The sequence below is a fragment of the Theobroma cacao genome, chromosome 8 (genome assembly GCF_053813885.1).
Source record: "Theobroma cacao isolate CCN51 chromosome 8, ASM5381388v1, whole genome shotgun sequence".
NCBI lineage: Eukaryota > Viridiplantae > Streptophyta > Magnoliopsida > Malvales > Malvaceae > Theobroma > Theobroma cacao.
In genome coordinates, this window is record NC_142646.1 from 11356109 (window position 1) to 11428197 (window position 72089).

Below are 72089 nucleotides of genomic sequence, written 5' to 3' on the forward strand. Positions count from 1 at the left end.
AACAAAGAAGAAAGAATCGATTCTGCATGGAGAAGATATCGATTCTTATAGCAGTAAAAGTACAATTCAAAAACTTGATGACTAAGAAAGACATGGTACAATTGGACAAAAGTGAAGCCATAAAAATTAAACTTAAATTCAAATTTTGTCACCAAACCATAGTGAAGAATCGACACCTTGAGGCAAAAGAATCGATTCTACAAGATTACAAAAATATCACCTTTGAACCTAGTTGTAAAAAAACTGACACCTTAAAATAGAAGAATCGATTCTCTTGAGACAAAAAGCTGCAGACTTTGCGGAGAACCGATAACTCAACAGCAAAGAATTGATTCTATAGATGCAACAAAATTTTGCAAGCTGGGTAGAACGTACAAGAAGTAATTCAAATTTCACTCCAACCAGTAGAAAATTATAAAGGCTATAAATATCCATCTTGAGGACATTAATGCAAGAAAAGAAAAGGAATTTGAAAGAATTTGAACCATCTTTGAAGAAGAAAATAGTAGAAAAATAAGAGAAAAAGCTATGAGCAAAAAGTTCCCACCTTTGAGAAAGCAAAGAGCCTAAAGATCATGTCTTTATTTTTCAGCATATCTTTCTTGAGCTTAAATCTTCTTTGGTCACCCATATCTTTGTGAAAGCTCTCACCTTTCTGATCCTAAACTTCTTTATCAACCTTTTAGAGGTTTTGAGTTAATGATTCATTAGAATCCACTATTGTATTAGTTATATCTCCAAGCAAAAGGTAAAATGGTTTTGCCTAATCTTTTAAAAGGCTTCATTTTATGTAAAGGTAGTGCTTGAACTTGAAAAGGTAGTGTCTTGATAGAGGTTATGCCGGATCCTACAAAAGGCATGTTGTAGAGGTTACGCTTGATCCTAGAACAGGCATGTTGTAAAGGTTACGCTTGACCCTGTTGAAAAGGCAAGCTGATAGTGGATTCAAACTCCATGTGCTATCAAGGGATAGGACGTAGGCATTAGATGGTCAAACCTCTATAAAAATCCTACTAAGTGCGTTTTATTTTTCTATTATTTACTCATTCAATTTATACTTTGTTTTGTTATTTCATTCTTCCATATTTTCACTTTATCTTCAAAATTTTCAAAGAAGGGGAAATTTTTATTTAACAACTAATTCACCCCTCCTCTTGTTAGTTTTACTTTAAACTTATCTTTCTAACAAATGATATCAGAGTAGGTTCTCAAGTTTTTACAAGTTTAACCACCTTTGAAAGATCTTGAACAAAAAACTTAAAGTAACAACCATGGCATATTCGAGTTTCATTGGTGAAGGACAATTTATGATGCTGCCTCCTTTGTTCAAAGGGGAGAACTAGTCTTTCTAAGGAATGAGGTTTGAAAACTTCATATCTATTGATTTAGATCTTTGAAATATTATTATTGATAGAATTCATATTCCCATCAAAATTGTTGGTGATGAGAAACATCTTAAAACAAGTCCTTAATGAGATGATAAGGATAAAAAGTTGATACAGTTGAATCAAAAAGTTGTAACAGTTATTTTGTATGCTCTTAGTGAAGATGAATTCAATAAGGTAGCTATGTGTTCTACAATAAAAGAAATCTGGGATACTTTATATAATTGTTATGAGACACTAGTCAAGTAAAGGAATCAAATATCAGTATGTTAATACTTGACTATGAGTTTTATAAAATGAAAGATAAGGAGTCTATAAAAGAAATATTTGAGAGATTTACAAAGATCATGGGAGGACTTATAGCTTTAGGAAGAAAGTTCCCAAATGCATAGTTGGTGTAGAAAATCCTTCACTACTTATTAAGGTCATGGAGACCTAAAGTTACTACTATTGAGGAAGCTAAAGACTTCAATGTCCTCAAGCTTGATGAGCTCCTAAAATCTTTACTAACTTATGAAATGACTTTTAGGCATTAGAAAGAAAGAGATGAGGCAATTAGAGGAAAAGTAAAGAGAAAAACATTACTCTAAAGGCAGTTAAGGAAGAAATGAAAAGAACTTTGAATATGATAATGAAGATGAGGATGATAAAGAGATAATATTGTTAACTAAAAGGTTCAATAGATTTTTTAAGAACAAACAAGGATGTAAAAGATTTTTCAAGAGAGAAGAACCAAGAAGAAATTTAAGAGGAAACATTTCAAAAGATGATCATGTCATTTGCTATAAGTGTAAGAAATCTAGTCATATAAGTTATAAATGTCCAAATGTTGAGAAGAATCGTCCAAAGTGCTCTAAAAAAATAGCCATGGTTGCAACATGGAGTGATAGTGATGAGTTTAAAGAGATAGACAACCTTTGTTATATGGCAGTTGATGATCCTTTGGATAAGCATCTTTTGGATTTTGATATGCAAATGGATAACTCACTATCTTGATGCTAAATGTTTGAGTCACACAATAATCATCAAAGAATGAAACTACGGATGAGGAACGAAAATACGATAATCTTGGTTACGAAAATGACCACCATGGCAAAGTGAAGAATCAGGAGAAGTCACCTCAATAGACATAGACTCTATTTCCAACAAAGAAAAATCAACAACTAAATGTCCAAAGTTTAATGGCAAAAACTATCATCATTAGAAAGACTAGATAAAACAGTTTATCTAAATGAGTGATTATGAAGTTTGGAGAGTAATTAGAGATGACTCATGCGAGTTAATCGGAGAATTAAATGAATGGGATGCAAGTCACTTAGACATGCTAGAAATTAATGATATAGCCATGCACTTCCTCTTTTTTGCACTTGGAAGCAAAGAATATAACAAAGTCTCTTCATGCAATAATGCAAAAGAAGCATGGGAAAGACTAGAAATATATAGAGAATTAGAGTTGGTAGAAAATAATAAACCAATTAGCAATGATGAGTCAAGTAAGATTTAATCCACATAACAAAGTATGAAGCAAGCTTGTCATTCTAGAATCTAGAAAGGAAAGTAGAATATCTATTTGATGGTATGTTTAAATATACTTTTGAAGACTTTGAAGAGGTTTTTAATGAATTAGTTCACAAGTATGAAAGAATAAATTTAGAAAATGAACAAAAAATTTCAAATCTTAATGTTGAAATGAATTTTTAAAAAATGCAATACTTGAGTTAGAAAGAGAAAATAAAAAATTGAAAATGGATTTTAGAATATGTGAGATAAATCTCAACAATGCAGGAAATGAAAATGAAAAGCTAAAAAATGCTCTTGAAGGTTATAAAAAGAAAACTAATTGAATGAGTTTCAAGAATGAAGCTAATAAATTCTTATTCTAAGTTTTCTTAGAGAGTTTTTTTTTTTTTTGTTTACTAACAAAAAGAATCCAAAGAAATTTGGATACCAAAAGCAAGTGAGAATTTGTGTTGCAGGCAAATTTTTGTAATAAAAAGGAGAATCAGAATGTCTAGAATAGATATCTTTATTTTAAAGAATCGATTCTTCTGGTGTAGAGTACTTTTCTAAGGACTCAAAACTCCTTATGTAGCTTGAAATTGGTATGAGAATCAAGGTGAGAATAATGATGAAATATTGATAATATTGTTCTGATTGTCTTGAATGTTTTGTCATGACATCAAATGTATGCATTCATCATGGGAAGTCATCCAACGTTTTTCTAACCCCTAGGCATAAAGGCAAAAAATCTAGGTTTGAACTTAGTATCTTAATGACTTTCACTGAAAAGGTTAGAGATTGAGATCATAATAGTCAAATGAAATAAATGAACAAGTCAAAGTGACAGGAACCACTTAAAGAATGTTAAACCTTCAAAGAAGGAAGATGAAAAGACATATATCTTTTCATATAAGATTAAAAGAAATGTTATTGGTCTATTCATCTACCATAACTTTAGTGTAAGTCTATTGTGAAACTTTCCCAATTCTCTTCACCTCAACTTGTTAATCAAAATAATCACTAATCATGACAACAAGGCATGGAAATTCTACTAGAGACCAAAAAAGAGAATCATCATTAAGGTCGAATCACAGTTTTAGGAAGAACTTCAATAATCACGGACAGAGACAAAGGTATTTGTATCTATTTTCACACCTTCAAGTGATTCTTGGTCAACCAATTGATTTGGATTACCTAAACACATTATAATTCCCACACTTAAAGAATCTCAAAGAACAGGGTTAGTTGACAACTTTAGAAATGAATAGACGTTATTATGAGAATTTAGTCAAGGTTTTCTATTCAAATGCTAACACTACATTCATCAATAATGAAGGAAAGCAATATACTTCTAGGGTCACATTCACTACATCAATCATGGGAAAAGAAATAGGTATTTCTCCACTAGTAATCAATCATGTCTTAAACATTCCTAATTTTGGAATTGACCTAGAAAGTCTACATAATAGACTCAATGAACATGACTTAGAAAAGAGTTCTTCATCTTCCCTCCACTAACACCATTAGAACCTTTCAATTTAAATCGTTCAAGCTTTCATGATAGAATTTTACACTTAATTCTGTGTTGGTTTTTAAGACCAAGTGGAACTGAATATTCAGTTGTGAAAAGCTCTTCGTGCATCACATCAAACATAACAAGTAGATCAACTTGGGTTATTTTGTTCTTAGAGACATGATAGAAGTAATTAAAAGAAAGAATAAAAGATTAGTTCATGGAATGGTGATTAGCCAACTGATGGATGCACTTGAGGTCGACACTAGATCAGACTTGATGATCAAATGTCGAATTCAGAAGACCATTAAAGAAGCAATAAAGGAGTTTGAATATCACTTGGTTGAAGGTAAATGGTATCAAAAGAATATGACACTTGCACAAGTTCCTGAACAAAAGAAAACAGAAACAGATGATAGTAGGAATTTCATTAACACTGAAGATCCTCTTTCTAAAACACCATGAACTCCTTGATTGTAGAAATGGACAACTACTTTGACAGTTAGATAAAAAAGTTACTACTTTAAAAATATATATAAAGAGAAGATGAGTTAGCTTAAGAAGAAGTTTGATTTAAACTGTTGATCCTCAAGTCAATCCATTAGAAGACATATATTAATTTGTTCCACAAAGTTATTGTAACTTTTAAAACATTTGAATTATTAACTTTATTGGATGACTTTCACATTTTCATATGCATACATTCATCCACATATTTTCTGATATCAATTGATTGATACATTTGACTAGTTTTTATATTTTATCCTTAAATGTTAATTGATAATTATCCTTAACTTTTGTTACTAAAGTTTTATTTTTTTATGAGTATTTTTTCTTATTAATCCTATACTCTATTTTCTATTCCCTTTTTATATAACAAAAAGGGGGTGAAATATTATGAGTAATTTGTGCTTAACTTTTCATTCATGAAGGCTAGATTTTTAAAACCTGATTTAAAAAGTGCTTTTAAACTTAAATGTAAATATTTTTGAAAAAACACAAATTTTGGGGGAGCTTACTCAAGAAAAATATTTTGAAATCTTTAACATATTTTTAGGGGAGTTTGCTTCAATGAGCAAATTTAACTCTTAATTTTGTCATATCAAAAGGGGCAAATTATTAGCTTTATTTTGTTTTTGACATGACAAAATTGATTGAAGTTAATGAGTTTTGAAAATGAATGAAAAATATTTTTGAATACGAAGAAAATCCTCGAAAGAGTGTTAAAGTTAAACTTAAAAGAAAAATATACTAAAATGTTTTGATTGTTTGAACATGTTCAAAATATGAATACTTATGCTCTTAAACTTAAAGAAATATCTCATAATTTTCTCAAAAATCTTTTGTTTTCAAAATTCAAAGTGACAGTCTAAGAATCAAGTTCTGAAAAGAAATGACTTGATTCTTAAATGAAAAGAAAGCAAAATCTATTTCTTTGATTATAGGAAGAATCGATTCTAGAGAATACGAAGTCAGTTTTTAAACAAAGATCAATAGTGAAGAATCAATTCTAAGAAAAGAAGAAGTCGGTTCTTGAAAGATAAAAGCTTCAAGTTTTGTAAAGAACTGGCACTTTAGGAACAAAAAATCGGTTCTAAAGAGACAAAATGCAAAAGAAGAAAAGTAAAGAAGAGAAAATTAATTTTATATGGAGAAGATATCGGTTCTTGAAGCAACAAAAGTACAATTTAGAAACTTGGTAACTAAGAAAGAAATGACACAACAGGACAAAAGTGGAGCGGCAAAAATCAAGTTTAAATTCAAATTTTGGCACCAGACCATAGTGAAGAACCGATACTTTGAGGTAAATGAATCAATTTTTCAAGATTGCAAAAGTGTCACCTTTGAACCCGATTATAGAAGAAACACCACCTCAAAATCGAAAAATCGATTCTCTAAAGACAGCAAGTTAAAAACTTTGTGAAGAACCAACAACTCAACAGTAAAAAATTGATTTTATAGACGCAATAGAATTTTGCAAGCTAGTTGGAACATATAAGAAATTATTCAAATTTCATTCTAACGGGCAAAAAGTCAAGGAGGCTATAAATATCCATATTGAGGACGTTAAAGCAAGAAAATAGGAGGAATTTTAAAGAATTTGAACCACCTTTAAAAAAGAAAAAAATGAAAAAAAGAAAAAGAAAAAGTTGTGTGTAGAAAATTCGCACCTTTAAGTAAGCATAGTGCTTAAAATCATATAATTATTCTTCAATTGATCCTTATTGAGCTTAAACCTTTTTTTATCATCCATATCTTTGTGAAAGCTCTCACCTTTTTTATTCTAAACTTTTTTATCAACCTTTCTAAACGTTTGAGTTGATGATTCATTATAATCCATTATTATATTGGTTATACCTTCAAGCAAAAGGTAGAGGGGTTTTGCTTGATGTTTTAAAAGGTTTTATCTTGTGTAAAGGTTATGTTTAAACCTGAAAAAGACAATGTCTTGATAGAGGTTATGTCTGATCCTGCAAAAGGCATGTTATAGAGGTTATGTTTGACCTTGTTGGAAAAGCAAGCTAATAGTGGATTCAAACTCTTTGTGTTATCAAGGGAGAGGATGTAGGCACGAAAAGGCCAAATCTCTGTATAAATCCTGCTGAGTGCTTTTTTTTTTTTTGTTCTTTACTCATTCAATTTATACTTTGTTTTGCTATTTTTTTTATATATATAGTGGAAAAAATAAAGCTCACTACATCATTCTAGACCAGGAAATACTCATACTATCTGCAAGTAAAATTGCACTAATACTAGGTGGTGGAGAATCATAATATGTAATCCCAAGGGAAGATTCTCATGGTGAGTGGCCATCCAATTCGCACATTGATTTGCTTCACGATGGATGTGAGTTAAGGTACAGTCCCAAGACCGTTGAAATAGCTCCCTGATACACTTGAGTAAACCTGCATTTTGCTTCGGTTGCAAACTTTGGTTAGAAATTTTCTGGACAGCAAGCAGAGAATCTGACTCCACCTGAACCTTTCTAAATCCTTTGTCCCAACATAAAGTTAATCCCCAATATAAAGCCCATAATTCTACTTGCAAGGAACAAGAAATACCAATTTTATAATTGAACCCCAAGAGCCAATTGCCAACTTCATCTGTGATAACTCCCCCTACTGTTGCCATTTCGGGTTGACCTCTAGCACTTCCATCAACATTAAGCTTAACATACAAATGTTTAGGAAGTTCCCAAGATATTAATATTTCCTTCTTTACCGCGTCATGCTCTCTCCTCAAAAAACCCAAGCTTTTTTAGATTTGGTCCATATTTGCTGCCTAGCATCACGTGGCCAGTTAAAAGAGTCATCAAAAACAAAAAAGTTCCTCCAATACCAGATTAACCATAAAGAATACATAAAAATAATGCTCCATGGTATTCCAGCAAGGATATCTACACTTCTCACATTATCCATTATCCAACTTTTTAAGTCAAGGAAAAAAAAACTTCCATTTATTAATGTGGGGTCAATCTTAGCCAAAGATTCCTACAAGGCCCACGTATACTAACATGTTGTTTTGCTATTTCATTCTTTCATATTTTTGCTTCATTTTCAAAGATTTTAGAAAAAGTGAAAATTTTTAATTAAAAACCATTTCACCACCTCTTTTGGTAGTTTTACTTTAAATTTATCTTTTCTAATAACATGTTAGTATGTCACGTCAATGTTACATGGTATAGAATGACAAATAACATTTTGATTAAGTCAATAATTAATTATAAGGGCTTATTTGATTCAAAATAAAAATACAAAGATTTGTTTGAAACGTAATAAAATGATAAAAACTTATTGGAATTTTTCTAAATATTTTAAAGGCTTTTTTAGATATTATGCTTATTATTTTTAATATAATACAAAATAATGAAGGTTAATTAAATAAAAAATTTTATACATAAAATAAGAAAAAAGTTTTTCGCATATGAAAACCTCTCAGTTCTTTTAATTTTCAATTTATGATTTATTTGAGTAATAAACTAACTAGTATAACAACATGGTGAGAAATAAATAAATAAATAAGGTTACATATTATTTATATATAATATTTTTAATGTTGACAAAGATGTTTTAAAGGTCTTGCATAATTGATAAGTATTGATATTTTTATAGTGTTATAATAGAAAATTGTTGAAGATGAATCAAGATGAAATTTTTTTCTAGAGGATGATCCAAATAACAAAAAAAATATATTTTCAACCGTTTATCCAAATAATAAAAAATATAAAATTTTCTAATAATATATTTTATCTAAATAGGATTTTTTTTTCCAGCATGTTATTATTTGGATTCAGGTGAACTGGATGGGTATATGGGGCTCGGATAAATTTTGCCAAGAGAAGATAATTATGGAAGTTGGGCTAGATCAAGCCACGAAGCACCTTGTCCATGCTTAGCTTGAATATTGCATCCGTTGGTCAAAGGCCACCTAAATAACCAAATGGGCCGAACATGGTTGTCCATTCCATGAGGACTATGACCAAAGAAATCAAATTAAATTTCAATTAATAAAGTTCTTATTTTTCAGAAAAGTACAAATCATGTTCATTCTGCAAAATTGGTGGGGGGAAATCAAGAGAAAACAAGTAAAAGAGTTGGGTATGGTACAGAACCGACGATGTTTCGTCACTGACTTCAGCAAGTAATATTTCAAAATTTCACTTAACGGTTCGTCCATCTATTTCCATATCATTCATGCTTTTCTTCTTCTTCAATCGAATATTGGATAAACCCTAGCCAATTCAATTCACAATTTAGGTTTTTGTTTTCGAATTTCACTGATAACCTTTCTTTTTTTTTTTTTTTTGCAGAGATTGAGCTTGGGAATTTATTTATTTATTTTTGCTTATTGTAATGTGGATATGTGGTGATTTGGCTTAGGGATATTCCTCAAATGGTATTTTTATTATCATCGTCATCACCTTTTTATTTTTTGTTGAATTGCTTGATTTATAGTATTTATGTTACTATATTTATTAAATTGTTTTATTTGAAGGATCCAGAGAATGACGACCTTCCTCAATACGAGCATGTTTTTCAAAATGAATTCTCATATCGAAAGTAAGATATGTTTTTGATCATAACTGTTTTTTTTTCCTTACTGTTCGTTTAGATATGATAAACCTCATGTTTCTCATAGCTGCTTGGATGTTTTCAATTTCAATTATATGAAATACAGCAATTTTTGGAGCCTTCTTAAAAATGGGTCTTCTTTGTTTGTGTCTAAGACAGTGCTGCCTTTAATTTACATGATGATTACCTAATTGACATATGAAATTCCATTTTCTTGAAGACACAAAAAGCAAAAGGAGGAGGATATTGCCATATGTGAGTGTAAATTTGACTTCAGCGATCCTGATAGTGCATGTGGAGAGAGGTGCTTGAATGTACTAACAAGCACAGAATGTACTCCCGGTTATTGTCCGTGCGGTGTTTACTGCAAGAATCAGGTAAAGATTTTGTCTGACATGCATGTGCAACAAGATGGATTGGGGGGTGGATATGAGGCTATATGTGTGTGTGTTTCTTTATGTGCATCTTCCTAAGTGTGTGCATGTAAGGCAGGGACTAGTGATTATCCCATTGCTTTGAGAATGTCACCCTGAAGCTGTGATATACAATCTACTATTCAGCATATGTTATAATTGAATGTTGCTTTGTCTTTATGTTCTTTTTCTTGAATATTAGCTTTTATATAGTTTTGTTCTTTGATAAATTCTCAAGAGCTGAATAATTGTGCTTGACATTTCATAAGATGCTGTTTCCAGTTTATATTATTGTCTTTACTTGCAATTTCAACATTGCTTTTTAAGTCATTTCAATATTCTTTGGTTGCTTCATGAACAGTTTATAGTTATACAAAAGGGTTAGAATTTTTTTTTCTTTTTCTACTTTTCTAAAAAAGAGAAGCTATATTTTCTACAAACTTTCCCCTCAGCTTGGCACTCACATGAAGTCTTCTATCAATGAACAAAAACATGCATAGATTTAATTTCTTTTACTTACTTTCTTGTGCTTTAATTATTTTTTGAAACTTCATGAACTTGTAAATTCGGAAAATGAATTGGTTTGCCGTTTGGGTATAGAACTATTGATAAGGACAAGGTCTTTGGATTATTTGAATTTCCCTGCTTAAATGTTTGAAAGTACTGTTTCATTATTTATTTTGAAGATACTGTTTAATTATCTATAAGTAAAAGACTAACATTTTCTTTGGATAATTAAGAGACTAACATATTTTGGTTAATGTCTTCTGTTCACTTTTAAAAGAAATTTCAGAAATGCCAATATGCAAGAACTACATTATTTAAAACAGAGGGCTGTGGTTGGGGTCTGCTTGCTGCTGAAAATATAAAGGTAATTTGGCAACCCGGCATTAACTTTTGGGATCAATCTGGGGATCTGGCATCAGTTAGTTTGCTGCATCCTTTTCTGTTTCGATCTTTGCTTTCAACATGCTTAGATGAGTTCTCATGATGCAGGCAGGACAGTTTATTATCGAGTACTGTGGAGAAGTAATATCTTGGAAAGAAGCAAAGCAAAGGTCTCAAGCTTATGAAACCCAAGGTGAATTATAAATTTGTGAGAATTCTTGCTTTTTCTGCAAAAAAGAAAGAGACTTATACCCTTCTTCTTCACTTGATGCAGGTCTTAAGGATGCATTTATCATTTCTCTAAATGGCTCTGAATCCATTGATGCCACCAAAAAGGGAAGCCTTGCTAGATTCATCAACCACTCATGGTGAGCCACATATGCATTAAGTTTTCAGCTTTTAATGTTTTCATGTCTAATATCATTCTGGTTGTCTGTTATCCAAAGTTGACATTGACTGAATTATTTTGTTTTAAGTTTTCAGCCAACCAAACTGTGAGACAAGGAAGTGGACTGTTTTGGGAGAAATACGGGTTGGAGTATTTGCAAAGCTAGATATTCCTATTGGAACTGAACTTGCATATAACTATAACTTTGAATGGTACGGTGGTGCAAAAGTTCGCTGCCTCTGTCGTGCACCCAACTGTTCAGGATTTCTTGGAGCAAAGTCTCGTGGCTTTCAGGTAAATGTTTAAGCATGAGATTAGCATTTGATTTATGCTCTTTTATTCATGTAGTTTGAGAAATTTTTTGCAATACTTTTCATCAGGAGGATACCTATCTCTGGGAAGACGACGATGATCGGTAATGCATCTTCCAATACTTTTTTATGATGCAATTTTTGTTCATCTTGAAGTTTTCGTAAGGCCCAGTTAACAGGCATTTTCCTTTTTTTTTTTTTTTTGGGTACATTTTAAGATGGATTTGTAGGCACATTAATCTCTCAACATTGTTAGTCATCTCACCTTCTTTATGGATGGAGGGTTCAGGGAATGGAGGCTACCTGCCATATAGGTCACTAATTGGATAGAAGGGAAGTTATGCATAAAGTATCACATATAAACTTGTATTTACAAAAGTACAGCTGCTTCAGACTTGTCCATCTTTTGGTTTGTCGTTGGACCTTACCTGGTCCAGCTGGTTGAGTTGATGGAATACTCAGGCCTTCTGGATTGTTTTAGACTTTGGATTGAAAGTTTTGGACACAAGTTTAAATAGCCTATCTTAAAACCCCTCGATAGGCTGGTCTCCTCAGAGACTGCATGACATGTAGCGGTGCATAAATTTCCTTAACTCCATCAGAAATGTCAGGAATAAGGCCTTTAAGAGAATTCTAGTGATTTCTTTTGCAAGTGTAATACCAAATTTAGTTGTTGAATGTTTGATAACACTATACTTAGTTTGATGCACTGTATTCTCCTTTTGCTATGTGTTTTTTTAGCTTAGGCTGTTTGCCTTTAGAGAGTTTAAACTTTCAAATTTTTACATCAGAAATGTCCATTGGCTAGTATCAGTTTATTGATGAGATTTCAGTAGAAAGGATTTTATTCTAATGCAACCATTAGTTATTGCACACCCAATGCTGGAAATCAACTTTTGATTGTCTGGCTTTCCTTATTTGAGCTGGTTGTGGCACTGCTAAATTAGATGGCAACATTAGCAATTTGTGAGGTGATAAATGGACATTTTAGTTTAGGAAAAAGAAAGATTTTATTTAGATGCTTGGTGCTGGAGGGAAGTTGTTAACTCTCCAAAATTTCATCAATATCTAAATTTACGCACTTACCCACATGGTGGCTTCCCATTTCTGTTCTTTTTTCTTCACAGAAGGTGCACCTTTGTGCTGTACTTTTTTCCATATGAAATTGTGTTACACTTTCCCTTATAATTTACTTTGTTATTATATTTACCTAAATATGTTTGCTTGGCAGGTATTCAGTTGAAAAAATTCCGTTGTATGATTCTGCAGAAGATGAACCTGCCACAAAGCTCCTCAAAGCTGTTAAGTCAAATTCTGAGAATGATGTTAACATTAAAAATGAACAGCCTGTGACAATGGATGTTAGTGTGAAATCTGAACACCAGTTGGAGTCTACTGCTGATCCAGTTCCTATGGAAGGGGTAGTTGTGAATGAAGTGAAAACCGAATCAACTGAAGAGTTGAACTCATATTCTCCAGATGCTCACCAGGCCTTTTCACAAAAGAATGCAATGATATCTCGCATCAGAAGTAACAGTGCATGCCGGAATTATCACATTGGATCACGGCCCATGTCAAAGAAAAAGTCACAGCATTATTCTCATGGAAAGTCAAAACATCTTTCCAATAAGCAAATTGATTTACAACATCTTGCTCAGCTCTTGGCATCAAAAGAAGCACAAGAGGAAGTTTTCAGATATGAGGTATGGTTGCCTATTTTCTGTTCACTTGATTAGACCAATCTTTGCATGCTATGCTAGAGATCATCTCAGCTTGACGTTAATGATCGCCATCCACTCGGGCACAGAAGCTCTCTTTCTCTACTCATATTACGCTTGGAAAATTTTCATATAAAATATGCATTTGGATGCTTAAACTCGATGTTTCACTTTCCATTATTTTTAATTATACCTAGTTTGCCTTTTTGAGTGAATGAGTATAGTTCAACGAGTGTAATGATTTTTGTGTTTAAGCAACATAAAACTCTCTTCTTCCTGATCGTAATTTCTAAACAATTTTCCCTTCACTACTATTGTTATAAATTTGATTTAAAAGGAGTAGTTATCCTATAGCAAGGCTGTGTCCAAATTTTAAATATGGACTATAATGAAAAAGGAAAATTTGAATGAAGAGTAAATTGCTCTAGAATGTTCTTTATTTATGGGACAATGTCTAATAGTTGAAATGTTGGGAAGTGTATATTAAAATACTGTAAATTATTTCATTGATAAATGGCTTAACCCTGTGTCTAGTCTATTCTACTAGCACATGCATTGCTTTAATTTAATGATATTTGATAAATATTATAGTAGTGATAGATGCTTCAAGTGGTTGTACTCTGTTTTATTTACTTTCGTTTCATCATTAACATCATGATTCAAGAAGGCTGTTTGGTTGTAGTTGACTGATAATCTCTAGATGCCATTTGCTAGATGATCCTTGCTTACATGAAAGGCTTAAGATTAAATCACTAAGTTGTATCATACACATTATAGGACCTTGATTCAAATATTGGGTAAAATGGAAGTAGCACTGAAAGAGAAGGGTTATAATTGCACATCTTTTATATTTATAGTCATCTCAATGATGGATGCTCAAACCGCTATATACAGAAGCCTAATCCTCTTGGCCCCTTTTATCTGGTGTGTGGGTTTTGTAGCGCACGGAGTGAATGTTGAAATTGTGATCAGATCACTATGCTTGAATAATTACTTCAGTTCATTCCCTCTCTCTGTTGGTGGGTGTTTGATTTGGTGTGTGAAAGTTGAAAACTTGAAATTCAATGTTTAACCACATTTATTACTATGCTGGAATCACTGCTGTGGCTCATAGTCCTTTCCCTAGTTGGGCTTGAAGCTTTAAAAGGAATGAACTTTTCTCAGCTGACCTTGGGTTTTTGACTTGCTATGCAGGAATTGAAGAACGAAGCTGCTAGCCAGCTTGCTTCCTTGTATGATGAAATACGACCGGCCATTGAAGAACATGAGAGGGATAGCCAAGACAGTGTAGCAACCAGTGTGGCTGAGAAGTGGATTGAAGCATCCTGCTCGAAACTGAAGATAGAATTTGACTTTCATTCTTCAATTCTGAAAAATATTGTCAGGGCTCCACAAAAGGCGTGTGAGCAATTGAAACCCTGTGAACTTGAAGGAGGCAATGATACTGAAGTGAAATTGTTGGAATTTTGAAAATTAGAAGGGCTTGTTTTAGGAAAGAGCATGTTAACATTAATCGATCAAAGAAATAGGATTTTAAAAAAAGGGAAGTAAATCTGCCAATTAGAGATTCACTTGCATTCAAACAGGTTAATGTCAATCTAAAGGGGAAATTGCCCATTGATTTTTCTCCAAATTTGTTTTATGTGAAGGTAGTGATAGCCTACGTTTAATCAAAGTTTTAGGTGTTGTTTGTTAACGCATTAAATCAGTTTATGAAGTTTTTCTCTGTATGGGTGTGAGTGTGTTTACATATGCATTCATATATGGTCAAAATATCTCTCAGGTTTGTGTATTATAACGTTTTTCAAAGTTTAGTCTTTTTATTCAAAATTGATCAATCTAATATCCGCATTTCAACATTTTATGCAATTAAATCCTTCTGTTTAATTTCGTTTAAATTGATCGGTGTAAAGTGTCTGATAAAAAAAAAAATATTCTTGATCAATGTAATGAAAATATTAGATTGACTCAATTTCATATGCACGATGAGCGCGAGTAAATTATTAAATTTAATTATTGAAGATATAAAAAGATGTAAATCCATTCTCATATATGTATATATATATATATATATATATATATGTATGTATTATGCCCATGTAAGTAGACTACATTTGTATATATATAACTATGTATTTTTGTTTTCAAAATTTGCAGCAATTACGTACGTATTTGGATAACTCATAGTGCCTTTTCGTATTTTGCGGCACTATTTGTGTGAGTAAAACTGACTAAGGACCGGGGGATTTAAAATTCTGACGACTTTCAAAGGATGACTGACCACTTTTGTAGAATTGAATTGCGCCATGATTGTTATGGACCAAATTAGTGATTCCTTGGCTTTCTTTTCAAGGGGTACATGCTTCCAATAATAAACTGTTTTTCTAATATGTTGCATCGTAATTCAACAATAATTTCCTGGGCAAAATATTTGACCCATTTTTTTGACTACTTTCACCCACAAATGCTCATAGATAGACAGACACCTAAGTCACGGCGAAAGTGGGACCCAAAAACGCCTGCAACTGAACAAATGGGTCAGGGTCCACGTCAGGTAGATTTTGAAGTCTGCCATTTTCTTTTTTGTACCCAGTTCCTTCTCCTAAGATCACCCACATTGTATCCTTCCCCTCTCTTCCGTTGACTCGTGCTGTCCACGACTCCACCACCGTCGACCTTTCCCCTGCCCTCTCCCATCATTGAAAAACCAAGCCCTCACGCTTTGCCATTCGCCCTCTTCTCTCGCTCTCTCATGGCTGCTGCTCCCTCTTCTCTTCTTCCCATCTAATTTCTCTTTTCTTTGTTTCCGTTCCTCGATGGATCGAAGCCTTCAAGCACTTGTTGCAGCAATTTTGAGCTTCTTATTAGTATCTTTAATCCTAGCTTGCATTTTCTTAATCTGCAAATCCACCAAAAAACCCAACCGCCAAAATCCTCCTCAAACCCGATCCTTAACTCAAACCCGACCCGCCCCTAATCCACCCGACCCCTCAACATGCGACAGCGCCGCCTTCGACCCGTCTATCAACCGCCTCGACATGGAGGAACTCGCCACCGCCACCAAGAACTTTTCCTCAGACCTTATCATCGGTGACGGCAGCTTCGGCTATGTTTACAGGGCTACTCTCTCAAACGGAGTCACTGTCGCTATCAAAAAGCTCGACCCGAATGCTTTCCAGGGGCTCCGAGAGTTTCGAGCTGAGATGGAAACCCTAGGTAAGCTTCGTCACCCGAACATCGTGAAGATTCTCGGGTTTTGCTCGTCGGGTCTTGATCGGGTTTTGATATATGAGTTTATTGAGAAAGGGAGTTTGGACCAATGGTTGTACGACACGTCAGCAGCTGAGGAACAGGAAAACTCGGTTGGCCGGTTAACGTTGTCCTGGGAAACGAGGAAGAAAATTGTCAGAGGGATTGCCAATGGGCTGGCGTATTTACATGGGCTTGACACGCCCATCATCCATAGAGATATCAAGGCTAGCAATGTCTTGTTGGGTAAAAATTTCGAGGCTCATATTGCCGATTTTGGGCTCGCTCGGCAAATCCAGGAGGCCCATACACACGTGTCCACGCAGGTCGCCGGGACAATGGGATACATGCCGCCGGAGTACCGAGAAGGGAACACGGCGGCGACAGTTATGGCTGATGCTTACAGTTTCGGAATATTAATGATCGAGATTGCCACTCAAAATCGTCCCAATTGGCCCGTGAGATTCGAGGGGAAAGACGTAGGACTAGTGGAGTGGGCTAGAAAAATGGTGGATCGAAATCGACAAACAGAAATGGTATATGAAAAGATTCCGAGGAAAGGGTTAATCGAAGATGAGGTTAAGGAGTATTTTCGAATTGCATGTATGTGTACTAATGAGATTTCGAAAGAAAGGCCTGCCATGAATCAAGTTGTTGAGCTGTTGGATCAAATTGCAACATGAATTTGCATGCATTTGGACAATGAAGATAGTTTGGTAACATTCTTCCCTTCGTAAGGACGTTGTATTATTCTGTTCATGTGATAATATGTAAATAGCTTGTCAGCATTTAGCCATATCATTTCCATATATGGTTAGGAAAAAGTTTCCCCGACTTGGTGTTTGTAATTCAGGATTTAGAGTGGAATGCTCATAAAAATCCCTCCCTTTTTCTTTTTCTTTTTCCATTTGTGATGTATAATAAACTAAACAAAGCTTCTTACCCCCTCTCATCATTATATTGTTTTCAGCATTTTAACCCATTGGACAACTATACTTATCTTTGCATTCATTAGCTAAACAATCAATCTGACTTTCTTTGTTGGCTATATTGCAGAGATTCAGCTTCGTATCTTTTTTTACCGGTAAGGGCTGCTAGTTTTGCACTTACAAATTTCGCTTTGAATTCCCAATGCTATATATAGTCTTACATCTTCCATTAACTAAAATATTCATTTCTGTGCCTCTCAATCCATTCTTGACACGTGCCACAGATAGGGTAGCCACCTCATATTCATAAACTATTCATGGTTAGGATGATAGAGATTTAATTAATTAACTCCTTATCTCTATAAGTGTCCCCATGTGCTTTGCATTTAATTGTGGTTGTCCAAATTTCATATCTTAAACTAATGTCCTCAGCCAACCAAATTGAGACAATTCTAAGGGATGGCAATTTTTGCAACGTAAGATACTCTTCTTGACCTCAGCTGGCATATGGTTATAAATATATAATTTTGAACGGAATGTTGGTGCCGGACTTTGCTGCCTAGCTACGTGGTGCACCTAATTTTCTGCACTTGTTGGTCTTAACTTTGGTGTTTTGTTTTTTTTTTTTTATTGAATCGAATGTTTGGTTCAATAATAAGTTCATACTTTTATGCTTAATGAGACAGTTTGATTCCTCCTTTTCACAATAAAAAAATCGGATGGCTTTTTTTTTTTTTTAATTTGGGATAAATCTTGAAGGAGTGTGATTAGCATTAGAATTAACACTTGATATAAAAAGTAAAGAAGTGGAATTGTACCCAAATTATTATATATATATATATACACTTGTGAGCATAGAGTGTGTTGAATTGTAATTTTGAAGTACTATTATCTTTTATGTCGTAGTGTTTCTAGAAGTGCATGTACAATGTAAGTCTATGCTCATTGTTAGTGTTTGGGATTCCGGTTGAATAATCATGACATTATAATGTTCATCTACTTAGATGTGGGCAAACCTCTATAAAAAGGGGTTGTGATCATCATTTCATGCGATTAAGAGAGAATCAGGTCAAGTTGAAGTTAATATAATTGAGTGTTCGGTTGTTCGTAAACGAATCTATTTGTAAAGGAGCTTTGTGGAGCTTAGCCTCACATCTGCATAAAATATCATGTCAACTTAACCTCCCTTTGATATGCCCAACGTCACATTGTGTTTTCAATTGTTTTTTGTTTTCTCAAATTTATCTTCTTATGCCATATTAAATTCTTCGACGAGAATTTACTCTCTGTGAAGATAATAAAAAGTAATTTATATGCATCCACAATTTTATGGTTCATCTTTCTATAAGGTGAAGATTGAAGGTGTTTTAATGATGGAGCGATGGGCTTCGGCTTGGGGCTCATGCTCCCATTTTAGGTACAGAATTTTGCGGGGCTGAAGGTGTATCCCTAATTGATTGTGATGTTTGAACTTCATATCATTTTAAGTTTACCGAGGTTGAAATTTATCAAGGTTGTGCAATGTTGAGTTTTAGGTTGCTTAAAATTTAAATTTTTATTTAATTATATAGACAGCTCATCAATTTATTTTTTTGATTATATTCTAGATTTGTAGGAGTTAATTTAGGGATATTATTTTCTTTCTCTATTTTTCTCTTTCTGTTGGATTATTTTTTAATTTTTTATTTTCTAATTTTTGGTAATTTACTAGATTCCAAGACCTAATTTAGATAGGTTTTCTTGTATATAATTAGCACTTAGTAATTTCAATAGAGACATCAAAGAATTTTGTTTCATTCTTTATTTTTATGGTATTTATTGGCCAAAGCAGTTATGACAGATGCAACTCTAAAAGGTTCCTCAGAGGTGTCATCTGAACTTTCTAGAAATATGTCTTCTTCATCTGCGATTTCTACTGTTAAGGAAACCCATTCTCTCCAAATAACCCAACACAAACTCAATAGGGCTAATTTCCTTGAATGGTCTCAGTCGGTTATGCTAGTAATACGAGGCAATGGAAAACTTGGCTACTTAACGGGTACAAAGGCAACACCAAAGGAAGGAGCAACGGGTCATTCGGCTTAGGAGTTAGACAATTCCATGGTTATGGCATGGTTAATTAATTCCATAGAACTTAAGATCAGCTAGACTTATTTATTTTACAAGACAACAAAGGAGATATGAGATATGGCGCATCAAATGTACACAGATCTGGAAAACTCAACACAATGTTTTGAGGTTAGATTTCTCTTAAGAAACACAAAACAAGGTAATCTTTTAGTGACTGAGTATTTCAATACTTTGACTAAGTTATGGTAGGAGATGGATATGTTTTATGAAATAAATTGGTATTGTCTTGAGGACAACTTAAAAGTATAAGCAAATGCTTGAAAAAGAATGGGTATTTGATTTTCTTTATGGCTTAAGTAAGGAGTTAAATGAGGTATGAGGTCGATTTTTTAGGACAAAACCCTTTCGAAACATTAGAGAGGCATTTGCAGAGGTGAGAAGGGAAAAAAGCAAGAAACATGTTATGTTAGGAGTGACCATAGAGGTCATTTTAGATAACTAGTCCCAAAGTTCTGTTCTTATTTCAAAAAAACAAGAATTTTCCAATTCTGGTGATTAGCGTGGGAAATGGAAAAATGATAAAGCCTGGTGTGATCATTGCCAAGGTCCATATCATACTAGAGAAACATGCTGGAAGATACATTGAAAACGAGCAAATTGGAAGGCACATAAACAAGGTGAACAAAGCAGAGGTTTTCAAGTTGTTGCAAAGGAAAACAAGGTTGGAGAATCAGTTTTTAGAAAGGAACAACTTGAACAACTACAAGTCCGTCTTGCCTAACACCGAACTGGTGCACAAGTTCCAGCTTCAAATTGTTCTATAGCCCAGAAAAGTAATTATCCTTTACCTTGAGTACAATTTCTGAATCTAATGGCCCTTGGATTATGGATTCAAGGGCTTCGGATCATATGACTAGATGCCATAAGTCTTTTTCTACCTATGCCTAATGCTCGGAAACTTCAAAATTAGTGTTGCTGATGGTGCTTTATCATCTCTTGTTGGAAAAAGATCTGTAAATTTGGCTAATATGACATTAAAATCTGAACTATATGTCCCAAATTTAAAATGTAATCTAGTGTATATTAGCAAATTGATAAATAGTTTGAATTGTGTGGTTAAGTTTTATACATCATTTGGTGAGTTTCAAGATTTACTATCAAGGGGGACGATTGGCAATGCTAAGAAGCGTGATGGGCTGTACTACCTTGAGGATAATGGACAAGTGAATAAACAAGATCTAGCTCTAAGTGGTGATGACTCCTGTTTCCAGTAAGATTATGTTATGGCAAAATAGGTTAGGTCATCTTAGGTTTCCATATATGAAAAACTTGTTTCCTTCTCTATTCAAGAGTAAAGACATCAATTCTTTTCATTGTGAACCAAATGATTCATAACCTTTATTGATGACCATTTAAGAGCATGTTGGGTTTATCTTCTCAAAGAAAAATCAAATGCAGCTACCATTTTCCAACAATTCCATAAAATGATCCAAAACCAATTCAATACGTCAATTCAAATTCTTCGAACAGATAATGGTCAAGAATATTTCAATTCAATTCTTGGCAATTACTTAAAAAAAAATGGAATTTTCCACCAAAGTTCTTCTATCAAAACCCCACAACAGAATGGTATTGCTGAATGTAAAAATTGCCATCTGTTGGAGACTACATGTGCACTTATGTTCACAATTCATGTTCCTAAATAGTTTTAGGGTTAGGCAGTCTTAACTATATCATACTTGATAAACAAACTTCCATCCTGAGTCTTTCGATTTAAAACTCCTTTAAGTATCTTACTGGAAACCTACCCTCAAACTCAATTGTTCACCTCCTTGTCCCTAAAAGTCTTTGACTGCATTTCCTTTGTACATAATACCAGTCTTACCCGTGAAAAATTAAATCTTAAAGCTATAAAGTGTATCTTGTCTTTTCGGACATAACTGGAAATTAAGTTATAAAGTGTATCTTTGTTGGATATTCTTTTAGTCAAAAAGGGTACAAATGCTATTGTCCAACCACCGAAAACAAAATGTTTGTTTCCTTAGATGTCTCTTTCTTTGAAAATCAAACTTTTTATTAAATCCTATTCTTTAGGGGGAGATACTAGGAGAAGATAAGTTTTGGGATTGTCTTATTCCTCTTCCTGTAGTTGTTGACATACCTGAAACACCACTAGGAAATAAAAATCCTTTAGTTATGGCATCAATAGATTTTGGCTTAGAAATAAGGGAAGATCCAAATGGGCTTAATTAACAACAATCAAAGCTTTGTGTTTATTCATCAAGAAACAGAAAGCCTTAAGAAGTGTAAGCTTTCACTCATCAATCATGTAGGCAAGAGTCCAATCCACAAGTAAATGCTGAAACTGAAATTGAAACTGAAATTGAAACTGAAATTTTTGGTGCTGGTGATACTTCTAATTTGCGTTAAGTGGAAACTCAACCTAATAAGTTGCATATTCCAATAGTTTTTAGGAAAGGGGTTAGATCATGCACCCAACATCCTATTTCTAATTACGTATCTTATAGCCAATTGCCACAAGTATTCCGAGCTTTGACAGAAAAGGTTTCTAAAAAATAGTCAAGAAGCTTTTGAAAAACCAGAATGGAGGGTTACTGTACTTGAAGAAATAAGAGCCTTAAAAATGAATGAAACTTGGGATGTAATGGAGTTACTTGAGGGTAAGAGTTTTGTAGGGTGTAAATGGGTGTTTACCATTAAGTATAAGTCAGATGGTGAAATAGAAAGACACATGGCTTGTCTAGTTGCCAAAGGATTCACTCAAGTTTTTGGGGTGGATTACACAGAAACGTTTGCTCCAGTTGCAAGGTTAAACACTATAAGGGTACTATTATCACTAGCTACTAATCTTGACTGGGTACTACATCAAATGGATGTCAAAAATGATGTAAAAAATGCCCTTCTCAGTGGAGAGCTTGATGAAGAGGTTTACATGGATTTGCCTCCAAGTTTTGAAGAGGCAATTAGCAACAAAAAAATATGTAGATTGAAGAAATCACTATATGGATTAAAACTATTGCCGAGAGCTTGGTTTGACCATTTTGCAAAATCTACAAAGAGGTATGGTTATCAACAGGGACAAACTGATCATACTCTTTTTTTCAAGCATTCACAAGATGGAAAGAAAACTATCTTGATTGTTTATGTGGATGATATTATTTTAACCGAAGATGATACAAAAGAAATGGAAAGGCTTAAGAAAACTCTTAGGAGTGAATTTGAAATAAAAAACCTTGGGCAACTAAGATATTTTTTAGGGATGGAAGTGGCAAAAAGCAAGAAAGGTATTATTATCTCTCAAAGAAAAGATAAAAGGATGCTTGATTGCAAACCAGCTGAAACACCCATAGTTATAAACATGAAGCTTGGAAGAACAAGAAATGGAATTCTAGTATATAAGGGGATATATCAACGTCTAATAAGAAGATTGATTTATTTATCTCACACATGACCAGATATTGCATTTGTTGTAAGTGTAGTGAGCCAGTATATGCATTCTCCGAGTGAAGGACATCTTGAAGCAGACAACCGAATCTTGTGGTATCTAAAATCTACACTTGGTAAAGGCTTGTTCTTCAAGAAAAATGAGATGAGAAGTGTGGAGGCATTTACTGATGAAGATTAGGCAAGTTTAGTTGAGGATAAGAGGTCTGCATCTGGTTGTTGTACATAGGTTTAGGGGAACCTGGTTATTTGGAGAAGCAAGAAGCAACCAGTTGTAGCCCGCAGCGGCGCAGAAGCAGAATTTAGAGCCCTTGCAGAAGGAACTTATGAGTTGATTTAGTTAAAGAGGCAAATGGAAGAATTGAAAGTGCCCAGTATGAGACCTATGAATCTATATTGTGACAATAAAGCTGCAATAAGTACTGCACATAATCCAGTTCATCATGACCGAACAAAGCATGTGGAGATAGATTGACATTTTATCAAAGAAAAAGTAAAGGATGGGGTAATTTGCATGACTTATGTGCTTACTAAACAACAAATAGCTGATGTTCTAACAAAAAGGGCTGCCTAGATCGAGTTTTGAAGTGCTATTAGACAAGCTGGGAATGACCAACATCTATTCACCTACTTAAGGGGGAGTGTTGACAACTCATCAATTTAGTTTATTGACTACATTCCAGATTTGTAGGAGTTAGTTTAAGGATATTATTTTCTTTCTCGATTTTCCTCCTTTTGCTAGATTATTTTCTGATTTCTTGTTCCTTAATTTCTAGTAATTTACCAAATTCCAAGACCTAATTTAGATAGGTTTTCTTGCATATAGTTAGCACCTAGTAATTCCAATAGATACATTAGAGAATTTTGTTTCGTTTTCATATTAGAATTTTTGTTTGCACATGACATTGAGTAATTGTATAGTTTTAAATTTCTTGTTTCATAGAGTCCTAATTCTATTCGACTTTGAACCTTTATATTGTAAAAAAAAAACACTCTATAACTTTATCTTTTGTTTTAGATGGAGCTAGAATAGGAGTGGGTGAGTATGGGTGAGCATTTTTGTGAGGTTATTAGGAAAGGATGTACAAAGAGTCTTTAGGTTAGTTTCAAAAACTATTAAGATAGATTTTATTATATTTTAATTTTTCAATAGTAGACAAGCTATTTCATTTTTGTAAACATAGGCAAGAGGTCAAACCATGTAACTTTTTGTGTTTTTTTATGTACTTGATTTCTTTAAATATGGATGTTGAAAGTTATTAGTTCTATGAATTTCTTAATTGAGAAGTTTGATGCGAAGATTAGTTTCACGTAGTGCTAGAAAAGGATGAATGATCTTTGTTGCAGTAAGGTTTGATGCGTCTTTTGTTAAGGAAGGAGAAAGGGCTACCAAATGACATGAAGAATGTTGAATCAATAGAGTTAGAGAAAATGTGTGTTAACACTATTTGGCTTTGTATTAGGATAACATGCCATTGGCAAAATCTACAAATTACATGGAAGATGGGTTATAATTATATGTGAATGAGTACCAAAGTAAGATTTCATTTATTGAAGAAGTGATGAAAGTATCCCATGGTGGTGAAACAACGAAAAATTTTGCTAGTGTTGGTCAATTGTAGGGATTGCTAAGGGCCCTTGCAAAGTCAATAAGTGCCATTGACTTTAAGGTTACACATGTGCATTGGTCTTTTTGTGGAATTGATTGTTGGATCATGCTTGATTTGTTAGGTGTAGTTGAGGTAATTTTGACGGCTAGTGGCTTGTAAAGTCTTTAGCTTGGAGAGTTGTTCAAAGTGTTAAAGTAAGTAGAGTAGGAGAGTTGCAATTGTGTGCAATTGGTGGAAGAAGTTTAAAGAGTTTGAATTCAAGTCAAAAGTTGAGCTTTGTTGAGTTTTAAGTTAATTACAATTCAAAAGATCAAAGTACCTAGGAAGCCCCTGTACTATAATGTTTGGTTCAATTTAGTCCTATTAAAAATTTTGTTAATTTAGTCTCTTCAGTTTTGACATTTGGTGTATCTAGATCCTTATAAGTAATTCTGTCTAAGTTGGTCGTTAGAGATGTCGATGTAGTGCTGATGTGGCCTTGACATGTGTTGACATGATGTTGGCATGTCAAAAATAATTGTTTTTGGTAAAAAAATTGACCATGTGGATTTTCTTTTTCTTTCTTGCTCATTTCTTTTTTTCTTTTTCCTTTTATCCAAAACTACATCGTTTTGATGGGGTTATTCAAAGCACATTTAATTCTTTTTTCTCATTTTTCTTTCTCTACATTGCTTTCCTTAAGATCAGCGCCCTTTACATCCAGATTTCAATCGACAATCATCGTTGTCGTTGATTGTCGATTGTCAATCTCCAAGGGTCAAAAATTCAAAAAAAAAAAAAAACCACAAAACTCTTTTCTCACCCTCTTTCTTTTAATTGAGATATTTTTTTTTGAAATCCATCTTGATATTCTTTGATTTAAAAAAGAAAACCGTCCCAAAAAATAAATTTTTCTAAAAAAGAAAACCCCTTCTCTTACTTGTTTGTTTTTTGTTATGCTGTGTTGATTTTTCTTGGAATTGGAAGTGGGAATGAGACTTGACGAAGCTTAAAGGGTTATACTTGGTTTCATTACACTTTCTTTTCTACTCATCTCAGTGTCGAAAGCTAAAAGAAGAGGGATAACGACACAAGTAAAAGACTAGGATTGAACATTGAGGCTTTTGGTGGTTGGCTTGTTCTCAATTTAGACAAGATTTTACCAATTAATGTCAAAGTGGTTTGAGTTTGAATTTGAAGAAGCATTCTACATAAAATTTGTTCTTTTTACCAAATTAATACATATCTTAAATGGAAAATTTGTATCAGCTGAGGGACTTTTCCATTTTGGAAATGTTGGTTATGAATTTGGGGGTTTTTCTTTTTCTGGTGCCTTTGGTTTTTGGAAATTGATCACAAAAATTTTGTTGGGAATAAAGAATTTACAAAACCTTAATTCTAAGATTCTGTTTGTAAGAAGATAGAAAGAATTTCATATTTGATTTAGGATTTGCATGATTGGTCGAAGAATATAGTTCCAAGGTTGAGTTGTACAAAAATCCAAGAGTAACATGTAATTATTTAACACTTGAAACCTACTCTGGATTCCTTATGTGTGAATCTATTAGTGTTGAGATGCCATTAATAACATATTCTCATATGATACTCCAAATCTAAAGCAAGGAAGTGCACACTATTGTCGAATTTACCATACAAGTGCATGTATCGATAATAAGTAATATAATAGAAAGTAAAGTTCATTTCCATAGAAAATTGTCTAAATATTTTTGCTAAGTACTAAAATTAAAATAATTTAATCTTATCAAACAACTAAATTTAAAGCTGTTGAAAATTAAAGAAAGTAAAATTGAAATTGAAAGCAAAAGTAACAATCTAACTAGAATCAATTAATCAAAAGTCTAAAATCACAATATTTCCTCAATATTTCATCTGAATCTCTTTGACTCTCTTTTTACTTACTAGATAGGCTTAAGTTGTTAACTTAAGGTTCTAATATATTTATAAGTTTTTTCTAATATTCTTATAAAAATATCTTTCTTAACCAACCTACTATATTTCTATGCAAATTGAAATTAAGAAATACTCATTAAGTTTAGACTCTAATTATGGCTACATATGACATGTAAGTGCATTCCTACCTTATATGTGAATCAAATCAATCATCCCATGTAATTGATATTAAACATATGTTATTTCATCCATGGCTTACTCTAAACTCTCCCTTTTAATTTCGTTTAGGTTTCCAAATCAATTTAATTGGTGATCAAACAATCAGATGCGTTAAGAATAGGATTGAAATAAACAACTTAAACACTATCAATCATAAGCAAGAAAGAACATTAAAAATTCAAATTACGTATTGGGTTCAATTGTGATTCAAAATTAAAAATTTAGTTCCACATAACTTAATGCCCTGACTTAAGCAAAGGACTTAGAGCATGAAAACTAAGTTACTTAGTAAGTTAGGTAAAATAATGTGCATATGATTGATGAATAAATTTTTCCCATGCATTCATGTTATGAATTGTTATTGTATTGATGTGAATTGTATGTGCTGAGTTTCTATGAATGTAATAATAGATGGATAATGAGAGTTTGCATGCATTATGAGAGAAACAGCCTATGGTGATACTTAACTTGATTGAAATCAAATGTCCAAAGGCTCAATTGGGCATTGGTTATGCCTTGATATATTGTAATGTGCTTAAGATTGGTATGCGATTACATCCATGTACAAAATTATGAATTTGGATATGCATGACAAGATGTGGAAACATAAATGGGAATTGGTTTTATTTGTATAATGAGGGGTGTGTTAGTGCAGCTACATGCCATGTGGTTTAGATTTCTTTATAGACAATTATTCTGAGATTTATATTTTCAGTGGAATAAGTAGGTGGTTTCTTAGATAATGTATATACATTTGACGTTAGTGTTGGAATAGATTTGCTGAGATAGGTATTGAAGCACATATGGTAAAGGAAATGATGGATAAATGAACTAAGTATGGTTTATTGAATGTGCTAAATGCTATATGGGATTAAATTAGGTTGTGGAGATTGGAATGAATGTGATAGTAGTGATGTTCAAGGCCAAGCCTTATGGGAAAAAAGGAATAAGATCAGTGGTGGAATAAGATTGATTGGGCATTCTATAAGTTACCAAGGATAATTGGCAGAATCCTTGTACGATGGTTTTAAGTTATCAAGGATAATAGGCAGAATCCTTAATATGGTGGTTCCAAGGTTAATACCCAATATCTTTGTGCTGTGATTTTAAGTTTCCAAGGATAATAGGCAGAATCCTTGGTACTGTGGTTCTAAGGTTAATAACCAATATCCTTGTGCTGTGGTTTTTAGTTACCAAGGATAATATTCAATATCCTTGAGTTGTAGCTTCTAAGGTTAAGATTCAATATGTTTAGTTTGTGATTCTAAGTTACCAAGGATAGTAAGTAATATCCTTGAGTTGAGGTGTATATCATGCACAAACTTTGGGAGAAGGACTAAATTGAAAAGAAAGAAAATATTTGAGGATTAAATTCAAATAAAGAAAAGTTAGAGGGCTAAATTGAAAATAAAATAGATATTCAGGAACTGAATTGAAAATAAAAATAAAGTAGAGGTTGAATTATGTAAATAGAGTAAAAAGCAAAGACTAAAGGGCAATTAATCCATTATGTTCATCCAAGTGGGGGCTATTATATTTTATCTTTGGTTTGCTCACCCATCACTCATTAGTTTGAAAAGGTTTTGAGTTCTTTCTTGGTTGAAGGTTCCAAGCTTTCCCTTTTGATTTTCCACCATTCCTACTAGTGAATTGGAGCTAGAAAAGTGGGAAATTATGCAAGAATAAGTTTTTTTAATTCTTGAACTTCAAGTTGACTAATTATAATTCTAACATTGGTGTTGTTCCAGCATTGTCTTATCTCCTTAAGCTTGAAGGTTTTGGAGATTTTGATGGTTTTAATCTTGCTATTAAGGTAAAGATTTGATGTTTAATAGATTAAGATATTTGAGGTTTGTTGTTGGAAGCATGGAAATGAGTTAAATATTTCATTAGTGTGCTAGAAAAATTTATTTATGAATATTAATGAATGCTAGGAAGTTTTGGGAAATTTAAATTGGAGTTTTATGGATTTAGAGTATAGAGAACAAGTACAATTTAGTTACGTAAGGTATTCTAGGACTTGCTGAGCTGGAAATGTGTTAATTCAAGATGAGTTTACTGGACTTGTCTCAATTACCAATAAGTTTGTTGGAAATGTGGTAGAAAAATGCTTTAGAGAATCTTATGTAGTACTTATTAGAAAAAAATGATTATAAATTAAGTATATGTTTGATATTTATGCATTGGTTGAACGATACACTATCTTGGAGCACCAAGTCTAGTAAAATGAAGATTCAGTTTCTTGTACAAACAGAATCGTGGTATAGGTAAAACTATAAGGTGAGTGGATATTGCATTAAAATGATTTTTGAAATGCATGAAATGAGGTTTAAGTATGTTATTATGTAAAGGCTTTAAAGAAAATAATTGCATGGGGACAAGTTGATTTCTTTATGATCAAGCCTTAGAATAGGATGAGATTTTTAAGATGCTGAAGTGCATGTTTTGAGTTATAAAATGACTTGTGACTGAGTGCTATGTCATGTATAAAATGGTTTCATGTGAATGTTGTTGTCAATTATGCATACACAAGTATACGTATCGAATAAGTAATATAGATAGTAAGTCTAGATTATCGTTCTCACAAGGAATTGTTTCTAAATTTTCACTAAGTACTAAAATTATGACAAATTAATCTTATTCAAGTAACTTGATGTTTTAGAAAATTAATTAAAACCAAATTAATTAACAAAAATTAAAAATTCACTTGAGAAAGGCAATATATTAAAACCTATGATTATGGGTTCATTCAACACTTCTTCTGATGCCAGCTTCTCTTATTATTTATATTCATGGGTGGTTTTACTGACCTAAAATCCAAAGCTATTTACAATTCTCCGTCAAGATGCTTGCACAAATATCTTACTTAATTGGGTCACTATATGTCTATAAGAATCAATTAAATAAGGTTCATTAAGCTAGTGTTCTAATTTGGCTATGTATGGCAATTGGCATATGTCTACTTGAAATGTGAATCAGATCTCTTAAGTGACGTGAACATACATTATTCAAACCTTAGTATAATCTAAAATCTCTCTGTCAAGTCTCAATTAGAATCACAAAATCAGTTAATTGTTGGTTAGCCAATCAAAAGCATTAAGACCAGATTTAAATAAGCAAAATTATACCCATTCATAATAAATAAAAGAAAAATAAATACTAAAACTACATGTTGAAATCCACCACAATCCTAGAAAAATAATTTAGTTCATAATATCTAATAAAAAAATATCTAAAAAAATTTCACCATGAATCCAATTCAAAGAAAATAAGAGAAATACAAAAATAGAGAAATAAACTAAGTATTGAGCTTTATGATCTCAATTCTCTCTCAAACTCTCTTATTTTCTTGCTTTGTTCTTGGCTTTTTTCTCTAGAGTAGTTGCTTGCTGCCTCTTCCCTTTAGAACCTTTGAGAAATGCCCTTTAAATATGCTCCAAAAGCCCTAGTTTCCAAAATCCCATCAAAAATAGATTTTTGGTAAGTCGTCGGGTGCCACGACCTTGTCTTTTGGGCACTGCAGTGCCCTACTCTCTGGTGGCACTATGGTGCTCCTCTCTTATGCTGTCTCTACTTCACTGTTTCATCTTGTGACACGATTTTTGGCTTCTTCCAGGTTGAACTGGGCAAAGTAATAAACATGAAAGTTGTAGCCCTGTATCTTAGATTTTGAATGGTCTAAGAATCACGGCATTTTGACTTCTTAATTGGAAGATATGCTCAAAATACCGGATCATGTTTAGTCTATGTAGCCTGCTACAGTGCTCCAACTTCGACAAGGAGTTTGACCCTGATCCAATCAGAACTGGGCAAAGTGGTATATACTAAAGTTGTATCCCTTTCTTCTAAGTTTCCAATGGATCAAGAATTGCATCAATTAGACTTCTGTAGCTTAAGTTATCCTCTAAATACTACAACATATACAAACAAAGCCATCACTATACTTGCACGGATTTTTATCAAATAAGCCTTTTTCATCAAATTCCCTACAAAAGCAATAAGAGAAATTAGCAATAACTTCTCTTAAAGGAATTTAAAACAAAATGACATAAAATACTAAAATAAATTAAATCAAACTAATCAACATGTAATCTAATTTAATTATGAAAAACACCCAAATTACTTAAATCCAAACCTAAAATCTCAAAGAAGTAGCTACTTAAGCCTCAAAATGTGTCAAAATAACTCTAGGTAGTAGAGTTATCATACCCTTGAACTGAAAATTTTGCTAGTCCTTGAGAAAAACATAAAATAAAATATAATAACTTAAATGGAGAAAACACTTAACGAGAAATCAATTGCACCAATTCAATAATCACCTATATTATCCTCAAATGTTAATCCAAATTCTCAATTCCAACAACACACAAATGTTATTCAAGTTCATGTCTCAATGCTAATGCAAGCTTATCGTTAATTGGATTTCCATGTGTGTGTGTGCAATCTTTTCACTTAGAATATTGTACAATCCGAATATGTTTATATTTATGCAAAATTAAAATTAGTTAAATGCCATAAGTTTGCTTTTCATCTTTCTCTCCATTAATATAAACTAATACTAGGTTAAAGATCAATAGGACTTTAACTAGCTTATAATGTATGGCTAGGGTTAAGGTTGAATATTGGATAATGTATAGCTCAAATCACCTTAAGCACATAGTCAATTTAGGACTTATTAAGAGCTTTATTTTCCTTCACCTAGTATACTCCTTTCTTCATCAACATTTTTCTTTTGTTCAACACTTCATTATTTTTCTTCTTCTTTCTTTCCTCTTTTTCTTTTCTCAATTTCACACCCTTAAACTTATTTCTTTTATTGGGTAGTGAGATGAATACAATCATATTTTTAAACTTTTCATCATTTTTCATTTTTACTACCTCTTTCATTATTTAGCTCATAACATTCCTAAATTGACTTATGTACTTAGGAATGAGGGATGCAAGAATTGTTGAAAATATTTATATAAGAGGGTCTAGGTTGAAAATTAAGTGTTCAAACAAAGAAAAGGTATCATTAGGCTCAAAGGGAGAAAACTAAGGATAATTTATGTAAAGGAAGGCTACAAAAGGCTCATTGGGTCCAAAAATGGCCTAAATCATCTCCTTAACTAAGTGTAGCCTAGAATTTCATCTCAAGAGAGAATCAAACAAATTTTAGAACTTAATACATAATTAAAAAATTCACATTCACATAAACCTTCTCTAAATACGTACAATGAATCTAAGCAAAAGACATAATGCTCAAATTGTAGAAATCTAATCCTAACAATGAAGATTAGCATAAAAATCTACATAATACTCAAACAATATTCACATTTGCAAAGAATTAAGATAAATTATAACTAGGTTTCCATCATTGAATAGGTAAATTAAAAGAAATTGGCGTAACGAATTCTAGCTCAAAATCTTAAAATATACATAAAATTAAAAAAAAAGATTTATGAAAATAAACTAACCTAAAAATATCACAAAAACTAATAACAATAAAACCCTCCCCCAAACTTAAATTGCACATTGTCCTCAATGTTAAAAGCTAAAAAGAATAAAGAAAACAAACTCCATTATCGATGGTGGCAATGCATTGAAAGTTCTAATTTTCTTTCTCATTATGTTCATGCTTTCCAAACTTGTATACTCAACAAAACAAGCTAGGGAGAGGTTATAACTACTTATTTAAATAGAAAAATAAAATCTAACTAAAATAACAACTAAATTTAAAAGGATATAGCTTAGGTTGCCTCTCAAGAAACGCTTCTTTATAGTCAATAGCTTGACTTTGGTTGAGGTCTTCATTCACCCTTTAAGGAGGTTTGAGTTTGCATGAAAAAAGATCGAGGTGTGAAAGTAGCCTCCTCCTAAGATGAGGTTGTAGTGGCTTTAACTCAAGATTTGGTTCTTGCTCAACTCAATGTGGTGAAATAGGCTGACTTTTACTTAACTTCTTAAATTGAGTTCTTCTTGAATAATGCACTATTGGTGTAGCCTTCAAAACATGTGTAATATTTATGAGTTCTTCATTCTTGTCCTTTATTGTTTCATCTTGAACTAAACAAGCTTCGAGGAGTTTCGTTGGATTTTCCATACCAACAGCTTCTTTAGGTAACTCATCAACTGTATCCAAAAAGGGAATGTGAGGAACATATGGATTGACTTGTGGTGGTGTAGATACTTTTTCCTCTTGCTTAGCTTCTTCATCTTGAACTTGATTGTGGGAAGTATTCTCTTGATCTACTTTATCTCCATCATCTACCATATTCTTGTCATTTACCTCATTAAGATGCTTACCATATTCTTTTCTTCTAGGATTAGGCGTAGTGTCATTTGGTAAAGTTTTTTGAGGCCTATTGTTGATGTCATGAATAAGTTGACTCACATATGTCTCAATATTTCTCATTGAAGCTTCATTACTTTGAATGACTGCATCCATATTTGCCATGTATGCATTATTCTTGGTCATGTATTACATTAACATTTCTTCCAAAGTTGGCTTCTTCTCAAGTATAGGAGCTCTAACTTGTGACTGAAAACCTTTATGGAAAATAAATTGTGATGAATATGTAGGACCTTGATCATTACTCCATGAAAAATTTGGGTGATTCCACCCTGAGTTGTAACTATTGGAATATGAATTATATTGTTGCCCATTGAAGCTTCCATCAAATTGCATTCATTCATAATAAGCTGGATAGCAATCACTGGAATGCCCATCTCCACAAAGCTCACATGTCACACAAGGGCTCTAAAAAACATTCACACCCCAAGTGTCAATTTTTTGAGACAAAGCATCTACTTAGGTGGTCAAAGCATTATAGCCAATTCATAATTACTAGCAACCCTCATAGGCTTAAATTGTTCAAATGGCCATTGATAGTTATAATAATTCACCTCAACCAAAAGTACTTGAAAATAAAAAAAAAACTTGAATTAAGATTAATTTGTGAATATTAATATTATCAAAATAATAGAAAAATGAATCCCTGACAACTGCACCAAATACTTATTGTCAATTTTGCACGTGCAAGTATACGTATCGAACAAGTAATATGATAGTATGTATAGATTATCGTTCCCATAGGGATTTGTTCCTAAATTTTCACTAAGTACTAAAATTATGACAAATTAATCTTATTCAAGTAACTTGATGTTTTAGAAAAATAATTAAAACTAAATTAAAGAAAATACTAAATTAAATAACAGAAACTAAAAATCCACTTGAGAAAGGCAATATATTAAAACCTAGAATTATGGGTTCATTCAATACTTCATCTGATGCCAACTTCTCTTATTATTTACATTAATGGATGGTTTTACTAACTTAGAATCCAAAGCTATGTACAAGTCTCTGTCGAAATGCTTTTACAAATACCTACCTTAATTGGGTCACTATATGTCTATAGGAATCAACTAAATAAAGTTCATTAAGCTAGTGTTCTAATTTGACTATATATGGCAATTGGTGCATGTCTAACCGAATCGCGAATCAGATCACCTAAGTGACGTGAACATACACTATTCAAACTTTAGTTCAATATAAACTCTCTTTATCAAGTCTCAATTAGAATAAAAAATCTGTTAATTGTTGGCCAGAAATCAAAAGCATTGAGAGCAAATTTGAATAAGCAAAACTATGCCCATTCATAGTAAATAAAAGAGAAACAAATACTCAAACTACATGTTGAAATCCACCACAATCTTAGAAAAATAATTTAGTTCAAAATATCTAATAAAAACAATATCCAAGGAAATTTAATGATGAATCTAAGTCAAGGAAAATAAGAGAAACACAAAAATAGAGAAAGAAACTAAGTATTGAGCTTCATGATCTCAATTCTTTCTCAAATTTTCTTGTTTTCTTACTTTGTTCTTGGCTCTTTTTCTCCAAAGTATTTGCTTGCTGCCTACCCCTATCAAAACCTCTAAAAAGGCCTTTTAAATAGCCTCCAAAAGCCCTAGTTTCCAAAATCTCGTCAAAAACAGATTTTTGATAAGTCGTTGGTGCCACGACCTTGTCTCTTGGGCGTTGCGGCGTCCTACTCTCAAGTGGCACTATGGTCCTCCTTTCTTATTCTGTCTCTACTGCACTGTTTCATCTTGTGAATAAATTTTTTCCTTTTTTCTAGGTCGAACTGGGAAAAGTAGTAAACATGAAATTGTAGCCCTGTATCTTAGTTTTCGAATGGTATAACAATTACATCATTTTGACTTCTTAATTGAAATATATGCTCAAAATACTATATCATGTTTAGTCTGCGCAGATTGCTATAGTTCTCCAACTTCGATAAGGAGTTTGATCTTGATCCAATCAGAACTGGGTAAAGTGGGAAACACTAGAGTTGTGGCCCTTTCTTTCAAATTTTTAGTGGATCAAGAATCGTATCAATTTGACTTTTGTAGCTCAAGTTATCCCTGAAATACTACAACATGTACAAATGAAGCCATCATTATACTTGCAAGGATTTTCATCAACTGAGCTTTTTTCATCAAATTTCCTACAAAAGCAATAAGAGAAATCAGTAATAACTACTCTTAAAGGAATTTAAAACAAAATAACGTAAAACTAAACTAAAATAATTAAATCAAACTAATCAACATGTAATCTAATTTAATTATGAAAAACACCTAAATTACTCAAATCCAAACGTAAAATCTCAAAAAAGTTACTACTTAAGCCCCAAAATGTGTCAAAATAACTCTAGATAGTAGAGTTATCAAATGTCATGTTTGATGATGCATTGCATGGCCTTGGTGGGGTGGAAGTAAAGCACCAAAGAAAGAGGTCAAAGCACCTAATTAAAAAGTAAGGGTCGAAATACCCTAAATGTGCATTTAGCCTTTGTGGGGTCGATAATACCACTAGAGTTACATGCACGATGATTAAGGTTAAGTATGCATTCTGCCATGAAGTTGCAAATGATGTGTGTGATGCTTGATGTATGTTTTATGGGAAAAAATCCACATGTATGCATTCTTATGTATGTTTTGATGGGTAAGACCCAATTGCATCATAGTTTTGTGTAGGGAAAATATGCATGCTTGCTAATGAATGTTCATGGATTTGAAAGTCAATTCCTTGTTGTTGGTTGTTCCCTTCCATATTCCTCACTAAGTAATTGTACTCACCATTTCAAAAATTCATGTTTTGTACATACAGAGCACCTCTAGTCTTAAACATGAGAAGGAGTTACGTATATCTTTTGGTAGGTGAAATGACCATGGCATTCGGTAAGATTTTCGACGCCCGTGTCACTCTATTAGAGTTTGTAGATGGGCCTATATGTGGTTTGGTTGTTTGACCTTGCTTATGTATATGTGCACTATTATGTGATAAGTTGTAAATACCTAGTTTAAGTCAAGGTAGCCACGAGTTGGCAAGCCCATAATTAGTTTATGAAATGTCGATTCTAAGTGGCAACAAATGTTTTTGGCACAAGGTCGTGCTTAATGTACATATATGAAATGTTATGTTTTAAATCATGACTTAAGTAATGTTATGATGCATTTGGAGTTAGAAATGATAAGTTAAGTGATAATGACAATGTATGAAGCTTACGTGGGCTTGGTGGATTACCTCCATTAAGTTCTCGTGTCGGTCACAGCTCAGGACAGGGTCGTGACAATAACTACTAAAAACATCATCCAAAAAAGTTTAACTGTCAAAATTAAACAAAAAAAAGTATAAAGATAACAAAAAAAAAAAAGAAAGAACTCTAAGATTTGTCAAGTCTTCAATCTGCAATCTTTCTTGTTTTTCTTGCTTTATTGCTAGCTTGAATGCCTTTTTTTTCCTTCAAAAAAATCTTGCTTAATTCTCCTTAAAACATGCTTCTAAAATAGGGGTTAAATAGAGCTCAAATTTGTATAGAAATAGAAGTCCAAATGAATGAAAACTCCTCTCTTTGACATGCAAGCACTGCAGCCTTCTCTCATTGGGCGCCGTGATGCTGTGTTGACGATCTCTTTGTTTTTTCAGCTTTTCCTTTTAGTCATTGCAATGCTGCCTCCTTGGTGGCCATGACATTGAGTCTTTTATCCATTCAAAGCGTACATCCCTTGTCGGGTTGCCACAACGCTCTATGCTTTTACTTGAATTTCTAGGTTTTCTTGCACTACTTCAACTTGTGATGCAATTTTCTCACTTTTTGAGGATGAACTAGGTAAGGTGGTAAACATGAAAGTTGTAGTCCTACCTCTTAATTTTCCAATGGTTCATGAATCATGTTAATTGAACTTTTTTAATGGAAGATATGCTTGAAATACTGGAACATGTGCAGTGGAAGTCCGCACCATGAATGCATTCTTCTTCACAAAATATCACACTTTTCATAGCACACTTATAAAGCAACCTACTAACTTAAATAAGAACTAAACTTAAAGCAAAATATCATAAAATAACTTAAAGCAATTGAACCTAATATAATTTACTAAAAGAAAATAAGTGACTAAAAATAACTAATACTTAAACTAATCTCAAGAACTTAGACAAAATACACCCAAAATTGTGATCAAATAACTCTATCAAATAGAGTTATCACACTTCTAAACTTAAGATTTCCCTACTCCTTGAGCAAAACCTAAAAGAAACTAAACAAAAACGAAAGCAATTTAAATGATGAAAGCAATCATAAATAAGCAAATTAATTGGAAACAAGTAGCACCAAATCAATGATTTGCATAATTTCCTTAAAAGTATATCTATAAATCTCTAATTCAAGGCAAAATATAAGCATCATTCAAGTTCATGTTTCAATTCAAATCAAGCTCATTCTCAAAAGGGTTTTCGTGTCTATGAGCAATCTTTTACAAAGAATATCATCCAATCCAGATAAGTTTATGCCAATGCAAAATTCAAATTAGAACTTGAACTCCATAAGTTCGCTTTTCATCTCTTTCTCCACTAATGTAGACTAATATTGAGTTAAGGATCATTAGGTCTTTATTAAGCTTGTAATGTAAGGCTAAGGTCAAGGTGGGATGAAGGACAATAATAAGGTTTAATTCATCCTAAGCACATAATCATTCTAAGACTTATGTAGAGCTTTATTTATAATCTCCAAATACACCATTTCTTCAACTTTGAACTTTTCTTTTTGTTCAACACTTTATTTTTGTTTCTTTTTTTTTTTCATCACAATTTTACTCCTCAAACTTATTATTTTGTATGTTGATGGTGAGGTGAACACTAAGCATATTTTTGAACTTTTTCATCAATTTCACCTTCTATCTTATTCAACATTTAGCTTATAACACTTCCTAAAATGATTTACATACTTAGGAGTGAGGGATGCCTAATTAAAATTTATTTAAAATAAGACTAGGCTAAATAATTAGGTGTTTAAACAAAGAAAAGGAAAAATTAGGCATAAAGGGGTATACTAGGGATAAAATTTAACAAGGTTAGCTTGAAAGGCTCAAACGGTCCAAAGATGGCCTAAGTCATCTCCTTAACTAAATATTGCCTAAGATTTTGCCTCAAGATAGAATCAAGTAAATTCTAAAATTCATGACATAATCCAAAATTCATATAAATATAAATATTCTCTAAATATGCACAATATTTCAAAATAAAAGACAAAATGCTTAAAATGTGAGAATCACATTCTAACAATGATACTCAATAAAAGAATTTATCATAAACTAAATAATATCTTTATTTACCAAAAGCTAAAGAAACAAGACATCTAAGTTTTCATCATTAGATAAGAAAATCATTGAAAAATTTGGCACAACTTACTTTATCCTAAAAACTTCTAACAAGCATAATGAAAAGTAAATGATAAACTAACCTAAGACATGCATGCAAATAAATAATTAAAGTCTCAACTTTCATAGAAAAATCAACTTCTAGAAAAAAAAATTCTCCCCCAAACTTAAATTTAAAATTGTCCTCAATGTTAGAAACAGATAAAGAAAAGGTGAAGGAATGCTCCCCTGGTAGTTGGATACTCCTCTTCTTTACCTTCATCTTCCTCTATGTCGCCCAAGCTCGTGAGAGGATTCAGTAAAGTGGGAAAGGTTTCATGTCCATCCCCATAATGGTACCATAGGCTCTAAGCATCTACTCCATTTGTTGATTGCATCGAACTTGGTATGAGGCTTGTTATATAAATCGAAGCTCTAGCTATTCAATTCGTTGAGGTGATATTAAAGCCTTGGCTTTAGGTTGAAGAGTTTGAGGACGTGGTGCCGAAGAAGAGCTACCATTAGTTGAGGGTTGAGAATATTGGTAAATAAGCCCCACATCAATATGAACGTTTGGATGTAGTAATTCTTCACTTGGATTCCATTGTATGTCGGCTCTTCCACACAAAGCAGGGATCAATGAAGGAAAACATAAACCATTTCTTTTGGTGATGGCTGTATGCATCATGGTATGGTTGATTGCTTGGCCAATGTTGATGGATTTCTTCGTCACTATGGCATTAATAAAAACTGCCCTATTCCTTGTAACATTACTAACGTGTAAACACAAAAGCATCTTTGATGCCATAAAATACCACCACACCTTTGACATTTGCTTCATGACACTACGCTTGAAAGATATCAATTCATCCTTCGATATTTTCCATTAGGCATCCTCTTCACAAAGTGCCAAAATAATTTCGTTCCAGCCTTGATGCTCTACCAGATATTGCCCATAGCCATTGTTCTCAATATCTAGAACTTCATAGAAAGCATTGATAGCTTGGCTATGGAATGACACTTGTTTACCTCGCACAAAAACAACAACATTAGTATATTTGGGACAATTAGCATAAAATTTTCTTAAAACTAGATAACGGCCACCTCTAATTAAGAACATAATTTTTGCCAATTTCTTTCTTCAATATGGGCTTGAATTCCGAGGTGTCAGATTAAAGTAACATCAAGACCTTCTTCTTGAATCAGAACCTTATTTATGAGGGAACTATCATGTTTGGCAATAGTATCCACAAACATAAATTTTGTTTTATCAAAGGAACTACTTGCACTAGCCCTTGCTTTCTTTGGTGCAATGATTAAATTTCCTGCAATTTACTTAACCAAAACCAAAGCAAAGAAACCCCAAAAAAGCCAAACAATAATTTTCCAATACCCAATATCTCTTAACTATTTTCACAAAATCATAAGTAAGAATAATTTAGCTTTTCAATGTATGACTAAATTTTAACAATTAATAATATCTAATGAAGAAGTTAATTAAATTACCCACTAATCAAATCCACAATTAAATTTAAATTCTACCTACCCAACTTAAAATTCTCAATAATTCCTAGAAACCCATTATTTTCTAAGCATAAATATCTAAAAAAAATTGATAAAAAACTACCAAGAAACCAATAATATCAAGAACATCCAAAAATTCCTCAAATTTGATGATAAATTTCAAGAAAAAGAAGATTTGAGAATTGATGCAACCCAATTGTTTGTTGAAGCATTTGATGAAGTTTAATTATTATGATGGGTTTTAAAGGCATGAAATTAAGAGAGTTTGAGTGTGTATGGAGATTTTAAAGAGAGAAAGAGTTTTGTGGATGTGGATGACTAAAGAGAGAGAGAGAGAGTTTGATTTTGTTTTTGGTGGCTGATGGGGAAAATAAAAGTTTAAATAAGAAAAAGAAGGGTGTATAGAACTGTTGGGCCATTGGATGCCATGGCACCCTTGTCTCCGGTTGGGGTGGGGTGGAATTTCTGGTGTTTTCATGATGCTGTAACGCTAGTAGGTAAGCACTGTGGTGCCTTTGCGGTTATTTTTTCATTGGCATGGTGTCACGGTGCTACTTTTTTTTTTACACCTCCAAAAAAAGTAAAAATTAAAATTAGTAAAATAAATAAATAAATAAAATAAAAATAAATTGAGTTTAGAACCCTTGGGTTGCTTCCTAAGAAGCGCTTGATTTATAATCTTTGGCTTGACTTTTTCTAACTCAATTGGCATTGATGAGTGAAATTGAGTATTTTTGGCGTTTGATTTCACCTCCCTAATAGTGCTCGAGACGCTGACCATTCACTTTAAATGTCCTATTTTCTTTCGACAATTCCACTGCTACATGGGGGAATACTTTCGTAACAACGAAAGGTACTGACCATCTAGACTTTAGCTTGCCAGAAGAAAATCTTAATTGAGAGTTATAAAGGAGAACATGTTGGCTTGGTTGAAAACTACACTTAATGATTTTCTTGTCATGCCATCTTTTAGTTTTCTCATTGTAGATATTTGCACTTTCATAAGCTTGAAGTCGAAACTCATCCATCTCATTGAGTTGCAAGAGACACTTCTCTACAATAGCTTAGAGATCAAAGTTCAATTTCTAAATGGTCCAATATGCTTTATGCTCAAGTTTAATCAAAAGATGGCAAGCTTTGCTGAAAATCAATCTAAATGGAGACATCCCAATTAGAGTTTTGAACATAGTTCTATAAGCCCATAATGCATCATCCAACCTCTTAGACCAATCATTTTTAGATGGACACATAGTTTTCTCCAAAATTCTCTTAATTTTTTTATTTGAAACTTCAACCTGGCCACTTGTTTGTGGGTGATATGCTGTGGCAATATTATGTTTAACTCAACAATTAGCAAATAGTGCTTCAAAATACTTGTTGTAAAAGTGAGATCTTTCATCAATGATGATATCTCTAGGTGTAACAAAATGAGTGAAGATATTCTTTTTCAAGAAGTTCATCACAACTTTAGAGTCAGTAGTCTGGAATGCTGTAACTTCAAGCCATTAGACATGTAATCAATAGCAACTAAGATATATTGATTATTGTATGAAGGAATAAATGGACCCATGAAGTCAATTCCCAAAACATAAAAAATCTTTACCTTTAGAATGTTGTTGAGAAGCATCTCGTGTCTTTGTGAGATATTGCCAACCCATTGACATCTATCACACTTTACAACAAAAGAATGAGCATGTTTAAAAATAGTAGGCCAATAAAAATCTAATTGAAGAACCTTGGCAATAGTTCTTTGACCTCAATGATGTAGTTTTTTATCAAATTCTTCCTCTAGAACACACCTTCTAAGAATTCAATCCCTACATTGCTTAAACAAGAAAAGCTTATCCTAAACATAACTTTTGACATCATGCTAGAATTTTTTCTTCTGTTAAGAGTTCAAGTTGGGAGGGAAAAGATTACTCATAATGTAGTTCACAAAAATAGCATACCGTGACAAAATTTTCTACTCGTTGACATGAAATAACTGCTCATCTAGAAAAGTTTCATTTATCATAACTTTATTTCCAGTTTATGCCTCATTATCCAATCTAGAAAGGTGATCTGCCACTTGATTTTCTTTATATTTTTTGTCTTGAATTTCGAAACCAAACTCTTGTAGCAAAAGTACCCACCTTATCAATTGTGGCTTGGCATTTTTTTTCTCACAGATACCGAATGGAAAAATAGTCACTTTATGCAATAACTTTTGTGCCCATAAGATATGAGCAAAATTTGTCAAAGGCAAACATAATAGCAAGCAACTTTTTTTCAGCGATGGTGTAATTTAATTGGGCATCGTTCAATGTTTTCTTGGCATAATAAATTGGATGAAAAATCTTCTCCTTTTGTTGGGCGAGGATTGCTTCAACCACATAAAGACTAGCATCACACATAAGTTCATAAAGAAGATTCCAATCTAGGGCTGTGATAATAAGTACATAAACTAATCTTTTTTTTCAGCTCTAAGAATGTTTTAAGACATGCATCATCAAAGAGGAAAGGTGTTTCTTTCTCCAAAACATTGCAAAGTGGCTTGAAAATTTTTGAGAAGTCTTTAATGAAACGTCAATAAAAACTAGCATGGCCAAGAAAACTCCCAAAGCCATTCACTGATGTTGGAAGTGGAAGTTTCTTGATTATCTCAACCTTGGCCTTGTCAACTTCAATTCCTCTACTAAAAACTCTGTGTTCAAGAACAATGCCTTCTTGCACCATGAATTTTTCCCAATTCAGCACCAAGTTTGTTTCTTCTTATCTTTTAAGGACTCTAAAAAGATTAAAAAGACAATTGTCAAAACTATCACCAAAATAGAAAAATCATCCATAAATACCTCAAGATATTTTTCCTTATGTCAAAAAAATTGACATCATACATCTTTGAAAAGTCGTAAGTGCATTACAAAGTCCAAAAGGCATTCTCCTAAAAACAAAAGTTCCAAAAGGACAAGTGAAAGCATTTTTCTGTTGATCTTTAAGAGCTATAGCAATTTGGTTATACCTAGAATAACAATCCAAAAAGTAGTAAAATTCCTTACTAGCTAATCTATCAAGCATTTGATCAATAAAAAGGAGAGGAAAGTGGCCTTTCCTAGTAGCCTTATTGAGCTTTCGAAAATCCATACATACTACCCAACTAGTCACATTTTTAGTGGGAATTAACTCATTATTTTCATTGGAAACTACAGTCATACCTCATTTCTTTGGTGCACATTGGACTGGAAATACCCATGTACTATCTGAAATCATATATACTATATCAGCATCTAGCCGTTTGATAATATTTTTTTTAACCACTTATTTCATGATTGGATTTAGCCTACGTTGATGCTCAATGGTTGCCTTGTGGTTGTCTTCAAGAAGGATCTTATGCATGCAAATAGATGGATTAATTCCCTTGATGTTAGTAATGGTCCACCCTATGGCTTTCTTAAACTCTCTGAGCACATGAAGGAGCTTGCCTTCTGACGTGTTAGTAAAAGAAAAAGAAATAACAACTACCAAAGCAGATAAGTTTCCCCAAAAAGCATACCGTAGATGAAAATGTAATGGCTTAGGCTCAAATGTGGGTGATTCTTTAATGGAAGGCTTGGCTGGTGAAGTTGAAGAAGTTGGTAATTGTAAAGACTCAAATTGAGGTTTTGGGAGGTGTGATGGAACATCCAACAATTTTGCATATTCAAGAACTCTATCATCATCACTTTCACAAGTAGAAATCAAGAAGGCCTCAAGTGGATCATTAGAATAATTTTCCATTAACATATCATTGCTAACATTATTCACCACATTAACTGCAAAACGCTCATTAGAATCTTTTGGACATTTTAAAGCTCTAAAAATATTAAAACTTAACTCCTAGTCTTGAACCCTTAAGGTAAGTTCATCTTTTTCAACATCAATAAGAGCACTACCAGTAACTAAAAATGGTCTTGTAAGAATGATCGATATTTCATGACCTTCCTCCTATTAAGCACAATAAAATCTACTAGAAAAATAAATTTACAAACTTTTACCAAAACATCTTCCACTATTCCATTTGGATAACTGAGGTATCGATCAACAAGTTGTGAAGTTGCAGAAATAGGCTTAATCTCCCCCAAACCAAGTTGTTGATTAATTGACAGTGACATCAAATTTATATTTGCACCCAAATCACATAAGCTTTAGCAAAACATAAAGTATCGATGGTACACAAAATAGTAAAACTACCTAGATCTTTAAGCTTTGGTGGAAGCTTATTTTGAATTTTGGCACTACACTCCTTAGTAAGTGCAACAGTCTCAAACTCACCTACTTTCCTCTTTTTATTGAAGATGTCTTTCAAAAACTTCACATGAATGAGCATATTTTTCAAAGCTTCAGCAAAAGGAATATTAATATAAAGCTTTTTAAATACCTCAATAAATCCTTGAAATTGCTTGTCAAGCTTCTTAAAAACTTTATTATATAGAGTTATTTTGTCATATTTTGTGGGCTTAAGTAGCTAAGTTTTTGAGATTTTAGGTTCAAAATTTAAGTATTTTAGTTATTTTTCTTAATTTAGTTCAACACATGTTGGTTAGTTTAGTTTAATTTTATGTTATTTTACTTTAAATTACTTTAAGTTTAGTTATTGTTGATCTCTTTTATTGTTTTTGTAAGAAATTTGATGAAAAGACCTTAGTTGATGAGAATCCATGCAAGTATGGTGATGGCTTCGTTCGTATATGCTATAGTATTTCAGGCATAACTTGCGCTAAAGAAATCTAATTGACTTAACTCTTGATCCACTGGAAAGCTAAGCGATAAGGATACAACTTTCATGCTTACTATCTTGCCCAATTCAGATCAAATTGAGGTGTAAATCTTGTTGAAAAAGGCTAGACTGTTGTAGTTCTAATTTTTGCCTTTCAACTATTAGTTTTAATTTGTCAGTTTAATTTAATTTTTAATCAATCTTTTAATTTTGAATACTTCGATAAAATTCGTTTGCCATAATTTTAGTACTTAGCTTAAGTTGGTGCAATTCCCTGTGGGATTTGACATCCTATTTACCTTTATATTACTTGTTATGATATGTGCACTTGCGTGGTAAAATCAACAATAAGTTTTTAGTGGCATTGCCAAGGAATTGTTTTTCCCTTTTTTATTAATATTAATACCAAGCAAACTTGTCACAACCCGAAACTCCCATCGAGCCCGTGACAGTGGTCGCGATGTCCCGATAGACATTCATTACCAAGAATGCCAATTGAAACCTCGCAAGGCTTAACATCAGTTTTCTCGCTTCCCCTGTCAGTATTAGTTACTAAAATTATGTTTCAAAGTGATATGAACTAATTTCAATTAAAAAACAATCAAAGAGAAGTTTCAACTACACAAGGGTATTTTGGTCATTTTTTCCAAAAAAATTGAAACTAGCTCAAATGTAGTTTATGAGAGAAATTTACACATTTCATAACCGAAAATAAGTTTAGATATCTAAAACATTCATTTAAAGTGAAATTATAGCTAATGGAATAAAATATTCTAATTTTTCATAAAACAATTTTTATAGAACGCTACGTAAATAATTTTTACAACGTAAAAGTAAAATAAATTCCTACATACAGTAGCACACGCAGCCAGGTATTCAAAACATTTAACAATGACATGTGGGCCCCCGAATGACTAAAAGTAATGAAGGCTGTGAACTTATAGTTTTTGAGGATGTAAGTCCAACTGTAGCCCTCAACGAAATGAGCTATCTACCGACTATCTTGAGCTTGAAATGGGTGGAAAGGAGGGTGGTGAGATTATATAATCCCAGTGAGTAAACAAATATTATCTAAAATAGCTAAAGCTGAGTAAATGGAGACAGATAAAATAGATTAGCATAAAAATGATTCACATCATTTCGATCTCATTTTAATAAGATAAAATAGATTCATTTCACCCAAATAAACAACGAGGCTTATGATTTTCTAAAAAGCTTGGCTCGTGCCAAAATCATTCTCATACTCGGTTGTCAGGGACACCTTGGCCTAGGGTTATCCCAACCGAATCCGTCAAGGCTGTTAAAAAGTCATGTAAGCATAAATCATATTTTTATTTTGAAAACATAGTCGTTCCTTGGTGTTGGCTGAGTTCACCCTCAAGTGGTGGTTTGGTGTGAAGTGAACTCTAAAGTTTTACCTCAGGAGTTACCCTACTCACCTCCTCAACCAAGGTAAGAATATACCCGGATTTCGTGCCCCTCAAAAAGGTTGGTCTACAAAACCCGCCACTGCATTGACCAATCTATAACCCACCAATTCAATAAAAATTCAACAGCATGACATGGCAATTTTATCATTATCCAGCCTATCAAGGCAAACAACAGTTTATACATTTTCAACACAAATACCCATCCAGCCATTCATGCCCACATTATCATAAGCCATTCAATTCAAAACATAATTTACAATACAGTAAGTAGTCTTCAATTACTTCATTTTCAAGTCATCATTAAATTTCAAAACAATTTATAAAATCATCTCATTTAAACACATTTTTCATAAAATTACAAAATCGGATAAAAACATACTTTAGATAATTAAGATGATAATAAGGTTACTCACTGTAATGGGAATCGAATTCGGGATACTCTGATTCTTGATCCTCGGATACTACCTCTTTACTCTTGCTAGAATGCTCACCACCTAAACATAATGTGTCAAACCCTGCTTTGTAAAATAATTATAATGTCATTCACATGCTCAATGGAATGTTTGTATATTTAAGAAGTTTGAAAAATCGTTAAAAGATGATATTGCCCTAATGGTACTATTGAGTCGATTAAGCCTCAAACTAGTTCAAATAGAAATTTTAAGGTGAAATTAAGAGTTTCACAGTTCAAGGATGACTCAAAATGGTAATTCGGAGTTCGAGGATCAATTCGGAGTCAAATCAAAATTTTCAGTATCTAGGGGCAAAATCGTAATTTTTCCACCCACGGATAAATTTTGAGATTTTGAGAGAATTTAGATCACATTTGACAAATTGGAGAATGATATGAGTATAAGGGACGAAAAATATGTCTATGGGCAATTTTTCAGTTTTTGGGGTAAAAACGTAATTTTTCACTTTACGGGGGCAAAAGTGTAATTTTTAAAAATTTGCTCCACCAAAACTTTGAAAAAGTCTAGAAATTTCATGGAAGACATGGATAAGTGGAGAGGATTGAGTGGTAGAAAAAGAAAGTCAAAAAGATGGCTAGAAAAAAATAAAATTCAAAAGGTAAATAAAATAATAATATTTTATTAAGCCTATTAAAAGGCTTGAAAGTTCCAGAATTCTTCATTTGGAGGGTCAGCCAAAACCAGCAGGAGAGAGAGAAATAAGAACAAACCCTAGAGTGAGAAAATTCAAAGAAAAAGTGTGATTTTTCAAGGAATCAAGTGTTTAAAGGTATGATTTTTCAAGCTTAGCTTGAGATTTATCATTTTCATGCATTTCTCCTTATTTTCTATGGTTAAATTATGTGTTTTGATGATGGATTCAAATCTGATCATATGGGTTTACAGAGAGAAAGTTGTTAGATTAATTTGATTTTGAACTATGTTAGTGTTTAGTGTTAGTTTAGCATGTTTATGAGTAAAACAATAAGAAAAATATTCATTTTCTCCATGAATTTCTCTAGCCCGAATCCAGCCAATGGTGTGTGAGGATGAGGTTGACTTTATTTTAAGAGAATTAGATGGAAAAATGATGAATTATGAGGTTGAAAATTTAATGGAAATTTTTGGTTCAAAAAATTGAAATTTTTACCCATTAGGGATAAAAGTGTAATTTATGATCCGAACTGATAAATTGGACCACATTCACAGTCATTGAGGTATTGTGGATATAATTGGATAATTGAAATTGAAATGGATGGACTTGGAGTTGAATTGAAGATTTTAGAAATTTACACTGTGTATAGGCGAGTTAGATCGGACACTATGATTAAGCGATTGTCCAAACATTTCACACCCTATCTAGTGCATACGCATGGATAAGAGCCTGAAATAATATATATTGATTTGACACAAATTATTGAATTTTTTGTGTCATGTATTGTGGATAGGTGGTGAGCTATCTGATACGGGTAAAAGACTACACCCGAGGACTGAGAATAAGAGTATATCTACTCCTAGTACAGTGAGTAAACTTACTATCGTCTTAATTATCTAGAGTAGATTTATTTGATTGTGTGATTTTATGAAAAAATGGTTTAATTGGAAAATTATTGTGTTTTATGGGAAAATGAGATTTTATAAAATAATTTTATAAAATTTTTGAAAATTTAATAATGATTTCAAAAATAGAGTAATTGGAGACCTATACTATGATTGTGTTGTTTATCCATGATTTTACATTAAATGGCTTATGATAAATGTGGGTATGACTGGTTATTTTTATGATTTAAAGAATATGTGAACTGCTTTGATTTGCCTTGAATGTGTTAAGTGAGCCATGTCATACTATTGTGATTTTATTGGTTGGTGGATTATAAAGTGGGCACTGCAGTGACGGGGGTTCCGTGGGCCAGCCTAATTAGAGGGGCACGGTTCCTAATTATTGAGCTTACCTCGATTGGAGAGGCGCGTAGGATAACTCCCGAGGTAGGATTTGAGTACACTTCACGCTGGCCACCACGTGAAAGTGGGACTCAGCCAACGCCAAGGAATGGCTGTGTTGTCAGAGGTGAAATGTGTTTGTATTTGTGACAATAAACAGCCTTGGCGGTCTCGGTAAGATGCTTTCGCGAGGTATCCCCGAGAATGGATTTTTGGCAAGGGCCAAGTTTTTGAAAAGTGCATAAGCCATGTTGAGTAATTAGATGAAATCCAATTATTTATATGGGTTGGGATGAATTATTTTAATTGTCTCCTATTACTCGGCTTTAGATTATTTTGATGATGTCTGTCTACTCACTGAGATTTTATAATCTCACCCCTTCTTCCTATACATTTTTCAGGCTCAGAATAAGCAATAGACTGTCAATTGCATCGAGAAGTAAATTTCGGAGTTGCATCCTACAAAGCAAGGTTATAGACTTAAACCTTCTCAGTTATTTGGGGGCTCACGTGTCATTGTAATTTAAATTACATACTCCAATTTTCTATATTACAGTATGTATAGATTTATTTTGTTTTTATGTGCATAAAATTAATTTTTGATGTTTCAAATATATATATATATATATATTGTTTTACATTAAAATAGATTATTTTAATTAATATTTTTATTTTATTTTATTTTTCAAAAAAAAGAAAAGAAAAAAAGAGAGAGAAATGAAAAAACTGGTACGAAAGCCTTGCGAGGTCTCGAAAGGCATTCGGGGGAAGAATGTCTGTCGAGGCTTCGCGGCGGTTGTCACGGGCTCGATGGGAGTTCCGGGTCGTGATATAATGCACAATAAGCAATTTGCTACATTTGTGCTAAACCGTTGTAAAACCAATTCAGGCTCTATACTAATGCATGAAATGGGATGTGAAATACTCGGGTAACTATCTAAATACGATGTTCAATATAAATTCAATTATGTACCTAAATAAAATGGTATTGGCCTAATTCGATCTATCACCCAATTAATTGGCCAATACTTCCAATTCAACTCCAAACAATTCTATTTCTCTCCTAATACTCCAAATCATTAAACATAATTTAAATAACTTGAAATGTGGCAAAATCATCCTCACATTTTCTCTTGAAAAATTCAACCATGGTGAGTGCACTAACAATATAATTTTTCATGCTTGATTCTCACACCATAAATCATTCATTCCTAATCAAATCACTTGAAATTCAATCAAATTCATCATCAATATTCCACATGGAATATTCGACCAATGAAGGTGATGTAAGAACATGAATTTTTCTTGCTTGCTTTTCATACTACACATCACCAAACAACTAAAAACACTAGAATAACATGTTTTCTAACTAAATTCATCATCAAATTCTCTCTCCTAAGGTTTGATCAGCACACTATCCTTCATGATATCTTGTGATTCAACCATGAAAAATGCAAATAATGCATAGGAAAGGTAGATCACAAGCTAGAATTAAGAAATTTTACCTTTAATGGCTTGATTCCTTGAAAATCAACAATTTCCCTTTGAATTTTTCTCTCTAAGGTTTTTGTTCTTCCTTTTTTCTCTTTTTCTCTCATTGGCCAACCAAGATAAATGAGTTGGGAAGGTTATGGGCTGATTTTTAAAGCCAAATAATAAAATAATCCAAGCTTGACACTTGTCACCATGTTATTGGTCCATGTTTAAAAACTTAATAATTAAGCTTTCTTCCACCACCACATAAAATCCTTCAATTATCCATGACATAAAATGCTAATGGCTGAAATCCATGGGCATGACAAGTGTTGGGTGGTGTAAAATTACAATTTTGCCTCTAAGGTGGCAAAATGACTATTTTGCCCTTATCCTTGAAAAAACGTCGAAATTAAAATTCTTCACTTCTCAAACTCAAATTAAACTCCAAATGATTAATCTTCGTTAAAAATTTCATCCAACACTCACATCTTAACCTCGGGTGGCAAAATGACCATTTTGCCCCTAGGTCATGAAAATTTCAATTTGACTCCAAATCGGTCCTCGAACTCCAAATAACCATTTTAAGTCATTCTAGGGTTTTAAAATTCTTAATTTCATCTTAAAATCTCTATTTGGACTAGTTCGAGGCTTAATTCAACTTAATTGTACCATTTGGTACATTGCAGTCCTTGAATGATTTTCGAGGTACCCAAGTAAGCAAACATGCATTCTTATGTAGGAATGACATAATAAACATATTATAGAGCCAAACTTGACAAAACTAGTCTTAATTCAAGTCTTATTTCTTTATTTTAGGTATTTTCAGTCATTGCATTCGAAGAATAAGACATTTGGAGATCTTACTTCTTGATTTAGAAATCAAGAAAACTTTTCGAAGACTTCTGAGAGAAAATTTACAAACTTCAACTCACATCGAATCGATGGCTAAACAAGGGGAGTAGAAAATTCAAGGGAAATTAGTGGAGTATAATAGATCTTTGAGAGATTTTGCTACGCTGTTAGTGCAAAGACTGTATTCGAGCATTCAGATGTTGGTTATCCAAGCTAATAACTTTAAAATAAAGTCAGCTATCATCCAAATGATCTAAACTTCAGTACAGTTTAAGGGTCTACCTAATGATGAACCAATTTCAAATTCTCTAGAGATTTGTGACACCTTAAAGCAAAATGGAGTGATCAATGATGCTATTAGACTACGACTTTTCTTTTCATTAAAATCTCGATGATCGCCCAAGTATTGCCCATATTCATCATTCTCAATATTGGGAGTTCTAAAAAGTGCGTTGATGGCTTGACTGTGAAAAGGGGACTGTTTGCCATGCACAAAAGCAACGCCATCAACATGCTCAAACACATTTGTGTAAAACTCCCTTACCACTAGCACAACAACAAATTCAAGTCGGTCTCAAAATAGCTACCAACGTCATTCTCTGATCATCTGATGAAGGTTCTCATAATGGACGAAAGGGATATTTAGCCCTCGTTTAGGAATAGGCACTTTGTTGATCAATGAAGTGTGATATCTCACGGAGGCAACAACTGAGACGAACTTTGATCAATGAAAAGTGCCGCTAGACCTTGGTTTGGATCGTTTTGGTGCCATTCCTGCAAAAGAAATTCAATCAATCAAAACAAATCCAAAGTACCAATGTGCAATATGTGTGATGTGTGAACAACCATGAAAATATTAAAATTCCAAATACACTAAATCAATTCATTACTTTCCAATTCAACAAACCCAACTCAACAATCTCATAGCATCATCCTAAAAATTTACAATCTCACACCACCGTCTTCAAGAATTTATCTATTCCTCACAACAAACAACTCTAGACCCATATTATAGTAGCAAAAATTTCACATACTCATCAATCAAAAAATAAAAAATAAAAAAGAAATAAATAAAATTATATGAAAATTCACTCATCCAAAATTACCAAGAGTTGCAGTTGCATCAAAATATCCTAAACATAATTCCACTTACTCAATCAAATTTTCAAAAACTTGGATAGACCCATCAACTATGAACCATTCACACGAACCAAGCATTAGGCAATTAAATTTGTAGCAAATATAAAGTGTATGAAACTACCCATTGGCAATAAGAATTTTTCTCTTATTACAAAAATTTGCATCATTCCAAACATAATCCATGAGATAATATTGAAACCCATTAACAATCATTCACAATTAACTCATTCAATTTGTAAAAATCATAGAGTTTCACAATGGCATTGCTGTCAACACAAGAAACATTCTCATACTACACAAGATAATTGAAAACCAAGTATTTGGAAGAGAGAAAGAATACTTAACTTATAAGAGGAGTGAGTGCAAGATAAAAAAGTGAAAACCAAAACCCAAGTAAAGAAAATATGCAAAAATTTTTGAATGAAAAAGAAAGAGGAAGGTAAGAGAAAGTGTGGATGGGACGGTTGTAAAAGAAGATGAATATTTTTGTTTGAAGCCAAAAAATGTATTTATAGAGGGTTGGGGTAGGGCCTCGATCCAACGTCACGACCTTCACTTTGAGGGCCACAACTTTCAATTGTTTAGCACCCGAAGCGTAATGCTTCGGGTTTCAACTCCGCGGTGCTCAAACATTCTGTTTCCAAAATGTTTTCCCCTTAGTTTAGCGTCGTGGCGCTGAAACATTTTGTCTTAACCCCTTTTGCAGTTTGATTCCCAAAACCATGGCTCTCAAAGCTTTTGTTTTTGCCCTTATTTTTCCCACTTTCAAACCAACGACTCTCAACTTGAGGGCCATAGCTCTGATTTTTTTAATTTATTTGTTTTTAGTTTTTTCTTTCTTTTTTTTTTCTTTTTTTTATCCAAAAACCTGTAAAATGAAACATAAATTAAATAGAAAAAATCAAACAACAAGCAAAAGAAATAATTTGTAAATAAAATTAAAGAAAAGAAATACTAAAGTGAGTAAAGTTTAGAAACTTGGGTTACCTCCCAAGAAGTGCTTCATTTATAGTCTTCGGTTAGACTGACTTGAACTCTAGGTCATGTCAAGCAAGTATATTAAGGACTTTTGGCAATCAATTTCACCTCCCCAATAATGCTTCAATCTTTGTCCATTGACTTTGATTTTCTGACCATCTATCTCTCTAACTTCGATTGCTCCATATGGAAATACCTTGGTGACAATGAAAGGCCTAGACCACTTTGATTTAAGTTTCACAGGAAATAATTTCAAGCGAGAATTATAAAGCAACATGGATTGGCTCGGTTCAAAGCTACGTTCAACTATCTTCTTACCATGCCATTGTTTTGTTTTCTCCTTATAAAGTTTGGCATTCTAATAAGCTTAAAGGCAAAATTCATCAAATTCATTTAATTGCAATAACCTTGCTCACCTGCTGCTTGTAAATCAAAGCTTAATTTCTTCATGGCCCAATAAGCATTATGCTCAAGTTCCATCGGTAGGTGACGAGCTTTGCCAAAGACTAACTTGTATGGAGACATGCTAATTAGGGTCTTGCAAGCAGTCTAATATGCCCACAATGCATCATCCAATCTTCTTGCCAAATCTTTTCTTGTGGGATAAACCATTTCTCCAAAGTCCTCTTGATTTCTCTATTGGACACTTCTGCTTGACCACTAGTTTGAGGATAGTACGCAATTGCAACCTAATGTTTAACTCTATATTTTGCCATAAGTGCTTCAAAATATTTATTGCAAAAGTGACGCTCTTTATCACTAATAATTGCCCTTGGAGTACCAAATGGAGTGCAAATGTTCTTCTTGATGAAATTCATCACCACCTTTGAATCATTGTGAGGAAAGGTTGCCATTTCAACCCATTTGAAGACATAATTTATGGTAAGCAAGATGTATTTATTATTGTATGAAGATATGAACAGACCTATGAAGTCAATACCCCACACATCAAAAATTTCTATCTCAAGGATGTTAAGAGGTATCTCATGAGCCTTGAGATATTACCTACTCTTTGCCACCTGTCACAATGCAAAACAAAATTGTGAGCATCTTTAAGTAATGTAGGCCAATATAAATTTGATTGGAGGACTTTGGTAGCAATTCTTGTTCCTCCAAAGTGTCCTTCATAATCCGAAGAATGGCAATGGTGAAGCACACTTTGAGTTTCTTCCTCAAGGATTCATTTTCTAAAAATTTGGTCTTTACACTACTTAAACAAGAAAGGGTCATCCTAAAAATAAAATTTAACATCATGTAAAAATTTCTTTTTTTGATGGAAATTAAAATCTGAGGGAATAATATTGCTTACCATATAATTCAAAAAGTCAACATACTAAGGCAGCGATTTCTTAACAACTTGAAGGATTTTGTTCATCAAGGAAAGTCTGCTTAATTAAGGTTGAATCTTCATTTTTAGCTTCATTCTCCAATCTTGAGAGGTTGTTTGCCGCTTTATTTTCTGTTACTTTTTTATCATAAATCTCGAGATCAAATTTTGAAGCAAAAGAACCTACCTTATCAATCTTAGCTTAGCATCCTTCTTGACAATCAAATATTTGATAGCTGAATGGTTAGTGTATACTATCACCTTTGTCCTAACTAGATAGGAGTGAAATTTTTCCAAAGCAAAAATAACAGCTAAATGCTCCTTTTCTACTGTGGTATAATTTTTCCATGCCTCATTCAAAGTCTTGTTAGCATAATAGATGGAATGAAAGATTTTATCCTTCATTTGTCCCAAAACAGGTTCCATCGCATAATCACTCACATCACACATTAGTTCAAAAAAAAGAGTCCAATCAGGACTAGTTATGATAGGTGTAGAAATTAATCTTTTCTTCAATTTGTCAAAAGTAACAAGATAGTCATTATCAAATTTAAATGGCACATATTTTTCTAATAAATTGCGAAGTGGTTTAAAAATTTTTGAAAAGTCCTTGATAAATCTTCGATAAAAACCAGCATGACCAAGAAAACTTCTAATAACTTTGACATTTATTGGAGGTGGTAGCTTCTCAATTGTTTCAATCTTTGCTTTGTCTACCTCAATGCCGCTACTAGAGATTTTGTGCCCAAGAACAATACCTTTTTGCACCATGAAGTGACATTTCTCCTAATTAAACACCAAATTTGTTTCCTCACATCTCTTAAGTACCCTAGCAAGATTTATAAGACAATCATCAAAATTATTTCCAAAGACAGAAAAGTCATCCATAAATACATCCAAACATTACTCCACCATGTTTGTGAAAATGGCCATCATACATCTCTTAAAAGTGGCAGGTGCATTACATAATCCAAATGGCATTCTTCTAAGCAAAGATGCCATAAGGACATGTCAAAGTGGTCTTTTCTTGATCTTCAGTGTCACGACCCGGAAACTCCCTCAGGCCCATGACAACCACCGCGGCGTCCCGATTGATACTCATTACCCGAAATACCAATCGAAACCCCGCAAGGCTTACATATCAGTTTTAAACAATTTTCAGTCGTTTCCGGCTCAAGTAAATCAAAAGACAAAAATATAGCATTTTTATATAAAACAATATTTATAGAAACACGTGTAAGTAATCTTTTATAACTTAGAAGTAACATAAATTCATACATACAATAATTTACAAAGTTATAATGTACAATAACAATTACAACAACAAGTGGCCCATAAATACACCAAGTGTTGGTGATAGTAACCTAATGTCTGGGTGATAGAGGGGTCAACTGGAATCCTCGACAAAACCAGGTATCTACAAGCTACCATAGGCCTGAAATATTTAGAAAGAAGGTGGGTGAGATTTTGCAATCCCAATGAGTAAACAGACATTATCATAAATATCTAAAGGCGAGTAACATGGAGGCAAGTTTAAACAACAAATTACCAACCATTTCATAAGGTTTTCAATTTATTTCTTAAACCATAAAATATTTGTAATTTACCAAAACAGTTGTTAAGGCTTATAACTTTTATTAAAAATAGGGCTCAAGCCAAAACTAGTCCTCGGGGATACCTTGGCAGAGGCATCTAACCGAGTTCGCCAAGGTTGTTAAGATATTTACATGTTAAACACATGTTAGTTTTGAAAACAAGCTGTTCCTTGGCGTTGGCCGAGTTACACATTCACGTGGGGGTTCGACGTGAAGTGAGCTCTAACACTACTCTAGGGTTACCCTCATCGCCTCTACAACCGGAGTAACTATATAACTGGGTTTACCGTGCCCCTCTAATAGGCAGTCCACAAAAACTCGTCACTGTAATGACTAAACCCACCAATTTTAATAAAATTTCGACAGTATAACATGACTTTTATTTATTTACCCAGCCTGCATAGTAAAAGACAGTTTACATAAATTTCCAATGCAATTATAAAATATAGCCACATATACTCATATATCATAAGCCATTCATAGGAAAATATATTTTTCAAGACAATTGGCAGCCTCCAATTACTCAAGTTTTTTATTTCAGAAAATCAAGACAATATATTTATTTGTCACATTTATTTCTAAATTATCAAAAATCCTATTTTAATCTCATTTTCGTTTTATAAAATCCATGAAGAGCATTTAAAAATAAACTCTAGATAATTTACAATAATAATACGTTTACTCACCGTTTGGACAAATTAAATACTTTCTAGGTGCCCCGATCACTGTTCGTCGGGTACGACTTCCTTGCCTTTACCGAAAGGCTCTCCTCTTAGACACATTGCAAAAATTTCACAATTTACCACATTGATGCAAAATCACTATATAATTGACTTAAATCCTATACTAATGCATGGTATGAAATGCAATAGCCTAAAATGGCTTAAACGCTGTATTAACCTATTTTTTGTACTTTACCCGATAAATTGCTAACGCACTCCATTTTAGCTAAATTGTCTCATTTTCTCTCCAACATTTCTAACCATTAAATATCAGCCAATAACTCTCTAAAATCACCAAAATCAGCTCACTTTTCTCCTTGGAAAATTCGGCCAAAAATGGGACATTAACTAGGTAAATTTTCCACTTTGTTTTTCTATCACATTTAACAATTTTTCATCATTTTCTCTTCATTTCTCTTAGAAAAAAAAATCAGTTCTTCATCATTGTACATCATTGAAGATTCGGCCAAGGGTGGGTATTGTGAAAATTTCATGCTTTCTTGCCCAATTTGATTTCTATACACATTTAACTAATTAAAACTATCAATTTAACTAAAAATCAAAACATAAAAATTTCAAATTCCTCCCCCTTGAAATTCGGCCAGCCCTTGGTATCACTTTTTGATCTCTCTCCTCAAGCATGCTAAATGGAAACAAAGGCATAGGAAAGGTAGAAATCAAGCTAAAGTCAAAAAATCTTACCGTTAGACGCGTAAACGGACAAAAAACGCAATTTCCCCTTTAAATTTTTTAGTTTTCCTTTGGTTTTTCTCTTTTCTTCCTTTCCTCTCTATTTTCTCTCTTGTTCTCTCCTTATGGCCGGCCATCACCTGATGTGAGGTTTAAATGGGTTGACTTTCCTTTAAAAAAATATTAAATCATTAAAAAGTGTCATGTGTCACTTTCCCATTGGCCTGTTTTTAAAATTTCGTCCTTTAAATTTCAATTTTTCACCACTTAGAATACCATAGTTATTCATACCAAAAATAAATAAATCCTATAATTTTGACAAGTTTTGAGTGGAGAAAATTATGGTTTTTACCCCGAGACGATAAAATTACCGTTTTGCCCCTATGTTTCGAAAATTACCAAAATTGAAAATTTTCACTTCCTATCATTAAATTATACTCCAAATAGTTAATCTTGGTCAAAAATTTCACTCCATGATTAAATTATTATCTTAGGTGGCAAAATGACGATTTTGCCCCTAAACATCAAAATTTTCAATTTTTTCCCAAATGAACCCTCGAACTCCGAACAATCATTTTTAGTCATTCCTAGACTGTAAAATATTAAATTTCATCCTACGATTTCTATTTGAACTAGTTCGAGGTTAAATCAACTTAAGTGTACCGTTAAGTACAATACCGGGTTTCGTCTATTCTTAAGAACTTTCCTAGCGTAATAACATGCTACTCAGTGCATGTATATCATTACATGTGTTTATAGGGTCGAGTTTTACATTCAGGGGCAGTAGTAATTTGGTTATAACTAGAATAACCATCTAAAAAACAATAATATTCCTTACCAGCTAGTCGATCTAACATTTGATCAATGAATGATAGAGGGAAATGATCTTTCTTTGTAGCTTTGTTAAGCTTATGATAATCCATGCAAACTCTCCATCCAGTCATAGTTCTTGTTGGAATAAGCTCATTATTGTCATTGGAGACCACAGTCATCCTTCTTTTTTCAAAACCATATTGGACCAGACTTACCTATGAGCTATCAGAAATAGGATAAATTATTCTAGCATCCAACCATTTGATAATATCTTTCTCGACTACTTTCATCATGGGGTTCAATCTTTTTGGCTATTCAATTGTGGCTTTGTGATTTTCCTTAAGAAGAACTTTGTGCATGTAAATGAAGGGCTAATTCCCTTAATATCAACTATGGTCCACCCTATTGCTTTCTTGAATTCTCTAAATGTCCTCAATAACTTGTCTTCTTACATGTTAATAAGAGAAGCAGAAATAATAACAGAAAGCGTAAAGGATTTTCCAAGAAAAACATACCTCAAGTGTGTGGGCAAAGGTTTGAGTTCCAAAGTTGGTGGTTCTTTAATGGAAGAATTAAAAGTAGGCATCAAAGAAGCTAAAACATCTAAAGACTCAAATTGATGATTGGTTCTAAGTCTTGAATGAGCATTTAACAAATTTGAATATTCAATAAATTCATTATCATCCCTGTCGAAATTAGCAACTAAACATGCTTTAAGAGAATCATTGGGATATTCTTCTATAAAGATATCTTTTGTAAAACTACTTAACACACTCACAGAAAGTAGTCTTCAGATGTCACAATTAATTTTAAAGCTTTGAAAATATTAAATGTTACTTGTTGGTCTTAAAATCTCATAGTGAGCTCACCTTTTTCTGCATCAATCAAGGCTCTAGCAATTGCCAAGAATGGCCTCCCAAGGATGATTGGAATTTGCCTATCTTCTTCCATGTCAAGAATTATAAAATCAACTGGAAAAATAAATTTATCTATCTTGACAAGAACATCTTCAATAATTCCCTTAGGGTAGATATAAGAGCGATCATCCAGTTACAAAGTAACATAAGTGAATTTGCATTCCCTCAAACCAAGTTTCTCAAAAATTGACCAAGGCATTAAACTTATACTTGTACCTAAATCACTCAAAGCTTTTGTAACAAATAAATTACCAATAGTGCAAAGGATTGTGAAACTACCTAAATCTTTGAGTTTGGATGGTAGTTTAGTTTGGAGAATCACACTACATTCTTTTATAAGGGAAACAGTTTCAAACTCACCTAATTTTCTCTTTTTGGAAAGGATGTCCTTCAAGAACTTGACATAGCTTGGCATTTGTTCCAAAGCTTCAACAAAAGGAATATTTATGTGTAATTTCTTGAAGACTTGATGAATTTCTGAAATTGCTTTTCAAGCTTTTGCTTTTGGAGCCTTTGGGGAAAAAGTGGAGGAGGATAGATGACTTGATAAGTCCTTTGATTTTCAACTTTCTCATCCTTTTTCTACTAAACTTCAATTGCTTTTTCAGACATTCGTTCCTCCTCATCAACATGTTCTTTCACAGATTCCATTGCTTTTTCATTTACCCCTTGAATTTCTTTTCCACTCCTTAAAGTGATTGCTTTGCAATGTTCGTTACCTTTAGGATTGATTTGTGTGTCTCTTGGTAAGGTAATTTAGGGTCTATTGTAGATGGAATTTGCAAGCTATCTCATTTAGGTCTCAAGATTTCTTAAAAAGGCTCATTGGCTTTGAATTATAGCATCAGTCTTTGATATGCATTGCATGAAAAGTTTTTTCAATTGGGACTTCTTTTCAAGAATTAGTGGTCTAGCTTGTTGTTGAAAACAATGAGGCATGATGGGTTTTGGATTTGAAGGCCCTAAGTTGTTCCACAAAAAGTTGGGGTGGTTCCTCCAACCAAGATTATATGTATTGGAGTATGGATTACTTTGCTGCTTGTTGTAATTCCCCACAAATTGGACTGATTCAGAATTATATGGACATTGATCACTTGAATGACCATCTCTACACATCTCATAGACTACAAATAAATTTTGAATAGCATGACCTCCTAATGTGTCAAACTTCTTGGATAAAGCAACCACTTGTGCAGTTAAGGCACTAAGCGCATCAATTTCATAGGCTCCAATAGCTTTTCTCGGACTAGAATTTTCTGAAGGCCATTAGTAATTTTTAAAGCCCATTTCTTCCAACAAATTATAAGCATCTGCAGCATTCTTATCCATTAATGCCCCATCAGCAACAACATCAATTGTGGTTTTTATTGAACCAACCAGCCCATTGTAGAATGTCTAAACCTGCAACCAATCAAGAATCCCATGATATGGACATCTTCTCAGTAGTTCTTTAAATCTCTTCCAAGCTTCATACAAAGATTCTTCTTCAAATTTTGTGAATGAGGTTATATCGTTCCTCATCTTTGTAGTCTTGTTAGGCAGAAAGAATTTTGCTAGAAACTTTTGATCCAAGTTTTCCCATGTAGTAATAAACCCATTAGGCAGTGAATTAAGCTAACTCTTTACTTTATCCCTTAAAGAAAATGGAAATAGTCTTAATCTGATAGCATCATCAATTACTCCATTACATTTAAAAGTATCGCAAATTTCCAAGAAATGCACCACATGAGAATTAAGATCATCACTAGGTAACCCACCAAAGTAGATTGAAGATTAAATCATCTGAATGTAAACTGGCTTAATTTTGAAATTATTTGCATTGATGGAAGGTCTTCTAATGCTTTAGTGTAAACCTTGCAAAAAAGGAACAGCATAATCCCGCAATGCTTTATTTTCTTTAGGAACTAGATTAATGGCATTATTGCCATTGTTGTGGTTATTTTCAACCATTGTCTAATTTAAAGTTGCAACTTGCAAATTCTCCCTTTGATGTCTTCTGAAAGTTTTTTCTATCTCAAGATCAAAAGGAACAAGATTCAAGTTGTTTCTTCTTTGCATACAATGACTAGAGATATCTACAAGCAAACAAAAACTAATATTAAAACAAGAAAATTAAATTTTGAAGTAAGACTATATTGCTTGGTATTAATATTAGTAAAAATTCTAGAAACAATTTCCCGACAACGGCTAAAAACTTGTTAGTTTTATTTCTACCTATGCAAGTATATGTATCGAAAAGATAGTATAACAATAAGCAAAGTATCAACCCCACAAAGAATTGATCAAAAATTTTACCAAGTACTAAAATTAGAACAATTTAGTTTTATTCAAATAATTAAAATTTGAATTCTGATTAAACTAAAATTACTCAACTAAAACTAATCTAATTAAAAATTAAAACAACAAGATAATTGGGTAAACAGTAAATCAAACAAGCCTAGGAACAGTAAATCAAACGAGCCTAGGATTACAATATCTCTCACACTTCAGCTAAATCTTAACTTTTTTTTTTAACTTATTTCAATGGGTTGAATTGCTAACCTAGAGTCATCAATTATATATAAAGGTTTCCTGACTCGTCTTATAAAAATATCTATTTTAACCAAAACACTATATCCTTTTGTGAATTGAAATTAAAATAGACTTGTTAAGTTCAAGCTTTAATTTAGCTACATATGGTATATAAGTATATCCCTATCCTATATGCAATTCAATTAATATGATCATATGCTAATCCAATTTTAGTCTACACTAAACTCCTTTCCCAAGTTTGTTTAGATTCCTAAATCAATTTAATTGGTGATTAGGCAATTAAAAGCATTAAGAACAAATTACAATAAACAATTCAAATCCCATTAAATATAAGAAAGAAAGAGATTAAAATTTAAATTACATGTGAGTCAATTACAATCCTAGAAAATAAAATTAACTACTCATAATTGCAAAAACAAATAACATTCTATAAATTTCAACCATTGAGAGTACCAAGATAAATAAAAGCTAAGGAAGAAAACAAAACGATTAATTGCAGCCTTGCTTTCCGAGTTTTTGCTTAAACTTTCAGCTTCTTGAATCTTTCAAGGTTGTCTAACCTAATTTCTCTTAAAAATATCCTATTTATACTAACAATCTAAACCTAAAATTCCCTAAGTAAACCTACTGAGTCTAACTTTTGGGCTTAAAAGTGTAATGAGATCCAAACATCAAATATCATCTGTCAACATTGCCATTCCCATAGCATTATGCCCAATCATTTTCTGACACAATATTCTCTATCTTTGAGGCAGAATTAGGCAAAGTAATTTGTATGAAAGTTGTAGCTCTATCTCTTAAATTTCCACATGAGAATTAAGATCATCACTAGGTAACCCACCAAAGTAGATTGAAGATTAAATCATCTGAATGTAAACTGGCTTAATTTTGAAATTATTTGCATTGATGGAAGGTCTTCTAATGCTTTAGTGTAAACCTTGCAAAAAAGGAACAGCATAATCCCGCAATGCTTTATTTTCTTTAGGAACTAGATTAATGGCATTATTGCCATTGTTGTGGTTATTTTCAACCATTGTCTAATTTAAAGTTGCAACTTGCAAATTCTCCCTTTGATGTCTTCTGAAAGTTTTTTCTATCTCAAGATCAAAAGGAACAAGATTCAAGTTGTTTCTTCTTTGCATACAATGACTAGAGATATCTACAAGCAAACAAAAACTAATATTAAAACAAGAAAATTAAATTTTGAAGTAAGACTATATTGCTTGGTATTAATATTAGTAAAAATTCTAGAAACAATTTCCCGACAACGGCTAAAAACTTGTTAGTTTTATTTCTACCTATGCAAGTATATGTATCGAAAAGATAGTATAACAATAAGCAAAGTATCAACCCCACAAAGAATTGATCAAAAATTTTACCAAGTACTAAAATTAGAACAATTTAGTTTTATTCAAATAATTAAAATTTGAATTCTGATTAAACTAAAATTACTCAACTAAAACTAATCTAATTAAAAATTAAAACAACAAGATAATTGGGTAAACAGTAAATCAAACAAGCCTAGGAACAGTAAATCAAACGAGCCTAGGATTACAATATCTCTCACACTTCAGCTAAATCTTAACTTTTTTTTTTAACTTATTTCAATGGGTTGAATTGCTAACCTAGAGTCATCAATTATATATAAAGGTTTCCTGACTCGTCTTATAAAAATATCTATTTTAACCAAAACACTATATCCTTTTGTGAATTGAAATTAAAATAGACTTGTTAAGTTCAAGCTTTAATTTAGCTACATATGGTATATAAGTATATCCCTATCCTATATGCAATTCAATTAATATGATCATATGCTAATCCAATTTTAGTCTACACTAAACTCCTTTCCCAAGTTTGTTTAGATTCCTAAATCAATTTAATTGGTGATTAGGCAATTAAAAGCATTAAGAACAAATTACAATAAACAATTCAAATCCCATTAAATATAAGAAAGAAAGAGATTAAAATTTAAATTACATGTGAGTCAATTACAATCCTAGAAAATAAAATTAACTACTCATAATTGCAAAAACAAATAACATTCTATAAATTTCAACCATTGAGAGTACCAAGATAAATAAAAGCTAAGGAAGAAAACAAAACGATTAATTGCAGCCTTGCTTTCCGAGTTTTTGCTTAAACTTTCAGCTTCTTGAATCTTTCAAGGTTGTCTAACCTAATTTCTCTTAAAAATATCCTATTTATACTAACAATCTAAACCTAAAATTCCCTAAGTAAACCTACTGAGTCTAACTTTTGGGCTTAAAAGTGTAATGAGATCCAAACATCAAATATCATCTGTCAACATTGCCATTCCCATAGCATTATGCCCAATCATTTTCTGACACAATATTCTCTATCTTTGAGGCAGAATTAGGCAAAGTAATTTGTATGAAAGTTGTAGCTCTATCTCTTAAATTTCCACATGAGAATTAAGATCATCACTAGGTAACCCACCAAAGTAGATTGAAGATTAAATCATCTGAATGTAAACTGGCTTAATTTTGAAATTATTTGCATTGATGGAAGGTCTTCTAATGCTTTAGTGTAAACCTTGCAAAAAAGGAACAGCATAATCCCGCAATGCTTTATTTTCTTTAGGAACTAGATTAATGGCATTATTGCCATTGTTGTGGTTATTTTCAACCATTGTCTAATTTAAAGTTGCAACTTGCAAATTCTCCCTTTGATGTCTTCTGAAAGTTTTTTCTATCTCAAGATCAAAAGGAACAAGATTCAAGTTGTTTCTTCTTTGCATACAATGACTAGAGATATCTACAAGCAAACAAAAACTAATATTAAAACAAGAAAATTAAATTTTGAAGTAAGACTATATTGCTTGGTATTAATATTAGTAAAAATTCTAGAAACAATTTCCCGACAACGGCTAAAAACTTGTTAGTTTTATTTCTACCTATGCAAGTATATGTATCGAAAAGATAGTATAACAATAAGCAAAGTATCAACCCCACAAAGAATTGATCAAAAATTTTACCAAGTACTAAAATTAGAACAATTTAGTTTTATTCAAATAATTAAAATTTGAATTCTGATTAAACTAAAATTACTCAACTAAAACTAATCTAATTAAAAATTAAAACAACAAGATAATTGGGTAAACAGTAAATCAAACAAGCCTAGGAACAGTAAATCAAACGAGCCTAGGATTACAATATCTCTCACACTTCAGCTAAATCTTAACTTTTTTTTTTAACTTATTTCAATGGGTTGAATTGCTAACCTAGAGTCATCAATTATATATAAAGGTTTCCTGACTCGTCTTATAAAAATATCTATTTTAACCAAAACACTATATCCTTTTGTGAATTGAAATTAAAATAGACTTGTTAAGTTCAAGCTTTAATTTAGCTACATATGGTATATAAGTATATCCCTATCCTATATGCAATTCAATTAATATGATCATATGCTAATCCAATTTTAGTCTACACTAAACTCCTTTCCCAAGTTTGTTTAGATTCCTAAATCAATTTAATTGGTGATTAGGCAATTAAAAGCATTAAGAACAAATTACAATAAACAATTCAAATCCCATTAAATATAAGAAAGAAAGAGATTAAAATTTAAATTACATGTGAGTCAATTACAATCCTAGAAAATAAAATTAACTACTCATAATTGCAAAAACAAATAACATTCTATAAATTTCAACCATTGAGAGTACCAAGATAAATAAAAGCTAAGGAAGAAAACAAAACGATTAATTGCAGCCTTGCTTTCCGAGTTTTTGCTTAAACTTTCAGCTTCTTGAATCTTTCAAGGTTGTCTAACCTAATTTCTCTTAAAAATATCCTATTTATACTAACAATCTAAACCTAAAATTCCCTAAGTAAACCTACTGAGTCTAACTTTTGGGCTTAAAAGTGTAATGAGATCCAAACATCAAATATCATCTGTCAACATTGCCATTCCCATAGCATTATGCCCAATCATTTTCTGACACAATATTCTCTATCTTTGAGGCAGAATTAGGCAAAGTAATTTGTATGAAAGTTGTAGCTCTATCTCTTAAATTTCCAATGGTGCAAGAACTACATCATTTGGAGTTCTGTAGCCAAAGTTATGGACAAAACAATAAAGCATGTGCAAGCAAAATTCTAGGTCCTTCAAACACCTTACTTTCCAAAATTAAGCTCTATTTCCTTAAATCCTACAAAAGCATAAAAACTAATCAATACCAGCCACATTAAAGTAAATAAACATAAAATTAAAATTACTTTATAAAAATAACTAAAAATAACTAAATTATAATTAAAAGTTAAAGACTTAGCTAATATTTAATAACAAAATTGAACTAAAATAATTCAATAAAATAGAATTATCAACATGGTACGACAAATGGGTGAGTCATCTAATACTTAGTGAGTAGTGCAAATAAATCAAAATCATGTATATAAACAAATAATTGTTCAAACCACTATCAGTGCAACCAAATATTCTAGCAAACATCTCCAATATTAGGGACAATCATCATCCTTAAGGAGTCTCCATAGATATCATACATATCACTGGGCTTGTCCTCATAGACATTCAAAGTTATCTTCCACAACACACTCTAATCATCGAAGTATAATATCAGATTCAGATCAAAGTTATCTAGGCCTATATGAGGCTATCTCCTATTGTACACAATTCGAATCACATTCATAAAGTAGTCCTCCCCTGGACATCATCAAAATCATGCATGGTGACTAATCGGCTGAGTCAAATCAAGCTTAGGGCAAAGACATTAGTGGAGAAACAAATCACGTGCATGCTGAAGCAACAAGTTGAGAATCAGAGTCATCGTCCAAAGTAACCTCACAACGGATGGCATTAACCGGACTAATCTCAAATGGGATTGTAGATGGGAATCATAGGTGAAACAAATACCACCGTCGCTACTTACCACCATTTTGCAAGCACACATACTCAGGGCATAGGACTCTAATCAACCTTAAATCAAATCAACGTCCGTAATTATCAGCATTAGACGGAATACAAATCCACAATGAAGCCATTATGCCTTAGGTATCATCAATACCACATTTCACATCCAAGATTTCTCTTATGAGCTCTATACCTCTCTAGCTCAATCTTAACTAGATGCTCTTAAATCTCTAAAGCATCAACTACCCAATATCCTCCAAGGGTTATCTGTCTAGACTAATATACTTTTAGACATCCATAATGCTCACTAGGCTTCCTAGTCCATGAACAATCAAACATAGGCCACTAAGTGGCTTATTCTAATCGGCATATGCACAGCACATATAATCACATATATATACATATATAACTTGGTCTTTATCCTAGGCATGTTTATCTAGGTCTGCATACATATTCTAATACCAAGGCAGTGCATTTATCATGTGTCATGCATTACATGCATTTTAATTAAACCTACTCACAGTGATAGTTGAAGACACGTTCAATCGTCAAGCTCCAATTCTAGCCTTCAATCGTCCTTTAGCTCACCAATGAGTTAGTCAACTCTGATTTCCCCTTAAACACATCAACACATTAAAATATTATTTATGTCTTAGCTTTCAAAAATATCTAGCTTTTCAAAAATAGCAAAATTCTTAGCAATCCAATATACAAGCTCAAATCCTTCAACAATGAGCTAAACCCATAGCTTCGAACTTGGATTGCACAAATCTAAGCTCCAAATTTTAGCAAAATCGAGAGGGATTCACCAAAGTTGGAAAAATTAGATTTTTAGGTTATTAATCGATTAAATTGAAAAGTAATCGGTAAAAAAGTGTAATCTTACCTTTACAAGCATTTCCAAAGCTCCAAATCACCTTAAATAAGCTTAAAAATCTGTTTGGGGATTAAGGTTTTTGATGGGTTAGAAAGAGAGAGATTAGGTTTTGTTTTAAAATGGGCAGATAGCCCAAGACCCTTTTTATTTTTGCTTTTCCTCGGTGATGTATCAATTCATTTGGGAATGTAAGATACATTTTCATGGGTTTCAACAAAATCTATCTATACATTGGGCCAATGTATCAATAGATTTCAAGCAGAATGCTCACTGCCCAAAAATTTATCGATACATGGGGGGAATGTATCAATACTTTTTTCCATGAGTGCTCTCTGCTTCTAATCTATCGATACATTTGGACAATGTATCGATAGATGTTCATCCTACCATAAATATATCAATACATTGGGAAATGTATCGATACATTTTCCTTTGTAAGTCATACGTAGTTCATACTGCCAAGAATGTATTGATATATTTGGGAATGTATCGATACATTTTCCACTGTAAGCAATTTTTAGCTTTCCAAACTTCCAAAAATCCAAACTTAACACTCTAAAATCATTCCCCATTGATATCACACTTTTCATAACCATTTAAATGTTGGAGTTGGATCTTAATGGATTGATGTGATTGTGTAAAGCATGAATTTCGAAAATTTCTTTGATAAAGAAAGCAAGCAATCCAATTACACAAGCGGAAACACAAATCATTCTTATTGCAAGTAACATAATCACATCCTAAAAAAAAAGAATCTATTAAGTAAAACAAATCATACCTTTTATTTTGAGATTCTTATTTTCGAACACCACCACACCAATGAATGATTTCTCAACCAAACAAGTTTACCACTTATTTTTCAAGAATGATTTCAACTTGAACCTTGAGTGGACAAGGTGTGGAATGCTAGACCACAAGATGACAACCAATTTTCTCTTTCTTTTCTTTGAAAAAGTTTGGAGGAAGAGAAGAAAAGTGACGGCTAAAAGTTTTCCAAGGAAAAGTACATTCTTCTTTATTTTCTTCCAATCTCTTTTCTTTTTATTAAAACTCTTGCTTCAAAGGTTTAAAATGAAACACCTTTGAATCAATCTTGACCATCCATTTAGAGTTATGGAAGCATCAAACATGCTCCATAATTATCAAAATTAAAATTAAAGAATAAATAATTTAATTCTTTAATTATCATTTGGAGTTTTTGATAAAATAACACTTCTTATTGAATAATAACTCTTATTTTATTATTATCCATATTTATTTAAAAAGAATTAATAATAAATAAAAGAGCAATAGTCAAACATGGAGTCTCTTTTTATCAATATGGATGTCTAGATTCATTTTGCAAGAATCCTTCTAGCATTTTCTTAATTTAAGATAACTCTTGTCTTTAATTAAAACAAAAATATTTTATCTTGTCTGAATTGATACAAATATGTTTTCTTGTCTACATTAAGACAAAAAATATTTTTCTTGTCTTAAATTAAAACAAGCATATTTTCCTGTCTAAATTAAGACAAGCATATTTTCTTGTCTAAATTAAGACAAACGTGTTAAAACTGCCATTTTTGTACACAATTTAATTAATCAAATTAAAACATGCATTCCAAATTAAACAAGTTGAATTCTACGAAGCTAAGTGGGGAATCTATTCGGACATAGATATTCCAAGCTCCAATAAACTTAGAATTATTCTTAATCTCAATAAAAATAATTCAAGCTTATTAACCATGAAATCACTCCACCATAGATTCATGGTTGCACTCTTGGATTGACTATAATTACAAGAAACAATTCAATACTTGATATTAATTATTAGTTGTCCAATTGTAAACCTTATATTGTGAACCCTCATAACCATCCAATGACAAAAGGTTAAATTACCGTTTTACCCTTTTTGTCAATTTTGTCCCTTAGTCTCAAATTTCATCCAATTAATGATTCAATACTATAGATCTAATCTTTTGAGTATCCAAATGTGATGAGTAGATAATTCGTCAATCCATTAGGCCTAGATTAATCACCAATCTTCTTGAAATCACTAGAAGTGATGTTAATATTATGAACTCCATTATCTATATATATGTTCCCAGATATTCATCTCAATTATAGTCCCAAAATACGGAGTCTAGATCAACACTTTATGATGATCATGCTCACGGTAAATCAAAGATTATAAGGAGATTAAACACGAGTCCACTATCCATCAGGATTTCGGTTCTACTATAAGCAAATGCATAAGTGTGAGATCAAGATTTAAGTAACGGTAAAACTTAAATTTGATTCTCACATGATTCCAGTTCATGTTATAGTGTCCTTACTTAAAGTCAACCATTTCGATGATTTAAGACTCATTATTCCCTTGAAATGAATCACATTTGTTTCGTTGGAAGTAATCTAGACACTATAGCCTTAACACAATAAAGTGACCAGCTTTATTATATGGCTGTGAATAATTTTTAGATTCAATTAAAATACATGTCTCGTATGTATGACTCTTCATACAAATATATTTTAATATCTCAATAGAATCATGGTACCTAAATAACTAGATAATGAATGCTTAATAAAACAAACTCTTTGTCTTATTATCAAAATGTACTTTCATTACAAATAAATTCGATGAAATTCAGCATGAGAATATACTTTCTTTCTAGGGCACCATATTCTCAAAATTCCTAACATTAAACTCATATTTATTGCTCATATATCCTTAAGTATAACATCAATTTCAAATTAAAACCTCAAGCTATAAGATTATCACATATTTTCATAAAATTTTGTCTAAATGTCAATATGCCTATTTTCATACTTTTGGCATACTTAACATATCATCAAAGTTCTCAAAGCACAATATATTTCATAACTCATCCTTAGTTTACACTAAAAATTGGGGGTGTTACACATTGTGTCAATCATATCACAATCACTAACAATTTATTTTCTTAGAAAACTATTTTCATTCTTGAAACTCAAATCCTTTGATAAACCATTTTAGAGATATCATTTCAACATACGTAAATAATCCTTTTCATAGAAATCGTGTCAAGCCCGACCTTATAAAACACTTTCCATGTCATTCATATGATTGACAATATGCTTGCATACTTGGAAAGCCCCGAAAGAAAAATCGTTAAAAAGACGACAATGTACTAAATGGTACAATTAAGTTAATTTAAGTCTCGAACTAGATCATATAGAGAATTTAAAATGAAATTAAGAATATTAAAGTTCCAGAATGGTTTAATATGGTGATTTCGAGTTCGAGAATCAATTTGGAGTCAAACCGAAATTTTTACTGTCTAGGGGCAAAATGGTCATTTGCCACCCAAGGACACAATGGGAATTTTTAGAAAAGAATTTTTTTGGCCCCATTTGACTTATTGGAGTATGATTTGAGTATTGGAGTATAATTTGAGGGTTTGGCAGTGAAAAAGTTTAATTCCAGTGATTTCTAGATTGTAGGGGCAAAATCGTAATTTTGCCACCTGCGGATAAAATTTGAGATTTTGAGAGAATTTAGATCAAATTTGATAAATTGGAGAATGGTATGAGTATAAGGGATGAAAAATATGTCTATGGGCAATTTTTCAGTTTTTGGGGCAAAAATGTAATTTTTGACTTTTACGGGGTAAAAGTGTAAATTTCAAAAATTACTCCACCAAGACTTTGGATAAGTCTGAGAATTTTATCTAAGCTATGGATATGTGGGACAAGTGTATGGTGAAAATTTGGAAACAAATGGATGGCTAGAATTTAAGGAATTAATAAAACATTAAAAAATGAATAAAATAATATTATATTATTTTAGCCTTTAAAAAGGTAAAAATTTCAGAATTCTCATCTTCTTCAGCTGTTCAAACCAGGGGAGAAAAGGGGGAAAAAAACAAATAAGAACCCTACTTGAAAATTTGGGGAACATCAAGAGAAATCAAGAAATCAAGCATTGAAAAAATAAATTTCATTGATTTTCCTTGTGATTTTCACTACCCATGCATTTTTTTCTCATTTCCATGCAAAATTAGAAAGTGGGTATGGACACCCATGCTGGCCAAACCTCCATGGATGAGTTTTGAGCTTGATTTTTGGTTGATTATAATTGAATTAATTGATTTTAGTTAAGTTATATTGAAATATAGCAAAAATAAGCTAGAGATATAATTTTCTCCCATTGAAACCCATTATGCTGAATTTTCTAGGGGAATATTGGCTGCTGATCTTGATGTTTATTTGAGGAATTATGATGAATAATGATGAATTATGAGCCTAGAAAATTAATGGAAATTTTCGGAGCAAAAATATAAATTTTTACCCACTAGGGGTATTTTCGTAATTTGTTATTGGGACTGATAATTTGCACCACACTGAGGGACATTTAGTCAATTTGGGTGCAATTGAGGTATAGAAACTGAAAAAAATTAATTTCGAGTTTAAACAGACGCGTATATCAATTTATCGGGTAAAAGACCGAAATAGGCTAACACCGCATTTAGGCAAAAATTTAGACATTTTTGCATTCCATATCAAGCATTAGTAGTGTAAATTAGTTTAATTTCAATTTAGTACCAATGTGGTGAATTTCTCGATTTTGTACTGTGTCAAGGTGGTGAGTCCTCCAATAAAGGCAAGGGAATTGCACTTGAGGACCAATAGTCTCAGTATTTCAAAAATCCCCACTCTAGACACGGTGAGTAACCTTACCATCATTTTAATTATCTAAAGTATGTTTTTATTCGGTTTTGGTGAATTTTATGAAAATGAGTTCAAATGGTAAATTTTTATGTTTTGTAAACAAAATGAGTTTAAATGAAAATATTTTATAAATTGTCTTGAAACGAAATAACGATTTTGAAAATAAAGTAATTAGAGACCACTGATATGTTGTAAATTTAAAATTGAATTAAT

The 72089-nt window shown here is 32.5% G+C and overlaps 2 protein-coding genes and 1 pseudogene across 5 annotated transcripts; all 3 read left to right on the plus strand.

Annotated features, from left to right (window-relative positions):
- The first annotated feature begins 8906 nt into the window (after positions 1–8906).
- On the plus strand, positions 8907–14863 carry ASHH1 (SET domain group 26). The gene is made up of 11 exons (XM_007019512.3): positions 8907–9065; positions 9209–9294; positions 9394–9458; positions 9691–9847; positions 10668–10754; positions 10880–10964; positions 11046–11139; positions 11255–11453; positions 11540–11574; positions 12702–13173; positions 14383–14863. Exons 2-11 carry the CDS (start codon positions 9292–9294, stop codon positions 14656–14658), a joined length of 1473 nt encoding a protein of 490 aa, XP_007019574.3. The 5' UTR covers positions 8907–9065; positions 9209–9291; the 3' UTR covers positions 14659–14863.
- Positions 14864–15752: 889 nt separating this feature from the next.
- On the plus strand, positions 15753–36094 carry LOC18592673 (Protein kinase superfamily protein). 4 transcript variants are annotated; one of them, XR_016027998.1, is made up of 3 exons: positions 15753–17153; positions 17494–17521; positions 35772–36094. XR_016027998.1 is itself a non-coding variant. In XM_018126339.2 (2 exons), the coding sequence occupies exon 1, from the start codon at positions 16005–16007 to the stop codon at positions 17118–17120; it is 1116 nt and encodes a 371-aa protein (XP_017981828.2). In that variant the 5' UTR covers positions 15753–16004; the 3' UTR covers positions 17121–17153; positions 17494–18044. The 4 variants fall into 4 exon arrangements, 1 of the variants encoding a protein (XP_017981828.2); XR_016028000.1 differs by lacking the exon at positions 35772–36094 and adding an exon at positions 18716–18872; XR_016027999.1 differs by lacking the exon at positions 35772–36094 and adding an exon at positions 17799–18044.
- A 24211-nt stretch (positions 36095–60305) lies between these two features.
- On the plus strand, positions 60306–60395 carry LOC148761191 (small nucleolar RNA R71; annotated as a pseudogene).
- The last annotated feature ends 11694 nt before the right edge of the window (positions 60396–72089 follow it).

What these genes read in the sequence shown, in the direction of transcription:
- LOC18592673 (XM_018126339.2), top strand. Translation starts at nt 16,005, where the DNA reads ATGGATCGAAGCCTTCAAGCACTTGTTGCAGCAATTTTGAGCTTCTTA.
- ASHH1 (XM_007019512.3), top strand. An exon ending in AATGAATTCTCATATCGAAA is followed by an intron (nt 9,459 to 9,690) that starts GTAAGATATGTT and finishes ATTTTCTTGAAG; the next exon opens with ACACAAAAAGCAAAAGGAGG. An exon ending in TTGCTGCTGAAAATATAAAG is followed by an intron (nt 10,755 to 10,879) that starts GTAATTTGGCAA and finishes CTCATGATGCAG; the next exon opens with GCAGGACAGTTTATTATCGA.